The sequence below is a fragment of the Rhipicephalus microplus genome, unplaced genomic scaffold, assembly GCF_043290135.1.
Source record: "Rhipicephalus microplus isolate Deutch F79 unplaced genomic scaffold, USDA_Rmic scaffold_20, whole genome shotgun sequence".
In the NCBI taxonomy this organism is placed as follows: Eukaryota; Metazoa; Arthropoda; class Arachnida; order Ixodida; family Ixodidae; genus Rhipicephalus; species Rhipicephalus microplus.
Window position 1 is genome coordinate 6085970 of NW_027464593.1, and position 60948 is coordinate 6146917.

Genomic DNA, 60948 nt, shown 5'->3' on the forward strand with positions numbered 1-60948 from the left:
ACATGCGTGAACATAAAAAAAAAGAAAAATTATCGATAATTGCAATGGGACTTGAACCACCGACCTCACCAGTTCATGTATTGCTTTAACCAACTACGCCACAGCTGCCGATAGGCTTGAGATGACAAACAAGCCGGTTTTGTATTGTTGTCACGCTAAACCTAAATAACATTTCTGTTCACTTTTTTGTATGGACGTAATTTTAACGGCTTTTATCGTTATGTCTAGACGTACCGCTAGACACTCCCGACTATTCAAACAAAGCGCCTAACCGGAAAATGCACACGTCACTTCCGTGCGGCGCAGCAGCCGTTTCTGTGTGGGAATGGCTCGTGCGCCGCGCGACGCAGCAGTCTTTGCTGAAAAAAATACCTCGTGCGATGCCAGTGCTTTAGAAGTTTTTTTTTTCATAACCGTGACTGTGACGATGACAAGCCACGAAAGCCATGAATGGTGAGAAACTTTTTTATAGCACTAAAATGATCTGCAGTGCTTTTATGCTGCTCAGGGGTATTGCCAGATTGGCTAGCCATAGCCTCCTTTATTTTCTGTGCCTGCGCTTTGCCGCCGGGACCAAAGGGAGCCGACCGTCAGGCTGAGTTCCCGCAATCACCACCAGGCGGCGCTGCCTTCCCAAAACCGGCAGAGCCTGTTCACTGACTCCGGTGCTACCGCCGGCACTGACGGGTGGGTCCTTCGTTGCGCGTTTGTAAGCGCGGCAAGCTTAAAAAACAAAAGTGTGATACCACTCCCGTGTGCCACTTAAATATTTAGGAGAGAACATATGCAAGAGAGAAAGAATAAGTACGCAAGATAGCACATTGAACAGAACACCATACCTTCAAGGAAATGGTAGAGAAACTTGTTTATTGCGTATTAATTCATTCGCAACCTGCGGAAACGAACAAGAGGGCGTCGATCGAAACGTTCCTCACACGCACACAGTCTGACGAGCTTCAGCACCCTCGTTGACACTGTTCCCAAGCAGCAATCACAATTTTAGCAATCACAATTTTTTTTTTCTGATCGCCGCGTCACTTCTCGGGGCTTTTGTCGAAGGCTGCAAGTAGCGCGGATATTCTTCGAATACGCTAGGCACCACACCTTTCATAAGCCTTCGTGTTTTACATCCTTGCTTAAAATCAGAAGCAGCGAAATGACGACTGCACACGGTTGAGTAGCAGGAAGTGGTGTTCGGCGTCCAATTGTCTCGTGAAATGACTTTTATCCACTTTTGCCGCAACTCCTCGTCACTTGGAATTTCGTGGAATGAAATTCCTACTTCCTTCTTTTTGCTTGAAGACTTGCAACCGGGCACGCAACAGTACGCCATCGCACCTGACGCGGGTCATCACAGCCGAATGAACCACGGAGACTTGTGTGCGTAGGCCGCTGCACGAGACAGAAACGAGAGAAACCGTAAACTAACATTCCTGATTACTTAGCGAAATTCGCTGATAGGTGCGCGGAAAAGCCTCACGAGAAAGAAGCGCGAAAAATGATAGCAAAGCATGAAACCGGCCCTGCAAACACGAGGTGCAAACGACGTTGTTTGTTTACACGCACTCACTTATTGCCGCGTGTCATCTGTTCACGCAACACAATGATGCAACAGTTAAATATCATACTTGCTGAAAGTACTACGCTGCGAAGATAGGTGCGCGGAAAAGTATTGCCAGAAAGAAGCGCGAAAAATGATAGCCGCGCTTGACAACGGCCGTGCAAACGCGGGGTACAAACGACTATGTTTGTTTATACGCACTCAGTTAATGCCGCGTGTCATCTGCTCACGCAACACAATGAAGCAACAGTTACAATTATACTTGCTGAAAGTACTACGTACCGTTTTGGTCGTAAATAATTGGTGTTGCAAACGTATGGGACACGAACAAAGGTTTCCTGGAGATGCGTTGCCGCGGCTGTATGCGCCGACCAAGGAGGATATAAAAACTTGCTGGAGTGGAAGCGACGCCCGTCAGATGACGCCAGCGGCAGCCATCTTGCCGGAGGCAGAAAGCGCGCTGCCGGTGTGTCGCCTCCACGCTTCGTTGCTGGTGCACGCTGTTCTCTTCAAAGTTTTCAATGAGTGCAAGTCTTGCCCTTGGATAATGGTTACCTCCTGCGTTGCCTACGGATGCACAAACAGGCTGAAGAAAGGTTGTGGCCTCACATTTCACCTGTAAGTGCATGAAATTTAGCGTGTTCTACTCGCGGTCATTTCAGCCGCATCGTAGTTGCTTGCAGGCCCGCGCATGAAAGAGCAGCAAAATGGCATTGTGTGTACGTGTGCCGCAGTTGATTGTCGTATATTTCTTGACAGGTTTCCAAAGAATGCAGAAGTTCGGAGTCTTTGGGAGCGGGCAGTTCGCCGTGAAGGGTGGCGCGCTAAGGATGGAGACCGCCTGTGCTCTGTACATTTCACTCCTGAGTGCTTTGACCGCACTGGGCAAACGACGCGACTGCGGGTGGGAAGTGTGCCCACGTCGTTTCCAGCTTTTCCGCCTCATCTGCAGAAACCTGTGAGTATTACTGCCATCGTTGGACGAGAAGCGTAATGTTTAGCGTGCATAACGCTTGTGGCGTTACGGCCGCTACATAATACTTGTTCCACGAAATGTTGTTGCGGGTATACGTGGCATTGATTGCGTGCCGAGAATTGGCGGTACCGTGGAGGAGTAGCTGTAGTTTTAGCATATCGTTACCGTGTTTGCGTTACCGTTTACCGCATTACCGGACGCCGCCGGCGAAGGTGAAGTTACCGGTAATGGTAACTGCTTCACCTTCGCCTTAACTGGTGATCAAGATACATATTTATTTATTTATTACTGCTGACCTGTTTACCAGGTCTTAAGCAGGAATGGGCATACAGCAATGTTTACTACAAAAACATTATTGATATCCACAGCATACTGACAGTGGTTACAATTCAATACTTAAAGGCACATCCGGCGAATGGAAAGTTATACCAGAGCGGGTGCATGTCCTTTTTGCTGGCATACAATGTCTCGTGCACGATTATGAAAAACCTTGTTACTTAATACATTTATTATTTCTTCAAAGAAAATGTGTAGCTTAATTGTACCCACATTATACGTGTGAGGTTTCATTTAGTTTTTGCGCTTGCTGCCTTTTTAGCTCGTCTGAGAAAACGTATGCTTTCAAACCCAGGTCAAACAGAAGCGTCCCGACCCCAAGTCTCGAGATTTCCCAGCCCCGCCTGGTCCTGAGTGTTCTGGGTTGTGCGACCTGCCTGGAGCTGAAAATTTTCCTGAAGACTCGCCAACCAAACAGTTCTACAAAGACAAGGTCCTTTCCTCACAAGAAGAGATAACCCAGTTGAAGAAGAAGGTCAAAACACTGCAACAAACTAAACGAAGGCTGGCCAAGAGAAATGAAACCGCCCAAGAAATCATCAAAGAAATCAGAGAGCAAAAACTCTTGTCAGAAGAAGGCTCGCATGTGTTTTCATCTGTTTTCTCGGATGACATTCAGCAACTACTTTGCAGGGTGGGCAATGAGCAGAAGGGCAAGTACCCACCTGAGCTGCGAGCATTTGCACTGACTTTGCATTTTTACAGTCCAGCCGCGTACGAGTATGTACGATCCAAGTTAAACGAAGCCCTCCCATCCCAGCGAACACTAAGGGGCTGGTACAAGTCGATTCAAGGAGCTCCTGGCTTCACAGCCGAAGCATTTGCTTTCCTTGAGAAGTTTGCGGAAGCACGTGATGAAACCTTCTACTGCGCTCTCATTGTAGACGACATGGCCATCAGGAAACACGTAGAGCTAGTTGAAGATAAAGTAGTAGGGTATGTTGACTTCGGAACTGGGCTTGACGATGACGGTCTTCCTGAAGCTGCAAATGCGTGTGTCTTCATGATCGTTGGAATCAACGTCAGATTTAAGATGCCAGTTGGATACTTCTTAATAGACTCACTCACAGGAGCAGATCCCTCACCAGAGAAGGATTGGTCCCTCACCAGAGAAGGATTGGCCACCCTGGTGCAGTATCTGGCCACTACCTCCCTCATGCTTACGTCAAATAACTCACGGCCCTCAGTCCCCAGCAGCTGCGAAGCAACTGACCACGGCGGCGGTCAGATCTGCAACGCAGCAGAGGGTGCTAAGAATCTCTGGATCCGGACAGGCCGCCATTGGAACCTGAACTTGGCAACGTTTAACGCTAGAACCTTATCTAGTGAGGGCAGTCTAGCTGTACTATTCGAGGAGCTAGAGGGTGTTAAATGGGATATAATAGGGCTCAGTGAGGTTAGGAGGACAGATGAGGCCTATACGGTGTTACAGAATGGGCACGTCCTTTGCTACAGGGGCTTGGCAGACAGAAGAGAACTGGGAGTGGGGTTCCTAATTCACAGAAACATAGCTGGCAACATAGAGGAATACTTTAGCATTAATGAAAGAGTGGCAGGTATCGTAATTAAACTGAATAAAAGATACAAAATGAAGGTAGTACAGGCTTACGCGCCTACATCCAGCCATGATGACGCTTCAGTTGAAAGCTTCTATGAAGACGTGGAATCGGCAATGAGTAAGGTAAAAACACAGTATACTATGGTGATGGGCGACTTTAATGCAAAGGTAGGGAAGAAGCAGGCTGGAGACCAGGCAGTAGGAGATTATGGCATCGGTACTAGAAACGCCAGAGGAGAGCTACTAGTAGAATTCGCAGAACGAAATAATTTACGGATTTTGAATACCTTCTACCGAAAACGAGAAAACCGCAAGTGGACATGGAGGAGCCCTAATGGCGAAAATAAGAACGAAATAGACTTTATAATGAGTGCACACCCTGGAATCGTTAAGGATGTGGCAGTGATTGGCAAGGTACGATGCAGTGACCATAGAATGGTACGGTCTCGAATTCGCCTAGACTTGAAGAAGGAACGACAGAAACTGATACGCAAGAAGCCAATCAATCAGCTAGCACTGAGAGGGAAAGTACAGGAATTCAGAGTGTCGCTGCAGAACAGGTATTCGGCTCTTAGTGAGGAAACCAACCTTAGCGTAGATACAATGAATGATAATCTGACGAGTATCATTACGGAGTGTGCAGTGGAAGTTGGAGGCCGGGTAGTTAGACAGGACACTGGCAAGCTTTCCCAAGAAACGAAGAACCTAATTAAGAAGCGTCAAATCATGAAAGTGTCAAGTACAACAGACAAAATAGAACTGGCAGAGCTTTCGAAGTTGATTAATAGACGTAAGGTATGCGATGTAAGAAGGTATAACATGGAGAGAATTGAACACGCTCTGAAAAACGGAGGAAGTGTCAAAGCATTGAAGAGGAAACTTGGGATAGGCAAAAGTTGGATGTATGCACTAAGGGACAAAGAAGGCAAAATAACTACCAATATGGATAGGATAGTTAAAATAGCGGAGGAGTTTTACAGAGATCTGTACAGTAGCCGAGACAACCACGACCTTAATACTATAAGAACTAGCAGTAACCCAGATTACACCCCACCAGTAATGATAGAAGAAGTCAGAAAAGCTTTGGAGTGCATGCAAAGGGGCAAAGCTGCTGGTGAGGATCAGGTAACATCAGATTTGCTGAAAGATGGAGGACAGATTGTGTTAGAAAAACTAGCCACCCTGTTTACAAGGTGTCTCCTGACGGGAAGAGTACCAGAGTCTTGGAAGAACGCTAACATCATCTTAATACATAAGAAAGGAGATGACAAGGACTTGAAGAATTACAGGCCGATCAGCTTGCTCTCTGAAGTATACAAGCTATTTACAAAGGTAATTGCTAACAGAGTAAAGAAAACATTAGAATTCAATCAACCAAAGGAACAAGCAGGATTTCGAACAGGCTACTCAACAATTGACCACATTCATACTATCAATCAGGTAATAGAGAAATGCTCAGAGTATAACCAACCACTATACATAGCCTTCATAGATTACGAGAAGGCGTTTGATTCAGTAGAAATATCAGCCGTCATGCAAACACTGCGGAATCAGGGCGTAGATGATGTATATATAAACATTCTGGAAGAAATCTACAGGGGATCAACTGCTACCATAGTGCTTCATAAAGAAAGCAACAGAATACCAATCAAGAAGGGTGTAAGGCAGGGGGACACAATTTCCCCAATGCTATTTACCGCGTGCTTACACGAGGTTTTCAGAAGCCTAGAATGGGAACAGTTAGGGATAAGAGTCAATGGAGAATACCTTAGTAACCTGCGCTTCGCCGATGACATTGCATTGCTGAGTAACTCGGGGGACGAATTGCAACTCATGATTACGGAGTTAGACAAGGAGAGCAGAAAGGTGGGTCTTAAAATTAATCTGCAGAAAACGAAAGTAATGTACAACAACCTCGGCAAGGAGCAGCGCTTCGAGATAGGTAATAGTGCACTTGAAGTTGTAAAAGACTATGTCTACTTAGGGCAGGTAATAACCGCAGAGCCGAACCACGAGATTGAAGTAACTAGAAGAATAAGAATGGGGTGGAGCACATTCGGCAAGCACTCTCAAATTATGACAGGTAGATTGCCACTATCCCTCAAGAGGAAGGTATATAACAGCTGTATCTTGCCGGTACTTAGCTACGGAGCAGAAACCTGGAGACTTACAAAGAGGGTTCAGCTTAAATTGAGGACGACGCAGCGAGCAATGGAAAGAAAAATGGTAGGTGTAACCTTAAGAGACAAGAAGAGAGCAGAGTGGATTAGGGAACAAACGGGGGTTAAGGATATCATAGCTGAAATCAAGATGAAGAAATGGACATGGGCAGGGCATGTAGCGCGTAGACAGGATAACCGCTGGTCATTAAGGGTAACTGACTGGATTCCCAGAGAAGGGAAGCGGGTTAGGGGGAGACAGAAGGTTAGGTGGGCAGATGAGATTAAGAAGTTTGCGGGTATAAATTGGCAGCAGCAAGCACAGGACCGGGGTTAACTGGCGGAACATGGGAGAGGCCTTTGTCCTGCAGTGGACGTAGTCAGGCTGATGATGATGATGATGATGATGACAGGAGCAGAGAGGGCCGAGCTGGCCAAACAGTGCATTGAGAAGCTTGCGTCGGTGAAGGCTGAAGTAGTCTCTCTCACATTTGACGGAGCCTCGTCGAATTTCACTATGGCCAGGTGTTTAGGTGCTCAACTTCGTGTTGACTGTGAGCAAATTTCTTCAAGCTTTGTGAACCCAGCTGACGATGCTAAGAATGTTTACATTATCCTAGACGCCTGCCACATGATTAAGCTTATTCGCAATTCCTTGGCGAACTTAAGCTACATTGTTGATGCTGAAGGAAAGCACATAAAATGGGCCTACATAGTGGCATTGGAGGCATTGCAGCGTTCCGAAGGGCTGCGGCTGGGCAACAAACTCACGAAAGTCCACGTGCAATGGGAAAAACAAAAGATGAAGGTGCGATATGCTGCGCAAGCATTGAGTTCCTCTGTGGCCGACGCCTTGGACTTCTGTGAAAATGTGCTGAAGCTACCCCAGTTCCGGGGCGCCAGTGCAACATCGAAGTTCGTGAGGGTCTTCGATCACCTGTTCGACCTTTTTAATTCTAGGAACCCTTTTGCAAGGTCGTACAAGGCTCCTCTGCGGAAGCAGAATGAAGCCTGCTGGAAGCCATTCTTTGCCTACACCCAAGCGTATATAAAGGGATTGAGAGATCCGGCTGGGCGGCCAGTTTTAGAAGGCTTGAAAAAAACTGGTTTTGTGGGCTTCTTGATCTGCATGGCGAGCACTGAAAAAATGTTCGACGAGCTTGTTGGCCAGGGTAAGCTGAAGTACTTGTTGACGCACAAACTGAGCCAGGATCACGCTGAGAACTTCTACGGATCTGTTCGTGGCCGAGGTGGGTATAACAACAACCGAACCGCTGCTCAGTTCATGGCAGCATACAAGCGTTTGCTGGTGCAAACAGAAGTGACGTCTTCTAGCTCGGGAAACTGCACCAAATACATGGTTTCCATCCTGAATGCCACTACTGTTGTCGCCCAGGTAGACGCAACAAGCGCGCTCACAGACATGCGCAGGTCCTCGATCTTGGAGCCTCACGATGACCACGACTACACGCACCCTGAAAACCTTTCTGCCGTAGTTGTTGCGGTGGTGCCTTATATCGCAGGCTTCGTTGTACGCCAAGTGTGCAAGACAACAACATGCGAAGAGTGCATTGCAGCCCTGTACTCAGATGAGCTAGTTCCCCTAGTTGAGCAGAAAAACAGAGGTGGGCTTGTGTCCCCGTCCAAGGATGTCATTGGCTTGTGTGAAGCCGTTGAAAAGGGGCTGCGACGGCTACAGATTGAGTGTGGAACACTTCAAGCAGTTAACTCCCAGTCAAAGCATCTCGTTTTGGAAGTGCTACGACTGTCTGTAGAGGAAAACTGGTTTCAGAAGCTAGAGCAGCACATTCTTGACCTTGATCCCCTCGACAATCATATCTACAGCTTGTGCAAAAAAGTTGCGGAGCTGTATGTGAAAATCCGCATCCACCATATGACAAAAGAAAGAAACCGCGAGATTATCAAGGACAGGGTCAGGCCAGTTCTTTCAAGAATGATCATTTTCAAACATCAGTGAGTCTCCCCGCACTGCTCGTTTCGGCTATACTGTTCGCATATATTTTTAATGTTTGTGTGATTGTGTTTTTTCTGCCATTTTCGAGTTTCTCAAAGCGTTATCGTAGGCCATTTCGCCACCAAAAAGCAAAGAATAAATGCTTACAACCTGACACAACTGTTTTTATTGCTTTGAAGACGCGAGGAACTGCACCTGCTGCTTAGATAAGCGCGAGCGCAGCTGTACTCGGCTGTTTCTTGCCTCTGCCAAGATGGCCGCCGGCGGCTCGGCGCGGCTTCACCCCCTCCCATGGGTAAGCATAAGCGGCTTCCACTCCAGCAGGTTTTTATATCCTCCTTGGCGCCGACTCGGATGGATGGATGGATGGATGGATGGATATGGCTGTACCCTTTAGATCGGGCGGTAGCTAGCGCCACCAAGCCGTAATACCTAATGAACCAAAAACTATATATATTTTTTTCCTTAAAAAGTGAGTTTGAGGATTCGTACTTTGCAGTGAAGAGTTTATTTTCACCCGTGTCTTGACTTTAGCCACCAATCAGATAACCTCCCTCTGGTTAAGTCTACCCGCTTAAAGTTTATTTTGCCCTCCCGGTCCCTAAACCCCAGTGCTTTGAAAAACTCTGCGCCATCATCCTGAACTATAGGGTGAAGCCCTTTACAGAACATTATCAAGTGTTCGGCAGTTTCTTCTTCCTCTCCACACGCACTGCATACTGTGTCTACCCCTTCGTATTTGGCCCGATATGTCTTGGTTCGCAGTACTCCCGTCCTGGGCTCAAACAGTAGAGAACTACCCCGAGTATTATCATAGATCCTTTCCTTGGCAATTTCCTGCTTAAAAGTTCGATAGATCTCTAGTGCGGACTTCTTAATCATGCCCAATCTCCACATGTCAGTCTCCGTTTCCTTCATTTTCTTCTTAACCGATAGTTCTTTTTGGTTTGGCCACCTGCTGTTTTCTAAGTATTTACCAGTCAACTTCCTGGTTCGCTTCCTCCATTTTGTATCGACATTCTTCATATACAAGTAGCTGAAAACCTTCCTAGCCCAACGCTCTTCTCCCATTTCTCTCAATCGTTTCTCAAATTTTATCTTGCTGCTAGCTTCCCTGCCCTCAAATGATGTCCATCCCATATCACCTTGTACTCCCTGATTTGGTGTATTCCCGTGAGCTCCTAAAGCAAGCCTACCTATTCCACGTTGCTTAATTTCTAATGTTGCTTGAACTTCTGATCTCATGCACAAGACCGCATTGCCGAACGTCAGCCCAGGAACCATGACCCCTTTCCATATTCCTCTCACAACATCATACCTATTGTAATTCCACAGTGCCCTATTTTTCATGACTGCTGCATTCCTGTTACCTTAAGTCGTCACGTATATTTCGTGTTCCCTCAGATACTCGGTCCCATTGCTTATCCATACGCCCAGATATTTGTATTTATCTGTTATCTCTAGCGTGACCTCCTGTATTCTAAGCTCACTACCTTCGTTGTCATTGAAAATCATGACTGCTGATTTTTCCTTACTGAATCTAAAATCTAACCTATCTCCCTCATTACCGCAGATGTCCATCAATCTCTGCAAATCTTCCTTGTTGTTGGCCATTAGCACTATATCATCTGCGTACATTAATGCTGGTAGTGCCTGATCAATAAGTTTTCCTTGTTTGACTAAAGAGAGGTTAAAGCCCAGTCCACTTCCCTCTAATTTTGCCTCTAATCCTTGTAGGTACATCATGAATAATAAGGGTGACAGGGGGCACCCCTGCCTAAGCCCCCGTTTTACCTCTGCAGGCTTGGATACCTGTTTTTCCCACTTTATAACTACCTTGTTACCTTTATAGATACCCTTTAAAAGATTAGTGACTACATGTTCCACGCCTAGTGTGTCCAGTATTCCCCACAATTCCTCTTGAACCACGCTATCGTACGCTCCCTTGATACCCAAAAATGCTAGCCACAGGGGCCTGTGTTCCTTTTCTGCTATTTCGATGCACTGCGTCAGTGAGAACAGATTGTCTTCCAACCTCCTGTGTTTCCGAAACCCATTCTGCAGTTCCCCCAGCACCCCCTCATCCTCTATCCACGCCTGCAGTCTTTCCTTTATAATTTGCATCGCCAGCCTGTAGACCACTGATGTCACTGTTATAGGACGGTAGTTGTTTATGTCAGCTTTGTCCCCCTTTCCTTTATAGATCATGCTCATCCTGCTAAGTTTCCATCCATTGGGAACTTCACCATCATTTATTATTTTGCTCACTGCCTCTCTCAAAGCCTGCTTAGGCTTCGGACCTAATGTCTTTATCAGCCTAATTGGAATGCCATCTGGGCCTGTTGATGTACTACCAGGAACCCTTTTCTCAGCTCTTTCCCACTCTTGTTGTGAAAATGGAGCCATTGCACCACTTGATTCGTCCTTGTCTATTGTGGTGCATAAAGTACTTCTTTGTTGAAATTTTTCTGTCACCCTTGTTCTTATATATTCAATAGCTTCGTCCCCTTCTAACCTAGCACCTTGGGCTGTAGTTATAAAACTCTGCTCTAGGCTCGTCTCATTTCTTAGGGAGTTTAGATGGTTCCAAAATTTCGCAGCTGCCTTTCTATCTTTTTTATGTACTTCTGCCAGCCACTGAGCTCCCTTCCTTCTAATCTTTTCATTGATCAGAAGGGATGCATCCCTTCTACAGCTTAGAAAGGTTGCCCATTTTCTTTCAACATCATCTGTCGGTTCACCCCGCTGCTTAGCATGTCTGTGTTCCCTAGAGGCTTCCTGACGTTTTGCTATTCTGGGATGCGAGCGCCCAACTCGAGTCTGGGATGCGAGCGCCCCTGGCGGACAGCGGACGCAAAAAGAAAGGAGGATGCGGGAGGTGGCCGAACGGGCCCGGCGGACTGACTGCGCGGGCACAGAAAATAAAGGAGGCTATGGGCTAGCAGATCAGTCGATACAGAAAACAGTTTTCATTGTATGTTACGCTACTGCAGGTTAAAAATAACTATTTTAAAGATCTCAGGGGATGGGGATGACTGTAGCAGAGTGGCAAGAGTTCATTTCGGGATCACTGGTTCGGCCGACATCGTCGGCCGATCGGCATAAAGTGCAGCACTTATTGAGTGCATCGAGGTATCTTTTTTTTTTTTTTTCCTCGCCTTCTGCGCGCTAAAAGATGCATTTCTTAGTCGAAGTTAGGTGCTTATTCAAACGCTGATCCTGATCAACCTGCGCGGCACATAAACAATAGTCAGGCATAGATGGTGCCGAATAATCCAAACCCTGCGCTTGTTTAACGCACTTCTTCCTTTGAGTGCCGTCACAGCGCACAGTTTGACCAACATAAACGCAAATTCACTCGTCCAGCGTTTCGTGTAAGCTTACTCTTGAGGGAAGCTTTTGCCTTTTTTTTTTGTCCTTTATATGGGTGCAATGGTCAGCGCTCATCTCGTGGCATGTAGATTTCACCCGCGTGTTCCCTTAATATCTTTGCTAGGCGCGCCAGCGCACCAATTTATTTGTCACTATAATATCCGCAGCAAATTCATGCGTAAGGTTTTTTTTTTAGTGTGGAATACACACATATCTGTGATAAAATTGTTTTCGCACTCTCTGGCTTCAACGTTACGTACTCAAAGGCTACCTGTTACTGTGGCTCTCTTCACAGCCGCGGCCGACCTCATTTTTTCTTTCTTCGTTTCGTGGCAATCAATTCATGCGTTTGCCTTTCACGCTCGAGTTGGAGCAGCCAACAGCTGAAAAACCGACCATGGTTTATCAGGACGAAGATAAACGGGCGACCGCGCACGCGATTCCCGAATAATCTGATGCTTGCGGCGAAACGGTTCCGACGGTTCACCGTCGTCTACTCTCCTCGAACCGGAAACCGGCAGCAGATGGTGCATCCCATAATCCCTCCCTCTTTTACTGATCACCATAGTGATCAGTACTCAGTTCTCTTTTACTGATCACTATGGTGATCAGTAAAAGAGAGAGAGATTGTGGGATGCACCATCTGCTGTTGGCTTCCGGTTCGAGGAGAGTAGATGGTGATTGCACGGAGAGGTGTTTTTTTTCAACGGAACAGTACAGAAGTGCATGCGTGCCGCTGCAAACCAGCGCGGTGCGTCGAACTGGAAGCCGTCGTATGCCACAGTTCCCTGCGTTTGCCTATTTTACCAGTCACCTATTGCACCCGTGGGCGAATGGCTTGCCACGCGTTGCGTAAGACGTGCTGCCAGAGATGCCGTCGATTGCATCGATAAGCTGGCTGGAATTGGACCCGTGGGTGAGGGGACTTGCCGCGCGTTGCAAGAGATGCTGGTGCTTGCGTCAGCCTGGCTCGCTGGTTTTGACGCGGGTTGAATTTGCAGAAGCAATGAAGTTCAGTTTGCACTGCCACGGGCTTTTTAACCCGAAACAAGGCCAGTGACGAACCCAAGAGTTTCACAGCCTCAGCTGCCAAGACACGAGGAATCGGCGGACACCTGCTTCTTTTGGGTGAGTGCATTCTGTCTCAAGATATAAGACTTAATTCCCGACAAGCGCGCGTCCAGTTTATTAAGCCTAACGCCAAGTGCGTTCCTGGGCAAAGCCGCGCGGCGCGTGCACAACGCGCTCAGGCGTTCCTGACGGCACGGCACCAGCGCTCGCGCTCACCGTGGCGAAAAGCTTAGAATGAGCAGAGACGCAGCCGCAGCAAGCGAAATGCAAAGAAACCAGCAAGACAAAGAAAATACAATGCAAACTGACCAAGTGGACGCAAACAAAACAACAGAAAATTTGTGGACCTATGACGCTGGCAGTGGCAGAACAATTGCAACGGAAAGCGCTTGGATCACGAGAAATAAGAAAGACAAGAAGGCTGTCGCCAATCCAAGGTCACCGGCCAACCAACCCACAGAGCAGCCACCTATCAATGAGCAGACGCTAAAGTCATCACCAACGCAGCAACAACGCAGGCCCAAGATGCCACCTCTGCCGCTCGATGACTTCAAGAGGTAGGTGGTAAAAAAGATTGCCCGCAGCTTCCCTCGGGGGAACACTGAGGAGGATGCGGAGCATATAATTGGTTAATGGGGTGTTAAAGTGCGACTTACTTGGGTCGATGGCTAAATTGGTTAACGTGGTTGTGAAATGGGGCGTTAAATTGCGACTTACTTGGGTCGATGGCTAAATTGGTTAACGTGGTTGTAGGAGGGGGTGTTAAATGAGTGAACACGTACACACGTATGCGAAAGGGCGGCGCTGGTCGAAGGGACGTCGATCATTGTGTTTGTGGATTCGTTGGAATTCATTTCACCGCGACCTTGGACGTCGACGCGCCGTACAAACCAACCGACGAGCGGCAACTGAGCGAGCGAGCGCCGACCTTGAGTATATATACAGTGCGACGGCGCATGCACTGTCAGCTGTTGAATGTTCTCGAAGCGCGACGGCGCGGCCACTGCGCGTTCACTGGAGAATCATGCGCGTCCACTGGAGAATCAGGAGAATTGTAGAATGTTCTCGAAGGGGAGAAGCGCGCGCGGCACAGATGGTGGGTGACTGTGCATGCGCGCGTCAGCTGTCGAATGTTCGAGAAGGGGAAGAAGCGCAACGGCGCATGCGCGCGCGTCAGCTGCCGATGTTCTCGAAGCGCGACGGCGCATGCGCGCGCGTCAGCTGCCGATGTTCTCGAAGCCTGACGGCGCGTGCGCGCTACATTATACAGCTAGCGAATGTTCGTGAAGAGGAGAAGCGCACGCGGTGTGTAGAGGAGGAAGGGTGCACAGATGGTGGAGGAGTGAAGCGCGCGCGGTGTGTAGAGGAGGAAGGGATGCACAGATGGTGGAAGAAGGAGGAGGAAGCTTGCGGACGGCGCCGCACTACAAGCCTCGAGTATTAGATGCTCCGCATCTAAAACATTTATTTCAGAAAAAGTCTACTAGAGAGTGCCGACGTGGCCCATCGGCGTGCTAGAGTGGCAAGACCCTATTCCGGGACGCCAGTGGAGCTGGAAGCTGCCCGTGCGCGCTCCACCACGGAGCGTTGTGCAGCCAAGGTAAAGCAGCCGAGCAGGTGCTCCTCCCAAGCCTCTCTAGTTGGGATAGGAAAAGGGGATGAAAAAGGGACGGGATTAACTGGGCACGATGCTACGACGTGATATGTGTCGGCGAGGACATGACAGGTCGAGCAGGTTCCATTGATTTCCGGCAAAAAGTGCCTGGCGACCGCCGGACTGATAAAGGTGTTCGTCTGCAGGCGACGTAGCAGTCGTTCGTCCGCTTTCTCCAAACCACGTGCGGGGTCCGGGTAGAGGCGGCGCGAAGCTCGGTAATAAGCCAAAATTTCGCGAAAGCGCGTCAGGTTGGTATTGCCAGATTCCGTCTCGGGACATAGAGGGGCAACGGCCCGGACAGGAGAAGCGCGGGCAGCGGCATTTGCCGCCTCGTTGCCGGGCAGGCCCGAGTGGCCTGGGGTCCAGACTATACGAATGGGATGAGGGTTAAAGCGCCAAAAGGCTGCCTGTAGTAGGCTAGCCGCCAGCGGGGCAATGGAACCCTGAAGGTACTGAGAACAGGCCGAGCGCGAGTCCGTCAGGATGGTGCGTGAGGGAGGGTGAGAGGCGGCCAAAGCTATGGCAACCTCTTCAGCGTGCATTACTGTGTCTGCTCGAAAGGAGAGGCCATCTACGTGTTTGCCCTCTGTAATCACGGCAGCCGTGAAGTGACCCGAGGGGGAGGGACCCGAGACGTCCACGTAGAAAACACCAGGACGATCAGAGTGTCGCGTATGAAGGGCCGCGGCGCGTGCTAGTCTACGGCCAGGATAGAGGTCGGGGTTCATATTACGTGGTAGAGGTTCCACCCATAGCTTTTGACGCCAGAGCTCTGGTACCGGCTGCAGAGGGTCTTGGTCAGATATCGGGTTAAGACCAAGTCTGTGTAGAAGACGGCGCCCTGAAGGCGTCTGCGACAGTCGATTGATTTGGTTAACGCGATGAGCTTCGCGCATCTCTGCAAAGGTGTTGTGTACCCCCAGAGCCGCGAATCGGCTGTTGGAAGTTGCAATAGGTAGGTCCAGAGCGCGTTTGTATACTGAACGAAGAAGGACGTCCAGCTAGTGCTCATGTCGACGACGCAGGCGAAGGTAAGGCAAGGCGTAGAGGACGCGACTGGTCACAAACGCGTGGGCCAATCGGAGGGACTGAGACCCGCGGAGGCCGCCGCGCTTGGTAGAAACTCGCCGTATCATGCGGCTCACCTGTTCGCTGGTGCGTCTGAGGCCTGCTATTGTGCCCTTTGGATCCAAGGACGATGTAAGGTGAAGGCCAAGAACCCGAATATTTTGCACTGACGGGACGGGCCCGGACGGAAGAAAAATTTGAGGCGGCGGTAGCGGAGAGACTGAAAGAAGAGCCGATTTAGCTGGAGAGCACTCCAGGCCGCATGAACCTGCGTAGGTGTCCACCAGAAGGGCAGCCTTTTGCAGGCGTTCTTCGATTTGCGCTAAGGAGCCGGTGTTGGTCCAGATTGTGATATCGTCCGCATATAGTGCGTGTTGTATTCCCTCGACCTCGCTTAGAAGAGAGGGGAGGTTCATCATCGCCAGGTTAAAAAGCAGAGGAGACAGGACTGCCCCTTGAGGTGTGCCCCGCGTGCCTAATAAGTACGGGCCGTGTTCGGTAGAATTAAGACGAATGAAGGCGGTGCGATGTGATAGAAAGGCGCGAATGTAGTTGAAAGTCTTCTGCCCGCAGTTTGTGGTAGACAGGTTAGTGAGTATAGTGCTGTGTTAGACGTTGTCGAACGCCCCGCGGAGATCGAGAGCGAGCACGGCTTTATCGTTATGGCGCATAGTAGTCGGCTCTATAATATCGTGTTGAAGCTGGAGCAGGACGTCCTGCGCCGACAGATGCGGGCGAAAGCCAAACATCGTGTCGGCAAAGGTCCTCCTGGCCTCCAAGTAGGCGGAAAGGCGTTCGCGAACCATGGTTTCCATGAGTTTGCCTGCGCAAGACGCAAGTGAGATGGGTCTCAGTGCCTCAATACTAACGGATTTGGGAATGAATGTCACGACCGAAGTGTTCCATTCCGTTGGAAGCGGAGAGCCGTCCCATATCGAATTTATAAGGTGGAGTAGCGAGAGGTGTGCTTGGTCGGGAAGATTTGCCAGGAGCGATACTGTGATTCCGTCGCGTCCAGGGGCCGTGCCCCGTCGCATTTTCGTGAGTGCAAATCATAAATCAGAAAGCGTGTATGGGGCGTCGAGGTCGGTGTTAGGGGCGCCGGAATACGTATATGCTGGGCCTGCGGGATCAATTGTGCGGCAGATGTAGCGGTCACAAAGTTCTCGCGCGAGTTCATCCGTAGTGCCCTGAAAGGCATGCAGAACACGGTGGAGCTGGCGTTGCGTTTCTCCCCTGGTGGTGGAGGGATCGAGAAGGCTTCTAAAGAGTCGCCACGCACTCTTAGAGCTCATCTGGTCTGCAGCCTTCGAACAGGTGTCTGCCCAGTTAGCATCGGAAAGTTGTGCGGAGTATGCGGCCGCCTCTGCAGTGAGCGCCTCAATGCGAGCGCGAAGTTTCCGATTAAGTTTGTTGCGTTTCCAGCGCCTTATGAGCCCGCGGCGAGCGTGCCAAAGATGTAGGAGGTGTGGATCGATTGCAGGAGTCAAATTAGAGGTTGCAAGGGTGCGAGTGTTCGCTTGTTTCATATGGAGAGCGTATGATGCCCACGCTGCATATTCGGTCGAGGAGAGGCCGGTGGGGAATGGTTGCATTCTGAACTGAGTCCAATCGGTGATGCGGGCTTGGCCCCAGTGTTGGCGCATTTTCTGCCGCGGTGTGAACGAAATGCGGAGTAAAAAGTGATCGCTGCCTAGGGTTTCGCCTAAATTTTCCCATGTAGCATCGCGGATGTGACGGGTGAGGGAGAGGTCGGGGCATGTGTCTCGCGTGACCGAGTTACCGGAACGTGTGGGTTGTGCCGGATCGGTAAGAAGCGTCAGGCTCAGCGATGAAATGAGCTCCTTGAGCTCTCTGCCCCGGGCCTTCTCGTAGTGGTAACCCCAGTGAGGGCTGGGGGCATTAAAGTCCCCGACAATTACCAGTGGTTGTCGGGCCGCTATACCCAGCGCCCGTGGAAGAGATGCGCAAACGAAGCCCTCGCAAGGCGAGGGGGACAGTACAAGTTTAAGATATGTATTAATGGTTGGCCCCTCCGCTGAGACAGCACTGATATCATGCAGTAGTCGTAAGGAAGATCCAGATCGAGGTCAACCTGTATTGCCGTGTAAGCTTTATGCACGAGGAGGCATGTGGTGGTGCCGCCTACATAGGAGCAGTATCCAGAAAGAGATGGAGCAGGGCCAGATTCTTGGAGCGCCAAGACGGCCGGCTGAGAGCCAAGTGAGCTGAGGAAAAGAGAAAGATGTGAACGCTTTCGCCTGTTCCCGAAGCCTCCAGGGTTCCACTGTATGATCTCGAATTTAGACGCAATGTTTGAACGGGACGTACGATTGGTAGCCATCGTGACTGTCTGAATCCTCAGAGGCAGGGAGGGGCACGGAGGCTAGATTGTCCGACGGCGGGGTGGTGGTAGCCACCTTACGACGACGCCGTGGAGCTGTACCCTCACTGCTCACCGAGCAGGAGCGGGAACGCGATGCCTTGGGTTGAAACTGGGTGATTGCCCAGGCTTGAATAGCCTGGGTAACCTCTACTACTATGCGTTGGACCGAGAAGCTGGTGAGGAGGTGATTAATCGAAGCTTCGACACGCGTGAGGCGTTCCTCTACGCGCGGGGCGCGCTCTTCGCTAGGGAGAGTTTGGTTAGCGGGCAAGAGAACCTGGGGTGCCCCAGGAGCCTCAAGAGCTTCTGGAGTAGATGTGGCACCGGTTCCGAGTGCTGGAGTACACATGGCTGCTTGAACCGGCGGTTTAATGGGAGTGGAATTAGCGCGAGGACTAAGCTTGGACGTAGCTGGTGTAGCCGCCTGGACAGAGGAGGCAATACCGGATGGCCTTGCAGTACACTGTTGTTGGGGTTGAAGTCGCTTATTTAAGAGTTCGAGTTGTTTAGTTAAAAGAGAATTTTGCTTTTGAAGTGCCGCAACTTGCTGGCGAAGGGCCGCAAGTTCGGGAGAAGGAGGATCGACAGAAGGGGGTGAGAGAGGCTTAGAAGCAGCTTTCCCTGCCCAACTGCTCACCTGAGGTACCGCCGCTGGTGCTTCGAGCGGTGGGAATGCTTGAGTGTCGGCGTGGAGTGGTGGAGCCGAATGATGCAGGTTGGTGCTGCTGTCTGGCTGTGACGAACATGAGGTGGTCCCTCGAGGAGATGTTGAGGGCTGCTTGCGTTTCCGATATTTTCGATATTTTGCCGTGCAGCCACTGGTCCCAGTCTCATGGGCGCCGTGGCAGAGGAGGCACTTGGGGTGGCAGTCATGGGAATTGAGACCTGCAGGTGCGGGGGTTCCACATTTGGCACACTGCGTTGGAGCGGGGTGAGGACACTGAGGTGGTCGATGGCCGATGGTACCGCACTTGGTGCAAACAGGGACCGTTTTCTTGTAGGCGCGGATATACGTCGCCACGCAGTGGTAGAAGAGGAAGCGGGGTAACTTTGTGCCCTCGAAAGTCACCACCGCCGCCGCAGAATCTCCGAGTTGGCGGACCGCAAGGATAGTACCTCGAGGCCAATACAGTTCCGACTTTATCTTTTCCGGGCTTTCAGCAGGGTTTACGTTGATGACGCCCTTGCATGTATCTCCTGGTGCCTTGGCGTGGCCTCGAACGGGCAGCTGCTGATCTCCCACTTGCGGCTGGAAGTCCCCGAGGAGTCGCTGTGCCATAGGCAAAATGGTGGTGCTACAGACCAAGATGTTCTGTTCCCAGATTGGCCACACTTGAATTTGCGTGGTAGTCCGGTCGCCGAGGTAGCTGCGGATGGCGTCGCCCGCGCGATCGGCCGGGACAAATGTGCGTAGCTCGCAGGGAACGCGAGGTTTAACTACTACGATGTAGTCGTCGCGAGAGAGGCGAGGAGTCTGACGCGGACGCCACTTGCGTTGTTTCGCTGGCTGCGAGGACGGAGCAGAGGTAGGCACACCACTGGAGGGATGGCGCGCCGGCGTTCCTTGCAAGGCTGGGGAATGGCGGCCAGCTGTGGCGTCTCGTTGTTGTTGAGACGCAGACTTTGATTTGGCTTGCTTGCGTTGCCACAGTCTCACCATGTCGTCGAGGTATTCATCTTCTGTTGGCATAGTGTTTACGGAGGATGAAATCTCCATGGACAGCACTTGGCTTGAGGTAGGATCATAGCCCGTAACCACGTTGGCGGCCGCCATCGCCGGGCTGAGAGCCCTTAGCGAGGCGGCGTTGTAGCCGGGAGTGAAAGATGTCCCTCAAGTTGTCAAAACTGGACCCACCTGGACGAAGGTGTTGTCTAGGCGAAGCGGAGAACTTGGCGGTGACGATAAATCCAAGTTTCAGGGGTACCAAGGTGGATGTCCGCAGAAATAGCAGAAAATCTACGGAGGCGATGTGGAGTGCGTCCGTCACCATCGAGCGCTCGCAGCGCCCCCCCCCCACTTCAAGATCGTCTGCCGCCCGCAAGCAGGTCTTGACCTCGCCAAATGGAACACCGTCGCTGTCACGCATGCCATCGGCAGAGTGAGGGGACTATCACAGCAAGACTTTAACGACAAGGTACGCGTACAAGTCCAGAGAATGGAAAACCTATCCATCGCAAGCACCGCCGCCAAAGAAGACGCCAAGGAGCTGGTAAGCATCCAGAAAATACAGCTTGGAGGAAATTTTTACACTGTGAACGGCAACATCAGAACACCGGACGATGACTCAAGAGGCGTCATCAGCGGCTTGATACCCGGTACGAGCACCGCAGAACTCATGGCTGGAATTCGCGCACCGGCAAGATACACAGTTCTTCATGCCCGAATGCTAGGTCAATCGACCGCGGCAGTCGTCTTCTTTGAAGGACCGCACGTTCCCTACTACATAATTTTCCAGAGCGTAGACTTCCGCTGCAGACCATATCGTAAGTCAGTGCAGTATTGCCGAGCTTGTGGCAATACGGGTCACCGCCAGGACGTCTGTCCGAAACCTAACCCGGATTTCTGCTATAAATGTGGCAAGGCCGGACAAACTCAGAGACATGAATGCGCACCCATCAGCAAGATCTGCGGGGAAGGACACGAAACAGCAAGTAAAGAATGCAAAAGGAGACTAAAGCCAAGTCCACCACCCTTCAACGTAAGACAACAGCGCCTCAACAGGCTTCAAGAAATAGACAACAACTGGAACGCCAGCGGAGAAGAGTTCCCTGAGGTTAGCATATAGGCCGCTACCTCTAACAGTAACAATGAGGGCCGCGTCTCCACGCGCAGCAGTTCCAAGTCAAAATTTTGTTCGAGTTCGCGCTCCCACTCTCGCACGCGTTCCGTCTCTGCGCGCAGTAGATCCAAATAAATACTGCGTTCCAGTTCGCGCTCCCGCTCTCGCACGCGCTCGCGTTCCGTTAAATGTGCGAGCTATGCTGTCATGGCAAGTGGATCTAATGACCGCAGCAGCTTAACCTCCTCGAAGTCGGACACCTCATCCATACAAGGTCTCAAAGATAGACTGAAAAACCAGCAAGAAAAGCTCCAGAATCAGCACAGCCAACTGCAAAGCCAACGAAGTCTCATAAATAAACTGCTTCAGGGTCAAAAACGACAACAAGAGCTCATTGACAAACTACTTGAAAAGTGCACGCATCAGCAAGGACATTCGGACAATGCAGAACAACAATATCAAGAACAAGCAAACGCAAGCACAGAGCCGGCAACGACGCTGACCAAGGTAGGCGTCCAAGCCCTAGTGAACGCAAGGTGCACGATATTCGAAGAATATTTCATGAATAACATGCACGCCACGATGGAAAAGATTGTCCAGTCAGCAATAGAAAAAACAGCCTCAATGTTTGAACACAAGATCACTACGCTTAATGCCAAAATTGATGGGATTGCTGCGCAAGTCAACAATTTCATCGCACACGTGAAGAAAACTTACGTAACCATGGCACAGTTCGACAGCTTGAACAACCCACGCCAAATGACTCGGAAGAAGGCACGAGCGAACAGCCACAATGCCTCTCGCTCAGTCTCGCCGAGTCGCGATGGCAGGCGTGACATCGAATCGATTGAAGATGGCAGTCCCTAACGATAAGTATAAGAACCAGCATTCAACTTTACACATATGGCAATGGAACTGTCGGTCATACCGCCCTCGACACGCAAGCCTACAAGAATTCATCAAGCTTAACCAACCAGACATCATTGCGCTTCAGGAAACCAACACGCAGAACGTACGACTGCAAGGCTACACGACCTGCGCACAAACCCATCGAACTGCCATACTTGTCAAGAAAACACTTTCAACGCAAAAACACGAAATCGAGGACACTCAAATAGAGCATACCCTAATAGAGATTCTGCCGGAACGAAAGACGCAGCAAAGTCTTTTCATAACCAATATATACAGCCCCCCACGAGACCAACTACCAGACTTCGATCACTTCATTCGAGAAATCAGGAAGCGCACAAATGGCCACCAGATCATAATAATGGGAGACTTTAACGCCTCTCACACGGCATGGGGCTATCATATCACCACGAGGAAAGGTTCTAGAGTGCACGATACTGCTCAACATCACAGACTAACCCTGTGGAACGACCCTCTTCAGAAGACGAGAATCGGGAACAGCGTCTCCAGGGATACAAATCCAGATTTTACATTTACGGCGAACGTCACTAGGGCAGAGTGGAGTGTGCTACCGGAAACTTTAGGTAGTGATCATCACATCATCCAACTCTCCGTAGCGCACACTCGTAAACAGACCAAGACTGGAATAGCACGGTTAACGGAATGGCAATCCTTTAGGAATTACCTCGACGTTGAAACCACCATAATCGACATTGAAGACTGGTTTAAGAATGTTCTCAAAATAGCCGAACGCTACACTAAAGACATACAGCTTGACGTCAATACACCCGCCGTCGACGCGCATCTCCTCCACCTTTGGGAGGCTAGAAGAGGACTTCTAAAACGGTGGAAGCGGCAAAAACTAAACAGAAAGTTACGGAAACGCATTTCTCTCCTCACCGAGCAAGCTCAAGATTATGCGAACCGATTGGCTGCAGGCAGAACTGGCATGCTTTCTGTGACAAGCTGCAGGGGACTCTGAGCACCAAGAAAACCTGGCATCTGCTACGCACACTTCTAGCCACGCAACCCTCCAAAACAGCACAGAAGCAGCACCTTCAGAGGCTTATTCGAAATTACGCCGGTACAGAAGAACAGCTCCTAGAAGAATTACAAAAGAAGCTCTGTGGTGATGCACCCAATAGGGCTTCAGTTTACACCAAAGAATACGCTGGCGCACCAAACACTGAACTCGACCGGCCCTTCAGCCTGGCTGAGCTGCACACAGCCCTAACGAAGCTGACAAGAAATACCAGCCCCGGAATAGACAGGATTGTCAACAAGCACTTACGCAACCTACCGCACCAGGCCACCACGGCTCTTCTCTGTTATTACAACGACTGCTGGGATAAAGGAGAGCTACCTGCGGCATGGAAGCACTCGGAAATCACCATGATCCCTAAGTCTAACAAACCAGTCGGCATCGAGAACCTACGCCCGATTTCTCTCACCTCGTGCGTGAGAAAGCTGTTTGAAAATATGGTGCACGACCGCTTAACTTAGTACCTGGAAGATAGTGGACACCTACCGGACACCATGTTTGGCTTCAGGCAGCATCTTTCGACGCACGATGTGCTCTTACTACTCAAAGAAGACCTCCTTGATCACCTAACCCATCGAATAAAGTACTCCATACTCGGAGTTGACGCCAAGGGGGCCTTCGATAACGTCAGCCACGACGCGATCCTCAACAACCTCGAAGGCGTTGGCTGCGGCATTAGAACCTACACGTATGTCAGAAACTTCCTGACAGACCGTACAGCAACTGTGGGCATATGCAACATCCGCAGCAAAAGCTTCCAACTACCGAAAAAAGGAACGCCGCAGGGTTCGGTCATCTCGCCGTTACTTTTCAATGTGGCTATGGTCAATCTGCCAAAAATTCTCGACAAAATACCTTATTTACGGCACGCGATCTACGCTGATGACATCACGCTCTGGACCAGGGCTTCTAACACTGGGAGACAAGAGACCTGCCTACAAACCGCCGTAGATGCCATCGAACGGTATCTCAGAGGCTGTGGTCTCTGCTGTGCCCCCGAGAAATCCGAGCACCTCGTCCTCAAAGCGAGAACAAGAGGCAGACCCCCTCTATACGACGAGCCCGACCCTAGCGTAACGCTGAAAGGGACCTTAATTCCAAAAGTCGAGACCCTGCGAGTGCTTGGAGTTCACATCTACAAGGATGGATCGGGAGCTGCCACCATACCGAGACTCCAACGGACACTATCACAACTCACGCACCTCGTCAAAAGGATCGCGAATCAGCGAAACGGACTCAAAGAGCACGACACGCTACGTATAATGCAAGCTCTGTTCACCAGCCGCATTACGTACGGCACGCCGTACCTAAATTTGAAAACCGCTGAAATTGAGAAACTTAATATCATGATAAGAAAGGCCACTAAATTAGCCCTGGGACTTCCGCCAATGGCCTCTACCACACGTCTCCTAAAGATGGGCGTCCACAACACGTGGCAAGAGCTCACTGAAGCGCATAGGAATAGTCAGCTGGAGAGGCTCAAGCTGACGCCCACGGGGAGGTCGGTGCTCCGGTACCTCAACTACAGTGACACGTTCATCGCCGATGCAGACCGGAAAAAGCGCATCCCGCTGTACATTAGAGAGTCGCTGTCCATCGCACCTATTCCACGCAACATGCATCCTACTTTCCACAAAAGTAGACGCAAGGCTAGAGCTAACGCTATTCAACGCAAGTTCAAGCAAGACCCGGACGCCCGCTACACTGACGCAGCCAAGTATCCGCATAGAACCGCGTACGCTGTCAGCGTCGTCGATTCTCAAGGCCGAGAATTAACGTCAGCCACGGTCAACGCACTCAATTCAGACGCCGCAGAAGAATCGGCAATCGCTCTAGCAACCACAACATGTACAGACGCCGCGGTGATTTTCACCGACTCACAAGCCGTCTGCAGGAATTTTGCTAAGGGCCGTATCTCAGCCAATGCCATCAATATTTTGAAACGGCGAAGCACTCCACTCCCATACACTTGTGTATTATGGGTGCCAGGACACGAGGGTCTGCAGGGAAATGAAGCGGCCCACGCCGCTGCCCGCGAGCACGTCAGCCGGGCTGCCCCCTGCCCACAGGACATTCGATCCGTCGTTGAAGAGACGGAAGTTGTTCAAAACACCTACTCGTCGTTACTCCAGCATTACAGGCTGGAGCGACGAGTATTCCCTCCACCACACCCAAAACTTACAAAAGAGGAAAGCGTAATACTGAGACGCCTGCAAAGCAGCACATACACACATGGGGCCCTAATGCACCGTCTCTACCCAACGAGATATAGCTCTATGTGTCCGCTTTGCAACGTACCGGACACCCTGGCGCACTTGCTTCTTGCATGCCAGTGTATTACCAGACGTAATCTGCAACAACACACGACTGATAACGAAGCAGGACGGACGAACGAAGACCTAACCGAAACGTGGGAGGCGAAGCTCGCCCTCGAGGACCTGGAAGAGCAACAACAACTCGTCTCCAGGGCCAAGAGGGCAGTAGAAGCCAGAGGGTTCCCGGACTAAGGAGCCCTCCCACCTCAGGGTGACACCGGGCATTGCTCGGAACACTGTTTCAAAATAAACGTTTACTTCTCTCTCTCTGCACTGCCACGGCCGCTGGATCAAAGCGCGCGCTTTGATCCAGCGGCCGTGGCACTGCAAGGCATAAACGTGGTGAGCAAACTTTCGCGTGACAAGTCAGGTGAACGATGAAGGTTTGCTGAACAGTTTTATTGTAAGCAAATGGGTCGTCTTCGTATTTAATGAGCTATAAGGAAGCGCAGCCACAGAGCGATGTTATATATTCGTGGAAAGCGATTCAAAACGCAAGACGCGCAAGCTGAGCAGGTGGGAGATTTGCTATGTTGAGGCAAAGTCCCGGCAGTGGCCTGAAATCCACGAGCGAATCCTTTGCGTAATGGAATAGGTGCTAATTTCCAGCAATGAAGGAGCCCTCTCATTTCAGAATTAAATCATTTTTATAGCGTGTAGATATACTTTCGTCGATCAACTACAGGCACCCTGTCCAGAAAAAAGAGGGCCAGAAAAAACTGTCACGAAAATGGTTTCGAAGACACGCGCTCTCCCTTACGAGCGAAGAGAAAGCTTTCGCAGGTTGAAAAATCATTCGCACAACTGATCGAAAGCCGCGAACGAACGACTTTCCAAAAGAAATTTCAAGAAAAAAAATCGCTGGCCTTCTTCCAAAACAGCTGCATGGCTTTGAGAGATACTATTCTATGCACTGTATAGTGAGAGTCTGTTTCGAATTCTGCCAAGCGAAGTATACTGATCAGTACCTGAGTGTGTGCTCATGATAATAAGAATCCCCGAGCTATGTCCGCATATAAAGCCAAAAAAAATAATCATGGCTCTACCAGGAGGAACGTCTTCACAGACGTGTTCAAAAGTTTACGAGTAGGTTTGGATCTAATACGAAATTATACTCCACGCTTGCCGAGCAAATAAACACAGATGGGTTTCCTAGTCACGGCCTTATCGTTTTTGATGAAATGAAGATATCTGAACACGTGGATGTGAGCGCTACAGGTACGAATTTTCTGTCACTATGCTTCCAAGCACGTGTGTCGCTTGCTGATCTAGCATAATTTTCCTTATATTTTGCAGGTGATTTGTCTTGAAAATTTCGCGTGAGATTTACAAAAAGAACTGAGCGATCACGCAATATGGTGGGAATTTCGCCCTCTTTCAAGCTATTTATTGTTTTATCACTGGATTCTGCGTTACTTACTGAAGCTACACATCATGCGATGAAATGAACAGTAAACTGCCCAATCATGCATGCAAGTGTATACAAGTTCTCACATTATTTGCATCGCGTGAAAATGTAAAGGCAGATGTTCTCGCGAAAATTGTCATCGAGGTTGTTATCCTGTGCGAGAATTCTGGCCTTTTTGTTGACGTTGTGACATGCTAGGGAGCCCTCAAGAACAGCTATAGGTCAATGTGACGATCATATGCAACATAAGAGGTACAGAACTGTGCCAGTATAAAGGACATTCAAGTGACAGACCTTTATTGGAAGATTCTTCGACCACTAAAACCTGCCGTGCGCACCTGCCCAATGTTTATTCGCCTAACATTGGCTACGCCTTCGCCCGTATTCAATCGTGACCGGCATGACATAGCCTCTGAGATAGCTCGCGGGCGGCGCATAATCTCGGACGCCATGATCGCGACTGATTAGGTGCGCGTCGCAAGTGGCGCTACTTGTTCAGCCGAAACCAGTGCGGTGGTAGCTGCAGTGATCTAGGCTCTTGCTATGTTTGGCTTCAATTGTACTATATCCAGCACTTCAACTGCTTCCCTTGCAAATGGCTTCTAACGCTGACCAAAGCGACTGTGCTGGCGCCCCTTCGTTGAAGTTGTCGACTTTGAAACGCTTGAGGGAAGTTATTAGGCAACGAAGCGGCAAGAACGACGCACGCGAGCGTGGCTGCTCGAATACCAAGGGTGCGTATCTTCTTTGGCAACGGCTTCAGTATCTGCGCTCTGTCGCCTTGTTGCCCACCGTATCTCTCCTAATGCGAAAAAGCGCTGCATGCATGGTGAATTCTTATACGTTTGGCGTCACAGTTAACTCCCAAGATGTGCGCATCGCGAGCTTTCCTGATGTGCGCGCCTCGTAAGTGAAGTTTACACATTTCGTTCAATCAATGTGCTTACGCCGAAGGCGCCGAAAAAAAAAAAAAAGTTTCCCGTGGTTCTTTTTTTTTTCTTTTCTTATGTGGTTCTTAAAGGGAAAAGAAGAGAAAAGTGAGCCCCGTAACTGTATGCATCAGGGTGCGACACCTCAACAGTAGCTCACAAGGGGTGGGGGCAAGGACGGATTAAAAGGATAGGATTAAAAGGTATAGAGAGGAAGGAGAGAGCGAGGCGCAGGGACAGCGAGTGACGGAAGAGGAGACGGGAAATATGGACACGGTCGCAGGAGTCCGCGGACGGGGCCCCACTCGACGAGAGCTCTTGTCGGCGTCAGGAGATGGCGTAGTGCGAGCCCAGTCGGCAGAGCTGAGCTGACGTCGGAGATCGCGAGGGCACTACCGCTCGGCACGAAATCCAGCGAGCGAGTGCTGACACCTATGCATTTCGTTCAGATGGTGTCGTCATTCCTCTACGTTGAAGAGGGGCTGCATGTTCATCTTGCTTTCTTGGTAGGAAGCGCAGCCACTATTACACAGAACACACAAGCGCTTAACGTAACACAACATAAGCGCTTGTGTTTCGTGTTCTGTGTAATAGTGGCTGCGCTTCCTACCAAGATGCATTCATACCAACTGGCCTGATACAATTGTTTATTGAGTTGCATGTTCATATTGTCAATAACTGGTGTCATTGGACGAACTTTCAATCGCGATCGAGTCCGGTACGTATCGGGTCTCTCTGCTGATTGGCTAGCGCAAGTGCACCTATGTCGACCGTCAAATTCTATTTTGATTGGGTACTATCCCGATGGAATTTGCATCCTGTGACACTGTAGCATCCCCCGAATTTTTTTTTTTCGTTGTTTGTGGGGAGCGGGTTTCAATCAGTCTTTATAATTGGTCGTACGTGCATTTGGATGCATGCATTTATTAATACGCCTGCCTAATTGAAAAAAAAAAAATTCGGGCGAGTTTGAAATTCCTCCCCCTTGCTGCGCCACTGCTTTGATACATGGTACACAAAACCTGAAGACGTGACGTCAAAACCTGCCCCCACCCCTACAACGCATCTTCGTTGCTGCTTGAAACATGTCAGGTAGCAGAAATTCCACAAAGCACCCATGTTTATAATCAAGCCACCCGAAGTCCCACTGCAGAAGCTCTATCGGGCTCATTTTCTGCCTAAGGGTTAACAGGTCGTGGTAAAAAAAGCATTAGTCTTTCTCATCACACCCAACCATAGAATACCATGTGAAGTAGTTTCAAGCAAACCGGGCATCATTAAAACACTTGTGTTTGTGCTCTTCAATTGCCTGCTGAACTTCTGAACTCGACGAGGCTTGTCTGACGAGCAGGATGCCCACATCTTAACTGTGAGAAATTCAGCTTTCATCACCATCACAGGCAAAGTGCGGCCTTTGTACAAGTCTTCAACACTGGGCAATCATTACTTTATGAAACTATCACAAGTAGTCCTTAAGCCGGGATCTCTGCTTTGGAAGTGTGACACGTGATTCGCACGGGCTGCCATATACTAACCTTGTAATAACAAATGAACGCAAGGCAAGGTGTTTGTCATCGCAGTGTCAACATATCTTCCGATAATACAGAAACTGCAATGTCACCAAGTGCAAGACATCCCTCCAGGTAAGATCGAAAGAGAATGCCAATTTTTTTCATTCAGAAATTGTCTGCGCTCTGTCACCAAGAAGAAAAGTGCTGTACTTGTAACTTACAGAGGACATTTTTGATGCACAGGCCGCTTTGATCCTAAATGTCTTGATGTAGCTGCTTTGCTATGAACCACAGTCAGCACTGCATGCACAGGACTACACATAAACATAAAAATGGCTGTACCTAATAAATGTTAATGTGCGTGGACAGGGGTTCTATAGTAAGGATGTATGTTGGCAAGGGACCCGCTTTGCTGCCTGCAATCATAGAATGCAGTTGTAGTGTGTGTGCAGACAATCTACACAGCCAACAATATATCCATGTAATGCTGGAATAAGTGAAAATGGTTAAAGCATGGATACCGATGACTTTGTTGTCACCGGCGAGATGATGTGACAGTTTTTTGTCTTGAGTCACAGCTGAACTGTGGCATTTGACACATGCTCATAAATTATCTCTGCATCCTGAACTACTGGGTGATCATGCCCTGATATAGATAGAACATTAATGGATACCTAACCTTATAATAAAAACAGTTGTGGCAGTTTGTTGTCACAGTTGGGACATGGTAGTGTAACAGCTATATGCAAATCAGCCTCATTATGATCTGGGGTGCTATTCAAGACATTGTCGAACTCTCTCTTGTAAAATGTGCCTTTATTTTGGTTGCATTTATAATGCTCTGTAAGGGGACTAATATTTCATATCCAGTGACAAAGAAAATTGTGGGAAATTGGCGTTGTCTATCTTGACTTAGAGAGACAGTCAAGAGAAAGAAGGACAAGGGTTAAATTTAAGGGCTCGTTTTCTTTGTTGGACAGGATATTAATGAGTTCTCATTGTTATTGTCTGTCAGTTCTCATTAATATTGTGTCTACCCAAGGGAAAGGAAATTTATTCTGTATTAGTAATACCTTTATGATATTGGAAAAGGCCTCCTATGCTACCCAGCAGAATAGTGAACAGTGAAATACAAAAGCATTGGATTTGTGATATTGTAGCCTTGAAATTCTTGTGGCAGCTTGCTTTGATGTGAATTGCGTACTGTGAAAGCTGTTTCTGAGGTCTAACTCTTGTTGATGTTTTTAAACTATCTTTCTCCAGAGCTGCCTGTTGCTGTAGTATTGTTGTTTTGCACAGCCCACACAAATTGTTCAATGCTCATGTACCGCTCAATTGTTCAGTGCTCATGTACTGTGCTCATGTTGGTTCGCAGCATTTGGTAGAGAAGGATGTATCGCATTGTGTAGGTGGACAGCCAGAAAATATGATTAGGAACCGGTGGAGTCAAAACTAAGGGTTGAGAAGGGAGAAAAAAAAAAACAGAAAGAGTGCACACGAAAATATCGCACACGAGCTGCACACATCGAGCTGTATTGCAATGGAACCATTTTAGTAGCACCTGATCATGACAGAGGCCTCTGTGCCAGTTATGAGCTCTCTGCGCTAGGAAAACGAACACTAGATTGTTATCACTGGTCTTCACCTGTCTGGTGAAACCTGTTCTCCTATTTGTGTAGGTAGACTGCATTGTGCTCCCCGCCGCATTGGTCTAGTGGCTAAGGTACTCGGCTGCATTTCCGATGGAGGCGGAAATGTTGTAGGCCCGTGTGCTCAGATTTGGGTGCACGTTAAAGAACCCCAGGTGGTCTAAATTTCCGGAGCCCTCCACTACAACGTCTCTCATAATCATATAGTGGTTTTGGGACGTTAAACCCCACATATCAAATCAAATCAATCAGACTGCATTGTGCTCTAATGGACCCATTCACGGTACTCGTACAAGTTTAAAGCATGTTTATTCAGCTAGAGTGGCCCAAATGTCAAGATATATGTTAATCCATAGTTGCAAGCAGTGCGAAAAAGTGCTTGTTCATTTTTTCTTGTGTGAACCATCTTGTTCTGTCGCACTGTTTGCTGACATGAAACCAAACTAAGTGATCCGGCATTTACACTTCTGCAGTATACATTCAAGAAGGTTTTAAAAGTTGCTGGAGCGGAAATTATTGCCCAGGAGTGAATAAAATTGCTTGAGTGAAAATTATTGGCCATCTTACTAGGGGCATGATAAACTACCACCGTTCAGCTACTAAAAACGAGCGTTTTCCTTGCAGGCCCAACGAGTTTAATGTGGAAACTTTTTCTGGTCACATATTGCTCCAACTGCATCGTAGTGTTACTAGTTTTTCTTAGTAAGCCTCTAGTTGGAGGCAAAGTTTTTTGGAAATTCAGTCACCCATAGTCGTTTTTATGTGTTATTTCGTGGGAAACAACTATCTTTTGATATAAAACTAACGTGGAATTTACACTAACATATCAAAGCCACTTGACCTCTAAGTGGGCACTACCAGAAAATAGCATGTTCCGACATTTTGGCAGGGCAAAAGCTGGCTTCACTTTTACTGGCGAGGCCTTTCGGGAGCTTCCACTGCAGCAATTTTTTTTTTAAACCGCCTTGTATACATTAATATTCAGGATGGCACACTAATATACTGGCACAGTGTATTCAACACAAAATTCAAGAAATACAGTTTTTTAGTCTTCTTTCGTGTCTTCATTACCTTACTGGCATGCTGCTATAGCAAATGACCGATTTTGGCTTTCAAATGTTTTTGAGAATATAAGACTGATTGGTGTCCTCTTAAACATCATTTGAATCCTTGTTCAGTGTGCTCAGCCAAGCTTCCTCCCTACTGTTCACAGTATAAACAATATCAACAAGCATTGAAAAAAAAAAAAGGACTGATGTTTTCAATTCCTTCGAATTCACAGTGTGCAAGGTTTTCGTGTTGCTAAGTAGTTTTCTTTTATACAAAACGCAACAGCAGGAGCAGAGTTACCACTCTCTTGAATCACTTCGTGAAACCTAGCTTGTTTCACACTAAAGTTCAAATGCCTTTACCTTGAAACTGGCACTTACACAATGTGTATTTGTTTACAGTGCTGGACAAGTGATTTTCTTCAGTTTACAGTGTACCTTTGCTGTCATGCAGATCTCAAGTGGCGCCCCGCCCCGCCTCGGTGGTCTAGTGGCTAAGATACTCGGCTGCTGATCCGCAAGTCGCGAGATCGAATCCCGGCTGCGGCGGCTGCATTTCCGGTGGAGGGAGAAATGTTGGTAGGCCCGTGTGCTCAGATTTGGGTGCACGTTAAAGAACCCCAAGTGGTCGAAATTTCCAGAGCACTCCCCCCTACGGCGTCTCTCATAATCATATGGTGGTTTTGGGACGTTGAACCCCACATATCAATCAATCATATCTCAAGTGGCAAATGTTATAAGCCTATGCAAGGCAGTCAGATGTTCACATCTGCTTTTCGTAACTACTCCGAGCACAGACGAGCTCAACGACCATCACAATCACCCGCTGCAGAAATGTCTGTCGCAAAGAGTCTTGCTGGGAAGACACCTCAGCGGGTAACAGATACCATATGTAAACAATTCAGTGTAAAATGTGACCGCAACGCGTAAAAGGTCAATACAGAACAGCCACTTCATTGCTGCCAAAAAGTTTATTACAACTGCAAACTTTTAGTTCCAAAAACACATATGCAAGGCCTGCGCATGTGCTTTTTGAGGAATGGCAATCAAAACCGAAAGCCTACACCACATCACTTTACCGCAAAACTCGGACGCCCTCAGTGGCGGTTCAATTGCACTGTTTTGCCACAATCCTACATCTGTGTGCCTGGCTACACCCATTTATATCAAGGGAAAATTTAATAGTCAGGTGTCGCGTCGGCGAGATTGCTATGCCTGGTCAGCGTTCAATGCTACGCTCGGGAAAAACCTTGGTATGCAGTGCTGTTGAATCTACATAACTGAAACTCGTGTCTGCTACAGTGCCAAAAAGTACTACTGAAGTTTACTGATAATTTTCTCATTTGCCTTGCTAAAATAAACACTGATTCATTTTTTGTGATTAAAGCAGTTACCAGGAGTTGTAGATAAAGTACAGTTGCTCGCTTTGCAAAAACTCATGTCTTTGATTTAAGTGTCTTAGGCAGCACCACCTTTTCAGAAAAGCGCGCTCGTTTTGCAAAGTTGAATATCGGGTTTTTGGCATGTGAGTCATGGTATGGCCGCAAACATGTACTTTAGTTGCAAAAAATATACACTCATAATATGACAATAAAATGTACACTGACACGGTTCATGTGGATCCTTGAAATCCTTAAAAACTCTTAAATTTAAAAAGTTTGTTTTCAAATCCTTGAAAATGCTTTAATATCCTTTTCTTTTTTAATAAACATTGTTGCACATTTCACAGTGCATTATTTGTGATGCCGTCATTGTAGCAGGTGGCATATGTAATGTGCCCTTCACAAAAGAATTGTGAACATCAGTAGATTCCGCACAGAACCAACACCGTACTATGTACGTTGTTGGTTCGTGACGTGGCCAAAGACTTTGTGTTAGGATTTAACAGTTTATTTGGGCGAACCTGTGCCCGGCAAACGGAAAGTCCGATTACAGTAGCAGTCTTGCACAAATAGCAGTGAACGGAGCGTCGGCCGTCGATCAACTACTGACAAGTGACGAAGTGCGTCGGCATTTATACTCTTGCCATCGAATGTTCTAGCGTTATCGCTGGCGGTGGCGTAGGTTCCAGAATAATCTGTACAGTTCGCAGAGTGGGCGTGATCTTATCGAAATGATCTATTAAAGTCTGGAAGCTTCTCGAAAACTGCACGCGCGTTTTGCGCTGAGAATTGTGTAGTGTTTTGAGGCGATAACAAAACTTGAGGAATGGAACGTGGCATTATCTGGAAACTCAAAAAAAGCAGGAGCAGGAGGATAAGAAACAGAAAAAGAAATGCTTAAAAAAAAGGAAAAGAAACTAAAAGCTCCTGTTAAAAAATGAACAGCTACAGCAGCCTCACGTGTAGGAAAGCAGAGACAATTGGCGACTTGATGTGCATCATCAAGTCAAACAACCTTAGGACGGACAAGACCAAGCAGCAGGAGTTAGTGGATATTGATATTGCCACCCGCACATAGTGGGTCGACGGCAAGGGACACTGTCACCCACACGTAGTAGGTCGACAGCAAGAAAGGCTCTCAATCTGGAGGAAAGACGATCGCGTGCTTTCTTCTCTGCACGAGAACCAGCCACGACTGACGCATCGTCCTAGAGCTAGCTACTCGGTGGTTTAATAAACCCCCTCAATACTTGTGGTTCATCGTGACAAACTGGTGGAAGTGCTGCGTAGTCTCATGGATTCTGCAGACCCCCCCCCCCCCCCCCCAGGGAGCCCTGATACGAGTCTAGTGCCAGTCAATACTCCCGTGCATCATCGGATCAGCAGCCGAATCAGAGGATTGCCTCCGGAAGTCGGCGATACTGCTCCCACCACATCGACAAATATGACCAGTGCTTTCATGCAAACCTCGCCAACCGGCACGGGAAGCAGAACATCATGCCGCTTTACGTTAGAAAGCCCATGGGCACCAGTGACGTTTTATGGCACGGAGCGCGAGGACAATGAGGACTAGTTGGCGAACGGCGATCGCATAGCCACCTTGAATCAGTGGGATGACGCAGCGAAACTGGGTCATGTCTATTTCTATCTCGGAGACTGGGCGCATACGTGGTATCAAAATCGAGAGGAGCAGCTGACGACGTGGCCCGAATTCTCTCGTAGGCTTCTGCAGACCTATGCGAGCGCTGATCGCCAAGAACGAGCTGAACGAGCTATTCTGGCCTGCGTCCAGTCGCCAAACAAAACTGTGACCACGTACGTCGAAGACATGATGGGCCTCTTCCGACGGGCCGATTTAAGGATGACGGAGGACAAGAAATTGCGTCACTTGATGCACGGTGTCAAGGACCAGCTTTTTGCCGGCCTCGTGCGAAGCACTCCGAAGACAGTCGTGGAGTTCTTATCCGAGGCCATGACGGAAGAAATGCTGCAGCAGCGATTGAACCAATAGGACAGGTAAGTCAGTGGCATGTCCACTGCCGACATTTTCACCATCACTAGAACCAGCAATAACTGTCTGCGTGAACTCATCTGTAATATAGTACGTGAAGAGTTGCAAAAGGCTGGTGTAACACCTCATCCTACAATTAGCTCTATTGCAACTGTGATCAAGGATGAGCTGTACCAGGCTCTCCGGGACACCTTCCCTTCTGATACAGCTGCACCAGCTTCTACTGAATATCACCGTGGGACAATTGACGCAGAAGCCTTGAAACGCCCTGCTGCATTGCCGCCATTGTTCGTTCATCCTGTTCCTCCTGTTTCACTCCAGTCAGTGCAGCACATACCGTACTACAAAGGCACGTACACACCACCGCCCTTGCCCTTTGTTCGTGGCGCTTTTATCGCCCATCGTTCGGTGCAACTGGTCCAGTACATCGACGATCGGCAGACGCCTCATCGGAGGTCTGATGTCTGGCGCACACCCGATCACCGGCCTCTATGCTTTCCCTGCGGAGAAGCTGATCACTTGTGCCGCAAGTGCCCATATCGCCGTCTTGGGCTTCATGACTTCTCTGCGTACTCGCCGCCACCCCGTTAAGGCCAGAGACCACGCGACATCGAAAACAACCTCTCCCAGCAGCATGCACCACCGTCTTTCGGGCGCCAGTCGCACTCGCCATCACCGAGGGGATTTTTATCAATGCCCAAGCGGTATTCTACCCCACAGTCTCCCAGCCCCCGCCGGGAAAACTAGCCAAAGCGATCTCTGGGGGAGGGGTCCCTGAACATCGAAGTACTGAAGACCTTCTATTGTCACAAAACCGTACAGAAACTGGTCAGACATCACCTGCTGCTGCAAAGGATAGCCGACTTTCACTCCACATAGCAGTGACAAATAACGGTTGTGCAGTTAATGCGTTAGTGAACACCGGCGCAGACTATTCCATACTGAGCGGGAAACTGACAACGCAGCTGAAGAAAGTCCTCACTCCGTGGCATAACTCGCAGATTCGGACAGCTGGTGGCCACGTCGTTACTCCACTGGGCGCCTGCAGAACTAGAGAACAGATTCAAGGGTATACATTCGTAGCAAGCTGCTTTTTTTTTACGCGAATGCTCCCGTGACGTCATTCTGGGAGTTGACTTTCTACGGGAAAATGGAGCTATAATTGACCTGCAAGAGCGTTACGTCACATTCTCAGCCCAGCGAGCAATCAACGTGCAGGATGACGGAAGGCGTGTCGGCATACTCCGGATTTTACAACAGACCGTGACGCTTCCTCCACAAACAAGTGTTCTAGTCGACGTAACATGCTGTGGTTTGGGCGATGGAGATGGGGTGGCCGAGACAAATTTAGGACACCTCCTGCAGCAAGGCATTTGCATAGCTAGAAGTGTAATACACATTCGTGATGGCCGATCTGAATTGCTCATTACAAACTTTAGCAACGAGCATCGACACCTTTTTTGCGGCACTTCGATAGTGTTTGCCCACGAAGTAGCAAACGTCACTAACTGTCTCACGTCAGAACTAGTGGATACCGCAGACACGTCAATGACTAATATTGACATCAATCCTGATCTGTCCACCTCTAACCAGACTGCTCTGCAAGCGCTCTTGTTTGAGTTCAGGTCTTGCTTCGCAAGTTGCTCAAAGATCCGCCAGACGTCTATCACTCAACACAGGATCATCACGTACGAGGACGCGCACCCGATACACCAAAACCCCTACCGCGTGTCGGCTAAAGAACGTGAAGCAATACGTACGCAAGTCGGCGAGATGCTTGGCGATGGCGTTATTGAACCATCCAACAGCCCGTGGTCATCTCCTGTCGTACTTGTCAAAAAGGACTGGTCGCTACGCTTCTGCGTTGACTACCGAAAGCTTAACAATGTGACCAAAAAGGATGTGTACCCGCTGCCGCGTATCGACGATTCGCTGGATAGACTTCGGCGTGCCCATCATTTCACTTCTCTCGATCTCAAAAGCGGGTACTGGCAAATCGAGGTAGATCAGCGAGACCGGGAAAAAACAGCCTTCGTGGCTCCAGACTGCCTATACCAATTTTGAGTGCCCCCTTTTGGCTTGTGTTCAGCGCCGGCAACTTTCCAGCGAATGATGGAGACTGGGCTCAAGTGGCAGACTTATCTTGTCTATCTTGATGATGTGGTGGTCTTCTCTGCCACGTTCGAGCAACACCTTCACCGCCTGCGCAGCGTGCTGGAGGCTATCCGATCAGCGGACCTCACACTAAAGCCATAGAAGTGCCACTTTGGCTATAAGGAACTCAAATTTCTTGGACATGTAGTTAGCGCCGAAGGAGTCTGGCCTGATTCGGACAAGCTTGCCGCTGTTGCCGAATTACCAGCTCCTGTCGATAAGAAAGCCGTCCGGCGCTTCCTTTGTTTGTGCGCCTACTATAGCTGGTTCATTCACAGCTTTTCACAGATAGCAGAACCTTTGACTCATCTCACAAGGGATGACACGCTGTTTGTCTGGGAAAACGAGCAACAAGCAACTTTTGATGAGCTGCGACAGCGCATGCAATCAGCGCCCATTCTCGCTCATTTCGAGGATGATGCTGACATGGAGGTTCATACTGATGCTAGTAACGTTGGGCTCGGTGCAGTGCTTGTTCAGCGTCAAGAGGACATCGAAAGAGTGATAGTCTACGCCAGCCTCTCTCTAACCCCTGCCGAGGTGACTTATTCCACTACGAAGAAAGAGTGCATCTGCAGTCGTGTGGGCAATCACCAAGTTTCGCCCGTACCTTTATGGTCGTCCTTTCAAGATAGTGACAAACCACAACTCCTTCTGTTGGTTTGCAAGCCTGCGCGGCCCTTCAGGACGGCTAGCATGGTGGAGCTTGTGGCTGCAGGAATTTGACGTCACCATCGTCCATAAGTCCGGCCATAAGCATGAAGACGCTGACACACTGTCATGCGCACCCCTTCATGTCATCAGTCAGAAAGCAGAGGAAGACGAAAGCTTCCTGGGCATCATTAGCTCATCAGACTTGAGCAAACGGCAGCGAGATGACGCAGAGGTTCATCCACTCATCGATCATTTAAAGGGCCAGGGCGCAACCATATCACGTCATTTATCCCGCTCATTGACATCGTTCTGCCTTTGAGACAGTGTGCTGTACAAGAAGAACGCTTGTTCGAACAACCGTGCTTACCTCCTGGTGGTTCCTCGGGACATGCGAGACGACGTCCTCTTCGCTTTCCATAACGAACCCACATCCAGTCATCTGGGCTACTCATGGACACTTGCCAGAGTTAGCGAGAGGTACTATTGTCCAGGACTTTCGGCAAGCGTCAAGAAGTACGTCAAGAGCTGTCGGGAATGTCAATGCCGAAAGCAACCATCTGTTAAGCCAGCTGGTTTGCTTCAGCCCATTGAAGCACCTTGCACGTCGTTCGACCAAGTTGGCATGGACATTCTTGGGCCATTTCCCCTGTCTGCGGACAGCAACAAATGGGTGATCGTAGGGACCGACTATTTGACATGTTACGCTGAGACGCAGGCGATCCCACGAGCCATGTCTTCTGAGGCAGCACAATTTTTTATGCGCCACATCGTGTTACGACACTGTGCTCCTTCCAGCATAATAAAGGACAGAGGGACGGCATTCACGGTACAGCTTATGGACGAAGTTTTCAAACTGAGCAACACCAGACACCGAAAGACAACTGCGTACCACTTACAAACCAACGGACTTACCGAGCGACTGAATAAGACCCTCGCAGACATTATCTCAATGTACATCGACGTACAGCACAAAACATCGGACTGGATCTTGCCTTACGTGACCTTCGCATATAATGCCGCCGTGCAAAAGACCATGCCATTCACGCCATTTCGGCTTCTGTACGGTCGTGAAGTGCAGACCATGCTGGACTCTATGCTACTGTGTCAAGACGAAGACGAGTTGGCAACTGACGCCGAAGAATTGGCAGAGCGTGCTGAGAAAGCCCAGCAGCTCACGCGACTGCACATCGGCCAGCAACAGCAGGCAGACGCAAGACGCTATAACACCCGCCACAGAGAAGTGTTTTGCAACCCTGGAGACCAAGTTTGGGTGTGGACGCCCGTCCGCCGCCATGGCCTTAGTGAAAAGTTACTGAGCCGCTACTTTGGCCCATATAAAGTGTTGCACCGTGTCGGTGTTGTGAACTACCAAGTGGTTCCGGATTCAACACTGCAGGTACGGAGCAGGACACGACCGAGGCTGGACGTGGCTCATGTGTTGAGCATGAAATCATTTATTGCGCGTTGTTCGTAACTTCTTTACCGTACACCGTTATTTTTGTTTTTTAATTTATTTTGTGAACTTGCTTCTTCGTTCATTGACTTTTCCTCTATTGGCGCACTATTTAATTTCTACTGTCACTTTATCCCAATTTCCAATCTCTTTTTTTTTGCACTTGCCTATGCTGAAGCATCGGGGTGGTGCTATCTACTTTTCTTTCCCTCTTTTGGGACTTTTTTTTTTCTTTTCTAAAGGGGGGATAATGCCACCCGCATATAGTGGGTCGACGGCAAGGGACACTGCCACTCACATGTAGTGGGTCGACAGCAAGAACGGCTCTCAATCTGGAGGAAAGAAGATGGCGTACTTTCTTCTCTGCACGAGAGTCAGCCACGACTGACGCATCTTCCTAGAGCTAGCTACTCAGTGGTTTAATACGGGGGGGGGTATTAAACCCAGCACTTGTGATTCATCATATGAAAATTCAGAAAACAGCAGCAAGGCATTGCATAACTACTGTTGGCTAGCTTTTCTTAGCTGAATGAAAGTTAACAACTTGTCATACTGAAAGTGACTACTTACGCACGTTTAAGAAACTATGGGTGAAAGTTCTGTAAAAGGGTAATTGTACCAAAGGTTGTTTATGAAGAAAATGTAATTGTAGCCATGTTTTTGGCGTCTTCTCCAGTGATGTTACTATATTTGGATGAATTCAAGTTATTTAAAGCTTTTATCATGCAGGGGATGATTCAGGGTGTTAATTAGGTTTTTAATGGACAATGTGATCCTTGAAGCTTCGCAGGTATATCCTTGAGTCCTTGAAAGCCCTTGAATTTTTGTCATGTAAGCGAGCATGAAATCTGCCTGAACAGTCGAAATGTCTAATCTGTATCAAATTTTTTGTGCATATTTTTTAAAGAGCATGACTAAAATACTGAGCCAGCACTGCTTCTCGGCATGGGGATAATGTAGGGGAGCGAGCTACTGCTCGGAACTGTACCCGCAGCTAGGAAAGTCAACGCACTGATACCAGAAAAGCTATATTAAGCGCCATTCAATTTAAATAATCATTTTCGAAGTTGCCAACAGAATACTTGCAGTCAGAACCTAAAACTAAGTCTAGGCACTCATTCTGCAAGTTCTCTGCAAGTTCTCTAGATGCTCAGGTGTCACGGCGCCGACGCCGGACAGGCAGTCATGCAGCTCGCCATCCTTGGAGCAGTTGAGTGCATCGGAAATCATTCATTCTGCACACCTTGAACACACGCACGACTGTATTGGTGGTGACAGCAGCGCTAGCCTTACAGACAAAGTCGAGGGCATCCTGCTGCAACGGCTTTTGCAGCTTGCCTTTCGGTGTTTTTCCTCCTTTCCTCATAAACATCTCCCACTCCGCAAGGGTGTCTGCGCAAGTAGGCGTTTAGTGTCTAGCGACACCACGGACCCGAGCTAACAGGGGGGGTTTCGACTTCCTTTCACGCCTAGCTGTGCGTGGCTTTGCTGCGTCCGGGGAAAAGGGAATCCGGGTGGTTGAGCCGACACCGGGTGATTGGGCCTCTAAGGATCCCCGGCAGAGGCAACACACCCCTTTGGCCCCGGCTTCACGTAGACGGCACCCCTGGGCTGACCCATCCAGGGAAAATCGGCAGTCGCCTTTTCCTGTCTCTCTCTCTCCCTCCTGATCTTCGTCTTTTCTCTCTTCCAATCTTTCCTGTCATCTCCTCACTTCTCTTAACTTCCATCTTCCAGGCGGCAAGGGTTAACCTTGTGTATGTGCCCTCTCTTGGTCACATATCATTGGGTTGTACTGGCTTTCTAAAGCTGGCACTGGCATGCCTTTATAATTGTGCTGCCGCGTCCCCATGTTGGGCTTGATGGTGGGCGGCTGGCATGGCTGCCGAATTTATATATACTTTATGGCCTCTTTTTCATTTCCTAAACTGTCAGATTGCCATCCTCCTAAGAGGGGGTGCACCCAAGCAACACTGAATGTATTCATAAAGCCAAAAGAAATTTTTTCGCGCTTTCATGTGATCCACTGTGAAACACAAGAAAAAAAACGCAAGAACCATCTCTCCGTTTGTCTTTCCGAATCCCTCACCAGTACCCTTGGTCCAGGGTATCAGGCTTCACGCATGGCTAGTGGGGACGTTCTCTCGAAGTCCAAAGCAAGATACAGTATGAAAACCTGAAAAAACTCGCCTCTTTCGGAACCACACCTGTATCTATCGCACCACACCTTTCCATGAACAGTTCCCGAGGCGTAGTGTCTGATGAAGACCTAATTAACCTGACAGAGAGTGAGCTCTTCGAGGGCTGGAACGAAGAGCATGTAACGCATGTACATAGAATTAAGATTAGGCGTGATAACAAAGAAACCCCAACAAAGCACCTCATTCTTACATTTTGCGCAAGCACACTTCCAGAATATATCTAAACAGGCTACTTGAAGTTAAAAGGTCCGACCCTACATCCCCAACCTCCGACATTGTTTTAATGGCCAGCGATTCTCAGAGCTGCCACGGCCATCAAACCAGTGCAAAGTGTAGTTCGCACGAACACGCTACAGACAAGTGTGAAGAAGCAACTACCCACTGCGTGATCTGTGATGGTGGACACCATGCTTACTCTCGCACATGCCCTACATGGAAACATGAAAAAGAAGTACTTACACTGAAGATAAATGAAAACATCTCGTTTAGGGAGGCGCGCAAGCATCTACTAATGCAGTGTCCTTCGTTCGAGGAGGTGGCACGAAAGGAGGCAGTGCCACCGAAATTTGCGGCGCCCGCACGTACTACACAAATTGGACGAGCAGGAGCACGATTGATCCCTTCAGCAGAAATAGCACAGGCTCTTCCGCCACCTAAAGGTTTGCAGGCCTCCGGACCTGAAGCCCCGGCCTTCTGTCTTGACAGATAGCCCTAAGACTTCCATGCCCGCACGTGTGAATCGCAATCGCAAGCGGGCATACAGCACCTCGTTTGAGGTGATGGACACAACCGCAAGTCCAGCGGTGTCTTCGGCACCAAAGGACAGGTGTGGCTCTTTAGAGCGCGCCAGAAAGGCAAAAACCATCATCACAGGGCCTGACAAGGGTTCCCAACTTAACGCAATATTTCTCTAGTACATACAGCACTCATTTACACTCGTAATGGATACACAAATAGTACAATAGAACATCAGAGGACTGCTTAGAAACCTCGATGATATCCAGGAACTCTTACACAAACATTCCCCAAAAGTATTGTGTGTGCAAGAGACGCACTTAAATTCCAGGAACACCAGTTTTCTACGACAATATGTAATGTTCAGAAAGGACCGCAATGATGCTGTAGCGTCATCTGGTGGTGTGGCCTCATAGTTGACCAGAGCGCAGCATGTACACTTCTACCTCTACAAACATCCCTTGAGGCAGTGGCTGTTCGAGCAGTTCTTTTGAACAAACTTGTCGCCATCTGCTTTCTTTACATACTTCCACAGTACCGTCTCGAAAAACACCAGTTCCCAGTCGCTGATAGATGAACTACCGGAACCTTATGTGGTTCTTGGCGACTTGAATGCACATAATGGTTTATCGGCCGACTCTCGCTGCGATACATGAGGTCGCCTAATCGAACAGTTCCTCTTTTCTTCGGGTGCATGTCTGTTGAATATGAAAGAGCCAACATACTTTAGCCTCGCCGACAAAACCTACTCATGTATAGATCTCAGCATTTTGTCCCTATCGCTTGTACCCCTGCTTCAATGGAAAATGATCAAGAATCCTTTCGGAAGTGACCACTTTCTGATCATTTTAAGTACACCCCTAGACAAAGGTCCTCCACATGTCCCCAGATGGCAGACAGACAAAGCGAATTGTGAAAAGTTCAGAGAAGCTACTCGCTTAAGTTGGTCGGAGATATGTCAAGTACAGATGCAGCTGTAGACTTTTTGACTGCACTTCTTATTGATTCTGCAACAAAGTGTATCCCACAAACAGGGCGGTCCATCAGGCGACATGCCCCTTGGTGGAACACTGAGTGTCGGAATGCACGTAGAAAGCAAAGTAAAGCATGGAAGCTGCTTCGACACTCTCCAACAGTGGAAAATCTTACAAATTTTAAAAACATAAAGTCTCAAGGCAGGAGAAGGCGACAACAGGTTAGAAGGGAAAGTTGGCACAACTTTATATCGGGTATCAATTCATATACACAGGAGGCTAAAGTCTGGAACATAGTTAGGAGAATAGCAGGAAGACAAGCACATTCACGCCCTCTCGTAAACACTCAAGATAACAGCTTGAAAGATCAAGCAAACTTCCTTGGCTCACAGTTCGAACAAGTGTCCAGCTCGTTGCACTATAGTGAAGCCTTCCAAAGAAACAAAACAAGAATTGAGAAGCAGAAACTAGAACACACATGTACAAAACACGGAGCATACAACCAAGTCTTCGGCTTAGCTGAGCTACAAACATCACTAAACTCCGGCAGTCATTCCTTGCCAGGTACTGATCGTGTGGTGTACGAAATGTTGAAAAACCTACCCTTTTGCTTGTACAATGCTATCTGGTTTTCTGGTGCTATTCCTATTTCCTGGAAAGAGGCTCTAATTATTCCCATTTTAAAAGAGGGAAAGGGTCCTTCCTCATTTTCTAGTTATAGGCCAATTGCACTTACAAGCTGCCTTTGTAAACTTTTCGAAAAAATTATAAACCGTTGACTTTTACATTTCCTTGAAACGCACAATCTGCTCGACCCATTCCAATGTGGGTTTCGATAGGGTAGATCTACCACCGACCATCTGGTGCGTATCGAGGCGGATATCCGAGACGCTTTCATCTACAAACAATACCTCCTCTCTGTGTTCCTCAATATCGAGAAGGCTTACGACACAACATGGCATTTTGGCATATTAAGAGACTTGTCTCACCTGGGTGTGCGCGGTAGAATGCTTTCCTTAATCGAGAGCTACTTGTCCAATCGGACATTCCGTGTCCGTGTGGGCAGTGTTTTCTCCCAAACATTTGTCCAAGAAACGGGAGTACCGCAAGGTGATGTACTTAGCTGTACACTTTTTATTATCAAAATGAATTCCTTGCGCCTGTCCATCACCCGCAATATGTTCTATTGTACATATGTTGATGTCCATATTGGCTTTAAGTCATGCAACCTGGCAATGTGTGAACGGCAGGATCAGCTAGGTTTAAACAAGGTCTCCAAATGGGCAGAGGAAAACGGATTCTGACTGCTTACATAGAACAAGCGGTGTTACAAAATCTAGTGAAAACCATAGTCACAGGCTAGTTGGGAATCCAATGAAAAGTTCCTCGCTATGCTTAGATAAGTAAAAAGCATCACGTGCATAGTCATTTTTGTTGATCCATGGAATTTCACTGAAAGTACAACGAAAGGCACCACAGCCCCCTTCTCCCCCTAAAAAAAAAAAAAGATAATTCATTTTCAATGCAAGCATATAGAAACAGTAGTTCAAAAAAGTAATAGTAGCAATTTACAATTATGCTATATCAATGTAAACATAAAATTACTGGTCAAGAAACATAATGTTGCAGAGTTTCTGCGAAATTCAAAGGCCACACACAACAGATAAAGGTAGTACATCCCATATGTTCTTAATACAGAGCTCTGTTTAGGCAAAAAAAAAGTTTTTTTTTTTTAGCAAACATGAACGATTGTTTGGGAGAATGAGTAGACGAACTGGTGAACCAGCTGAAGAACACTGGGTACCCAAACCTACCCTACAGAGAATACTGTCCTATTCAAGACGACACAACGCTACTGATGCTTAGTGATGAATTAGTTCCCAACGGAATCTTGAATGCCCTTAACTCTTTTATTTACAGGACTCTCATCTTTGGTTACCTGGGGTGACTGCAGTGCTGGAAAGAGTTAAAAGGGTTCAAGGGCTTTCCAGTAAATTGTTTCATTTTGGCTGTGACTACAATGACATTTACCAATTAAGTTAACAAATAGTGCCTGCGTGAAAGTGTGTTTTTATCCTTTTGCTACTTTTAGTGGCACCGTTTCAAAGAAGTGAATGCTCTTCAACTGGCCTGTAGGTCAGGTGTTCGTTCCTGCCATTATTTGAGCACTTTTGTTGGCATCTATTTGTGTTAAATTATTCTGCTAATTTTCTTGGCTCAGCCTACAAGAAAAATTTCATCCGCATGTAATTTTTTCCCACTGTATTGCAGCCTTGTTTTCCAGCTGAAGAGAAATTCTACCTGATTTATGTTAAAGTACATGAAGGTTATATATATCCTATTGGTTTGTGCATAAGTGTGGAACATTTGTTATATGTTGCTACTAGGCATGTGTAAATAGTAAATTTTGGATTCAAAGTGAGCTCGTTTGGTCTAATAATCTCGAAACTAAATGTATAGATCATATTTTCTATAGAAAAATGGGCATATCTGTCAGGACCTAACTAAGCTTTACATTGTGTTCTAAAATTGAAACAAGGCCATGTGTAACTTAGAATAGGGGCAGGATTTCTCTTTCGGAAGAATGCAAGTAATGAGCTGTAAAATACATCACATTTTAGAAGTCACTACATTTAGAGCATATAAACCACTGTAACAAACTCGTAACGTTAAAAAAAAAAAAAAGATGGCTCGATTTAGGGGCAGTATGTTCATTCAACCTTGAAGTGCGGCTTTGTGGCACTGCAGAATTCTTCTGGGTGGGTGTATCTGCGATATAGCACTCCTATACTGCAGTGAAGCTATCTTTTAGGCACAGTTCATTTGGAATATTTCGAAATGTATAGCTGAAATGGATTCGCCTTGGAATATTTGAAGAGCCCGAATATTTGCGCATGCCTAATTTTTACCTTGTTTGCTCTGGAAGCAAAACAACTACTGCCAAGCACTTGATGCATCAAAATATTTCATTTTACAGGGGATGGCACATAATAAAACTTGCATTTTTTTTTACTGAATTTAGGATGAAGTTTATTGAACAGTGAAAAACTTCACTTAAAATACTGCTGTTGTCATAAGAGATGGTTTTTTATGCTTGGAACCCTTAAAAATGTAGTTTTTTTTTGTAAAATACTGCTGTTGTCATAAGAGATGGTTATTTATGCTTGGAACCCTTAAAAATGTTATTCTTTTTTTTTTGTTTACAGGCTACCCAACTGTTCGGGGCTACGCAACAACAAGTTTCACGCAGTTTTTTATTGCTTGGAAGCTGTTCTTTGCAGCCTTTGATGTTTCCGTAATATTGATGTGATAAGCTGATCTTATTGGGATGTGTCAGGAGGGTTTCGTTCCCCAAGAGCAGTTGTGGCATCTGGGAATCACAGGCGGCTTTCCATGGCTTGGCATATTGTAACGGGTTCGGGGAGGTACATTGGGAAGAAATATCAGGAAGAATGTTTTTTTTTTTTTCTTTGTCACATCCCTTTGTCGTTGTGCTCGAAAAAGCAGTGCTGAAATCTATATTCGTGATTTCATTTATATGCTTGAAGCTGTGGAATTCCACCTAGTGAACATTTTATTGCAAAAACTTCTGAAGTGGTTCATTATCAAAGAAGACTGGAAAAGCTTGAAGCGCCATGTTGCCATGCTATTTGAAGGGCTCTGCACAAAGCCCCTTTGTTAATTTCACCAGAATGACGGAAGTTGTAGGGTTCTGTCTGAAGAATTTAGTTTATATCATAGAAAAGGGGCTTAATTTGAAGTGTCGATGTTGCCATGCCGCTAGTAGGAATAATCCTTACTGCTATGTAGGCTCTCTCGTCCTCGGGGCTATACTGTGCAGTAGTGGCTACTCGGTGCTGACACGTCTAGCAATTATTGAGTATGATGGAGCATCATCCACAGTAAGCTGTGGCTTCTCTCTTTAATTGTTAGACTGCAAGTTTTCTGGTCAGGTTTTTTTTTTTCTCAAAACAACTCTAAGGCACTTGCCATATCACATAAGCACTTTGTACCATGCTTACCTCGTCACTAAAACGTAACCATGCTTGTCTCGAACGCTTCACTTGTGCACATCACACACATCATTTGCAGTGCAGTGAAGTCAAAATGTGACAGTCTTTTGTTCGAAGAACTTCATTAATGTATCTCTCTGGATGTTGGCCTGGTTTTCTTGTTTGCATTGCAGCAGTATCTTTAGTTCACACACTAATAAGAGTATTCACCAAACATTTATACATCTCCTGCATCAAATAATTCTAAATTCCGTTTTGTCTGCTCTAAAATCTGCTCTAAAACACTGTTCCTACTGCTCTAACACTGCTCCGAAACAGATTTTTTCTCGCTTCAAAAATTGCTCCAAATTGCAAACTGGCTGGATCATCGCTGAGTTGGTCATTGTGTCCCTTGGCCCTCGCTGTCGCAGGTCGTCGTCGTCTCTCTTGCGTTTACGAAGGTTTTCTGCCCTACTTTACCGACCACTGCTAGAGGTGTAGTAGCGTATGGCATAAAGTTCCTCGCGGTAATACGTATAGAGAAATGTGTCATCACTCTCCGAGTTTTCGAAGGGGCACTCTACCGTAATGTGAAGGCGGTATATGTGCCCGCGAGACTTCTTTTGGCAGTGTTTGAGCCAGGATTGGATTAAAATGTATATGCGGCTAGGACAATAAAAACCTATTCGAAACAGCCTCCATAAATGGACTTTGTTAATTCATGTAACGCTTCAAAATAAAAGTTCACTTACCTGCATGGTAAAAGCAGACATGAAAAAATTAAGACAGACAGTAAACTGTTTCGGAGTGAATGCTGAGCCGGCTGTACTTTCTTGCATTTCTTAAAACTATGTCAAAAGTGGGAGTTGTCAAAGTTAAGCGGAGCTTTTTTTGCGCAATGGAAAAAATATAGGTGATGAGTTTTTACATTACAAAGCTGGCCATTTTGATACTAGAAGTACGTCGAAGCCAGGTCAGTCTCTGAAGTGTGGGGGTTTGTCATAAATGGTACCAATCGGAATGGATGGATCCCTGTATTTATGTGCATAAATGTAAACAACAGTTTGACAACCTCATCTGGTCGGGAATGCTTATGTTCGAAGGCAAATGGAATGCACCAACTAAGTGCCCTTCCTTCTGTCTTTGCTCACTATTTGACACATCTATTTGCACATACTTAAATCACCACACCTTCTGTCTCTTTATTGTGAACAAGGCCCCTTTATACGAGCTGAAATATTATTTATTTTAAGGTCCTTTTTGTGTTTGGTCGGTATATGCCTTTAACCTTTGACCATTTTATGTATACAACAGCACTGCAACTTCATTTTTTCTTCTAAGCTTTAGTAAACTTTGGTGTAGACCAAGATCAGACTCAACGGCGGACATGGCTGTCAGTATGAATTCGTGAATTGGTCGAAGGACCAGACAGTGACTAATTCAGCACAACCAATTTCCTGTTGAAATGGTTGAGATCAATGATGCACTACAGTTGAATGGAATGAAAAAACTTTATTTGGTGCACTGCAGTCTTTGTCTGAATCAAACAGGGCAGAATCGGCAAGAGTAGCTATCCTTGTAAAAATACACCAGGGTTTACATGGGAAGCTTTGCTTTGAAATTTCATGAATCAAGGAACATCGCTAATATAATCATGGGGGAAAATACAGGGGCAGGTATGTATAAGTTGGCGTCAACGCTGCACGGCTAGGTCTGTGCAACAGATGGGTGATGACAGCGCTGAAGGAGTTTTATGAGGCGACACATTGCATGCAAAAAGAAAAAAAGTCTCGCAAGCATTGGCTGGTAACAAGCCGGCTGAGACTCATTGAATACAAAGCTACTAATGAGTGGTTTTATTAAAGTGACAAATGGCTTGAATATGCAGTTGTGGACTGGGCTGCTTGTTGCTGCCATGTGGGCATCGGAGAAATGTGTACATGATACAGTTTCATTAGCACTGTAATACTAATATTTGTTGATGTTGTGGGTCTGTTGCAGGGCAATTTTATTAGTCACTTCTTTTTTTATTTAAAGGGCATTTGATTGGTGAGATTGCACTTCATGCTATACCTAATAAGCTTGAGATATTTGTTGTGGTATAATGTCTACCATAAAATCTTGAGCAAGACCCCCCCCCCTTAGAGTAAACGTAAATCAAACAATAATTGCTTGGTCGCACATCGGGATCAAAATTCATGATGACATAGAAAGGCCTCTAAGAATAAAAAATGCACACGTAAGCTTCGAATCAAATGCTTCGTTGAATATGCATGCATTTATGCTGTTCTCACTAATTCTCGTTGGGCAAATGAAGCAGTGAAAATTGTGGGAAGAGACATGTTTAAAGGCTACAGGAAAATGTATGTGGCTACTTTCTTGGGATTTCATGGTAATACCCATAAGTTGCTGTTAAAGTACTGTAATCTTTTTAATTGTGAAGTTCTTTATTTGGAAAGTTTATTGCCCATAAATTGAGACATTCATTGTGTAAGAGATGACTATGTTAGTTTGGAAGTATGCTGTGTCTTTTGGATGTATGGCTAATTCACAATATTTAGGGTGTGAATGTGCCTATAATTGTCTTGATGTCTTGCACATTGCTTTGGTCATTTTTATAAAGTATTGTGTATTTTGTTTTTCTGCAGAATGTTGATTCAAGTTCATGTTTATTGGAAAGGCAAATTGGCAACCACACCTTTGTAGCACAGAGCTATAACAAAATTTATCTATCGATTTCTCTAAAACAAATCATCCTAGTTGCCTGAAAATTTCTCCTGGTCGGAGGTTCAAACTTGGGGCTAATTCCTTTCCAGGATGGTTCCTCTACTAATTCAGCTAGTCCCGTGTTCAATCTAGGGACCAGGACGAATTTTCCAGCTGAGAAGCTTTTTGAGAAATCTCAACCTTTCTGCCAGTTTGTGTGATCCTGCAAAACTGATTAGTACTATCCTGTATTCATGTGCTTGGAGTTGTTGATTGATTTGCCCTCGCACTTACAATATTCCTGGCTTACTGATTGAGCTTCCTGGCTCAATCAGTAAGGGCAAGCACCCCAAAGGCGCAGGTCCCCGGGTCAATTCTTTGACTAGGACGGATCTTAGGGCAACTAATAAGCTTTTATAGGGAGAAATCTCTTTAGATTTCCTTGTGGCTTTGTGCTGCAAATAGGTGGTTGTCAGGGTTTCTTTCTGGTTCATTTCACAACCTTGCAGAATTCTGTAGAAAGCATGTGCAGTATTCATACAGATTTCCTTGTGGCTTTGTGCTGCAAATAGGTGGTTGTCAGGGTTTCTTTCTGGTTCATTTCACAACCTTGCAGAATTCTGTAGAAAGCATGTGCAGTATTCATACATATTTATAGGATGTGCCAGTGCCTTAGTATAAATTTTCAATCTCTTCAAAGGAATGTATCTATTAATGCACAATATTTCTCGCTCCAGTGGTGTTGCAGATTCCTGATGTCTATGGCATGCCTGGATTATCAGTCGATACCAACTGAATGAGTCCTCAACACGGAACATGTTCACAGTTACGCACGAAAAATAATTATGCATAGTAGACCGTGATAGAGCACCTGTCAAGGATGGAGTACTTAGGGAAGCGTTGAATCAGAATCAGAAATGATTTTATTATGTCATAAGGAGCTTTACAAATTGTTAGTATAGAGATTCAGGGTTTTGCCTGCTCGGAACTCGAGCATGAATGTGACATTCAGTCAACCGTCAAGAAACGCTGTCACAAAAAAAAAAAAAAGACCGTCCTGTTCAGCCTAGTTTTGAGACTGCCTTTTTCTTGTACACTGCCATCTTTGCCCTTACACCACAGAAGGCCCTAAGCCTGATTGATGTTCAGACGTGGGGGCACCCACTGCCAAAAATTTAAGTATGACCAGAGTCCAGAGACACTTCTGAAAAAATTAAATTTAAATTATCACATGTGGGTTCACACTGGCACTGCAAGAAGACTTTCAGTGCGATAAATGCACATAATAAATGATGGAGTATTTCTCCGAGAGGCACCTGTTGGAGCACGTCGAATCGAACATTGTTTACGTTGAGTGAAGGCGCGTTTAACTGTTACGGGCAGGGTGGGGTTGAACTCTTCAGGTGTTATCGTAAGCCATTCTGCAGCAATTTACCTCTTCTACATCTTTGCATTCAATGACGATCATGTATAAGTGCAACATGTTTTATTAATGAACATTTTTTAATACATGTAGCTACTTGGGTAAATGTAGTGTTCTGTTACTATGCTCATTTTATTGCGATAGCAATTATATGGACACTCTCAGCTGGATTTCGCTGCTGGCGTCATTGTTGCCATCACTCACCGTACACTCGAACCTCGATGTAATGAATCCGGATATAACAAAATATAGGTTATAATGAAGTAAATGAAAAATAGTCTCACAATACATTTAATGTTAATAATAAACCTTTATAATGAATGTTTTGATAAAGAGAACTTATTTTTATGTAGAATGCAAGTTTGTTATAATGCGGTTCCAGTGTATATGTGTACATATCTATATACATGTATATGACAATACAAGGAAAAAAAAAACAAAGACTCCGGCGCACAGAATCAAACTTGGGTCCTCTCAATCGCAAGTGCGAAACGTTTACCACTGTGCCACCGAGGAGCACGTCCTTCACCGTTGAAACAGCAAGCTATTTATATATACCACTTACCACTGCTCACGGGCATCTCTTTTCTATATTTCTCTCTCGTATCTGCACTCGTTCTCTCACTATTTATCTTTCTTTCTCTTTTTTTCTTTATCTCTCGCTTTCTCTCTCATATATGTACTCGTTCTCTCAACGCGTGCTTATCTCGCAGTGGGGGAGAATCGTATGTTTTAGGTTTTCACTGAAAGTGATTGCTTTCTAAATTCAGGGCACACAAATGTCACTTTGCAGGCTGCAGTTTGTGAAACGAGCTCGCTTTTCATTGCAGATGTGACACTTTTCGCGCTCATTTATACCTAAGAGTCTGGTTCATGAATGTCGTTAGTTCACTCTCATTCTGTGTGTGTTGTTTTCGTGCATCCTTTGTGCGTGAGCAGCGTGCTGGACATTTCAATCTGCTTGCAATTCTTTGTGTAACATTCCGAATTGTTGCTATAGCATTCATTACGTTTGCCCTTGCAGGAGAACTGTGACTTTCTTGTTATTCTATCAATTACATGTTTATAATGTTTTGTGTGCAGGTATTTGTCTCGATGTATTGTGGGTTGCATCAATACTTTTTTTTTCTAAAATTTTAATGCATAATTGTTCTTGTGTGACTTTCGAGCTGAAGTTGGTTTTGGTGGGATACCTTTTCCTGAATTGAAATCTCATGTTGCTGGGTGTAATTTTTTACTCTGTCGAAAGGAAAGTGTCTATTAACACACTCTTGCTTGCTCTGCAGATGAGTTCCTGATTCCTGACGACTCCGAGATGTGCGCATATTCAAAGTCGCTGCCAGCTGAGTGCAACCAGAGCACGGACGCGTTGCAAGATGCAGGGCGAAGCGAACACTTTTGCACTGAGGAGCAGCAAGAACCCAATGTGCCTGTCAAGAACGAAGGAGTAGCCTTGGAAGCGTCCATCGAGGACTTCATGCAGGTGGAGCTGAAGGAAGGGCCCGCCATGGAGTTGCCTGTCCAGAGACTCGAACTACCCAGCTGCGAAGAAAACCCTCTCCTGCTTTGCAGTTTGTGCCCTTTTGCGACGCGTTACCCGAGTACGCTGAAGGATCACGAGGAATCCCACACGTGGAAGAAAGTGAAGTGCGACCTTTGCCCGAAGACATTTGCAACGCAGCGTATGCTGCAGAAGCACATGTGTAGTAGCCACACTGGCAAGAAACCCTTCAAGTGCGACCAGTGCCCGTACACGACGCTCATGGAGTACTATCTGGAGAGACACAAGATCGAACATCTCGATGTGAATGTCTTTTTTGTGGAGTGAAGAAAGTGCATTCGACTATCGTAAGATGCAGTGGGCGTGCAAGCATTGGACACGAGAGAAAGTTGGGACAACACAAGTGCTAACAGAAAAAGCGTGAACTAGCAAAGAGAAAAAAAAAGCAGGTACAAATTCTTGTCTGTGCACGCCCAGGCAAGAGCGACAACTGTTCATTGCTTTGGCAAGCGCAGGTGTGCATTTCTGTCTACCTTCTTTTTCACTGCGGTGCACCGTATCAGTTAATAGTGTTTATCAGCATTTGTATTGCTCAGATTTCTGTGTTTCATCAAATGTTTGCCCACTGGTTGTATCTTGTATTTTACTATGAATACATCGTCTTGGCTTACTGTCATGTTATGTTCGACTATAGTGGTGGGGACTGGATTGAGAAAACTAGTTGCCCTGTGCAGTTCAGAAGGAATAACTGTTTTAAAGCATCACAACAATTAACAATCATGCAAAACTCTGACTTCTTGTATTAACATGCATTTTCTTCAGTTTAATAAAAATGAGTTGCCCTAGTGTTTCGTTTCTTCCAGTCAGGCGTGTAAGTGCTGTACCAATTATGCCACGCCGCGCTAAACCGCTTCTGCCACGCCATTCTGCTCCAAAACTTATCATTTCGCCGATGCTTTTCCCTTGCTGTGTTTGATGCCTTCATGTGCCGTCATTCGGGATCAAGCCAGCTCCCATTATTGTCACCGACGTGCACACAAAAACGGTGGCGTAGCCTCGAGACACTCGCAGTTACTCCGCAAAGACGAAGCAGTCAATGCTATAGCAGCGAACCGGAATGTTATACGAAGTGAGGCTATCAGTGAACTCTTTTTGACCCAATCTCGCTCAACTCTGAAAAACGCTCTGTGTGTGTGTGATTACAGCGACTCCATGGAGCGAATTAATTCTCGCGCTCTCTAATTTCAAAGCGAAGTAAGCGGGCCCTTTGCTTATGTCTACCAAGATAGCACGCGTCTTAGCGACAGCGGCCGGTCCCTTACGAGCGGAGTTCCAAGTTGCGTCTCAAACGACGCAGTCTCCGCCCACGCTTCTTCGCCCGACGATAGACAGGCGAGTCTTCTGCTCCCTGCCTGAGGGGCCATCAACAGCATGCCTTGCACATGGGTGACATTACCGTGTGCGCCTTTAATGCAATGGAAATGGCCGGCTCATTTTATCTCTGCCTTGGCCGCAATCTTCACGAGCGCATCCATGCACAAGCTTGACAATTTGGATGCTTTCAGGAACTGCCACAAGCCTTATAGAACTAACCTGTGACATCTAAAGTTGTGGTCGTCGAAACACTGACGAGTTTAAACATTTTATTCAAGTTATGTGTTCGAAAATGCAGTAATTAAAGCCACCGCCACCCTCGCACCCTAGCATGTTTTTAATGTCAGTTTTCCCGCAATACTGTAGTTTAGTGCAGCAAAGCATGCTGCAAATCGAAAGGGACATTGAAATTGTGGGCAGGAGTTCAGTAGCTTGAATTTCTGGTATTTTTTTTTTCCATTATCTTTCAGTGCAAGCACCCAACAGCCAGTATTTATTGTTGTTACCGGTAATGCAGCATTGCTCTAAGTGGGTAATTTTACTTGTGAAAAACATACAAAAGTTGATGGTGCAGCAGCTTCTCATTAGTATAACTTATATTGATAAAACCGGTATTGCTATATGTGCTTGCTTTATCAGCATTCAATGTTTTTAAATATTTACTAAAAAATTGTTCACCTATCTGCGTGCTTTGCTGTAAATGCCGTCGAAAGGCCTTCTTTTCTGCATAGCATTGCATTTTCAGCGCAGCCTGAAGAATACCAGGGTCTTTAGAATTACGTGTTTATGTATTTTTAGTAAAGGAGCACACCACCTAGTACTAAAGTAATGATTTTGTGCCTCAGATATGCATAATGTTTGCTTTTACAGTGAAATTTAAACTGTTATGAGATCACAACTCTGGTCTCGCGCCGCCCTGTAGTTGTCCGCCGCCGCCAATGTCCGTAACCACATCGCATGAAATCAGAAAAAAAAGAAACCTTGCAGTACCAATGTCACAGCGGGGCTCGAATCCGGGTCCTCTCAGTGGCAGCCCAGTATTCTACCACTGAGCCCCGCCGTTGCTTGGGACTTGCTGGCAAACTTGCCTTAGTCAGGCTTGATGTGGGAAAAGCAATCGTGTTACTGCGACTTAAGTGTTTTAAGACAGGGAAAAAGCAGGCAGTCGTCACACAATGCGAATAGCGTAACGACTGGGTCGTCTTATGTTATAACCAATTGCAAAACCTTGTTTTTGTAACTGTGGTGCATACCCACTTCAGGCATAATTCCTCATCGTCCTCAGCCACTGCATGAACAATTGGCACAAAATTTCTTGTAATTGTTAAATAGCGTAACAAAAATAGCATAGGGATTGCCGGCCTACTACCCTGAAATTTTTATTATTAATGCTGTAGTAGGCATCAGGCAAGTGTGTTTGCAGCAGTTATCCAATGAATGTTTAGAAAAGGCTCTGAATGGCCCTTCTTCTAGCTTTCACTGTGATTGTGCGCCGCCTTCCCCGCAGGCCTGGCATTTGCAGCCACCAGTTCAACATGGCTGGGTGATCAGCAAGTGCTTAAACTTCGGCCGGGTGGCTGAATCGTGTGACAGACAAATTTCTGCATTCAAGTATCCCAAAAAAGACTGACATCTTCAAAACCACTGGAACCTCGAGCTTCCCAGAAATAAATGCAGTTAAAATTACTGGTATCTGGACTCGTAAATATATTCCGAAACTAATTTGCATTGCTCCCAAACACTCCCTTTGATAAGCCTAGGCTGTTCTGAAACACGCTTTTTGATGCTTCACACCTGCTCCAAAAACAGCATTATTCCTGCTCCCTGAGGGGCTCCAGCTTCCACCCCTGCCTCCAGTTTTATATATTTGTTTTGAAAATGGCATTCCAGTTTTTCTTGTGCTTTTTTCCTGATTTTTTCATTTTTGCAGAGGATGTGTACATTGGGTACATCCAAGAATTGTGTGTGCATTGTTCTTCTGTTTCCTGCTAAATATTTTTAGAGGAAATGTTCTGCTGTTTTAGTTGGTGAATTTTCTTTCACTTTTATCAAGCATGTCGTTGCCTGTCTTGTTTATATTAATGATATTGTGATCATTGTGTACAGTGCCATTACTTTTTATCACATTTTTTTTGGCCATATCAGTACATCATTATGCATTGTATATGGAGCCTACGAAGTATCTGGGGTAATAAACACTTTTTTATGTAGAGCAAAGTGTGTACAAGTCCGTATAAACATGTCATAGTGGCTGTGGGCACTCTTCTGGTGGCACGTCAAAATCAAACCAAATCAAGTTTTATTATTTCATAATAAGATGTACAAAAAAGAATATACAGAAGGAGGTCCCGCAGTATACACTGAAATGGGACCTCCTATGAAATGTAAACACAAGTAATTGGTTAGCAACAACAGTGCGAAACTAAGAGAATACAAGGTTTAAAAAATGAATTATAGATACATATAAACGACGATGCTCTCGTCAACTAAATGCAGTCGGAAATATAAATTATAAAATATGTTTATATACTTCTACATAAATAGCATGACAAAAAAAAACGAGAGACTGAAAAGAGAATGACATGGAGAGCGAGGAATCGGTTGGGCAGAAGAGTAAGTGTCGCATAACAAAAATTTTTGCAATTCATGGCAAAATTTATGTGGTTTTTTAATTCTTATTAGAAATGGCACTGTGTTCCATAATAATATGGCCGCAAAGTGAACTGTGTGTTTGCCATAATTAGTTCGTGCTTTGGGCAGAATGAAGTTATTATGCTGCGTAAAACGAGTTGGGTTAGTATTTAGTAAAGACGTTCTCATATAACTGCTTTTCATTGGTGATGAACAAGCCTGCAAGCAACTGTACCCTGTTTACAAGTAACACTACTAAAATGGAGTTTTAGCACTTGTATATTAAATCTTGACAGTTAGAAAAGCTGGAGTAGGGTTCGGTTCGCTGTACATAGTTGAAACTTGCAATGCGCTCTTTGGGCACGAAAGAAGACTCTCGAAAACCACAAGTAAAACACAACACGAGCACAAATGATGTGTTCTACCTGTGGTTTTCGTGCGTCTTTCTTTGTGTCCAAACAGCACGTAGCACGTGTCCAATATTAGTTCTTGTTTATTCGAGCATGAACACACAGTGGACATGATGCTTCGACACACAATGGAGTCTGAAAGCATAAATTTCAACAACATAAGCCTTCAATCAGAAAATACGAAATATAAATAATTAGTATCAATTGACGGAGAAGTGAAAGACATCCTAGTGAAAATAGAACCATAAAAACAGCAATGCTTTAAGATTCTGCATCACCATTATCAGAAAGCATAACAAATTTATGCTGATCATGAGCCCGCTTTTCAATACAGTGAGTAATATTGCCTCTTTCGCTGTGAATGTGAGTGTTAGAACTTGCCTTCTTTTTTGTTCCTATAGAGAAAATTTTGTTCACAGCAGTATTGATTTGAGAAAGGACTTTCTTCTGCAAAAGGGGAGAAATTCGGCCTTCAGGGTGTCTGCCAACCTGGAAAACCTAGAAAAATCGGGGAAAAGTTGGGGAATTTCTGAAAAAGCTAGCCATACCATAGAAATTGGTGGCAGTCTGTGCGCCCATCACAAAAATGAGCATTACCATTGATCAAAGCTTATAACGTCGCTCCTTCAGCATACGGTGAACAGCTAGAAGAGGTGGGGAAAAAGGCAATGCATAACTGTTGCTTCACAGTGCAAAAGCAAAAGGACACACCTACCAAAAAAAAAACACAAAGTTTACTGACATTTCGGCACCTCATGCGGGAGCCTTGTTCGCAATAAAAGCCATAAGAAAGGCACAGCGTACCTAATGTAACGTTAAAGAGCAAAACAGTTTTTCCCGTATCAGTGAAGTACAATTTCACAATCCCTAAAACACCTTTGTTACCCCGACACGACGTTTGGTAAGTGAGAAAGCGCGCAAGAAAAAAAAAACTGCGGGTAAAGACGCCATTTTCAGATTACTGCACCAAACGCCATGACGTCATAAATTTTGAAGGCGGCTATTGGGTCCTACATAACTTCTACTCGATAAAAATGGTACATTGTTATTTGTAAATGCCATAGATCTAGCATACGAAGTTCCAGACAATTGCCTCAAGCCAATCTCGCGAAAATACGAAATAAAACAATTTTGAAGCATCTCGGCACGTGCGGAGATTTCAGCCCAAAACTAAAATTAAACCTCAGCTTTTAATTTCTTCTTATGATAGGAAAAAACAAGACATTAGAGTTCTCAGTTTTTCAATCTAAACCAAGTCATTGTTTCTCTTTAGTGTCCCTTTAAGTACGCCTAAGTAGGTGACATACGCCCCTAGAATACATCGTTGGAAGCGTCCCATCACTCCTGTTCAGCACATGGGCAGTTGTCTGCATGTGCAGGGATTCCACGTGCAGGCATGATGCTATAGCGTCATTTGTTTTCTTTCTTTTTTTGCCAAAACATGTGTGCTTGACCAGTCAATTTGATGGCTTAATGGTCGGTTCCACGTGTTCAGCAAGGGCATTCGAGTCCACGCGTCGTTTCGTGACATCATGTTCATGTTGTTTTAACTGTTCTTGAAATCGCCAGTTTTACCGTTGCACTGGTTGTCACAATGGTGGGAGCATATGGCGTGAACAAGACCGGAGAATTTTCCGCTCAGCAATTTCTTTCACATTGGCTATAGCATTTCCTAGCTTCCATATTGTTGCACGAACTATTTAGATATGTGTTGTATCACACAGCATATCTTACTTTCGAACCACAACATTACTTATGTAGACAAATTTAGCCACGTTTGTCTTGGCCAAGATTTCGGCTTGCCTTGAAAGCCTTCTGTTTAGGCTAGAACTCCCATAGGCTGAGGTTTGCCGGGTTGTGTCATGCCTTATTGTTATTATATTGCTCTTTCTATATTTCTGACAATGCAACGGCAAATGTCCTCAGCTGCGCACTTATTGTTGGTACCTTGCGTTTCATAGGCAGCATTGGGTAACTTCTGCTAAATTTCTCATTTCAGTTTCTTGAGGTGGTGTTCTTATATCTGCGATTACTTTTTAGCGTCATGTTTTTAAAAGAGTGTGTAAACAAAGTTTACACGCTGGCATTTGTGATTCATCTATGCAATTGAGGTACCCGTCCCGACCTGACAGATTCTTTTTTGCTATCATATTTTTCAAATGTCAACTCTTTAAACGTTACCCCCAGCTTTCATTGCAAGCATTTGAGAACATCTATCGTGTTTCAAGCCTTAGAGTCCAAATAAAACACAAACACGCATGCACTTGTTGAGGGGAAACAAAAATGGCAGATCCCACGTACAGTAGTAATCGACCATATGCGAAGCACGAATGAGAAATGTGTATATGTCACTTTAATGTCAGCAGAACGTTACAAAGTGAAGGTAAATGATGCCGTACATGACTTACGTGGCACGCTTATCAGGTTTAGATGTGTCGTTTACCTTCGTCATTTATTCACGTTACGTGATATCAACTTTAGTATATGTGTAGCTAGCGAAACGGCCGTGAGCACGTTATGAGCGTGGTATGCTGTCATGTTCTCAGATGTCACGCCTGTCAGGATTAACTTTGCATCAGTCATATATTTCGTCATCCATTGATGTCACGTAACACCGAATTAGGTATATGTGAAGCTCGTAAAACGGCCGCGTGTGCATCATGAAGGACCCAATATGCTCCAATGTAGCGTTGACGCGCGCGCACGCTGGGCACAGCGGTGCTACGTTAGCAAAATGCGAGCACACTAAAGTCTGACGCCAGGTGAGACCGGCGCGACCAGCGTCTATCGGCGTGGTCCGATGGCAACCAGCGCAAAATTAAGCATGCTTCATTTCGCGCCGATGCATTACCCAGACAACTCTGCGTCTCCCCCTTTTCTTGACGGAGGGATGCCGGGCGCGCTAAAAGGCGCATGCATCCAAGCAACGCAGCATGGCGCGCGCCTGCGAGTTTATGGCAGGACCGACGCCTGGCGTGGCAACGTCGGCGTCACGCTACGAAATGAACGCCGGCAAGCACGCGCATCGCGTCACGTAGAAATGTATTGGCACCTTGACTGTGGCATGTAGTCATGTTCTCACATGACACGCATCTCATGATTATCATGTTTGCGCCAGTCACATACCTTCGTCATTCATTGGCATCACGTAACACCAAATTTGGCATATGTGAAGCTAGCGAAACGGCCGCGAGCGCATCATGAGTGTGGCATGTAGTCATGTTCTTACATGACACGCATGTCGTCATTATCATGTTTGGATGTGTCATTTACCTATGCCGCCCGTTTGCGTCGCGTAATTGCGAGTTTGGTACATACCTAGCGAAACGGCCGCGAGTGCATCATGAGCGTGGAATGTAGCCGCGTTGTTACATGACACGCATATCATGATTATCATGTTTGCACCAATCACATACCTTCGTCATCCATTCACGTACCGTAATACCATATTTGACATATGTGAAGCTAGCGAAACGGCCGTGAGCGCATCATGAGCGTGGCATGTAGTCATGTTGTTACATGACACGCATGTCATGATGTTCATGTTAGGGTAGCTCGCTTGTGTTCGGCATGCAATTGTGTCATACCATACCAGTTTTGCAGCATGCCATGTGAACAAAACCACCGCACGAGCTG

At 46.7% G+C, this 60948-nt stretch overlaps 2 protein-coding genes across 3 annotated transcripts; both read left to right on the forward strand.

Moving 5' to 3' along the window:
• Window positions 1–1991: 1991 nt before the first annotated feature.
• Window positions 1992–7069, forward strand: LOC119168539 (uncharacterized). Its single transcript, XM_075883750.1, has 4 exons — window positions 1992–2179; window positions 2321–2519; window positions 3169–4874; window positions 7060–7069. Exons 1-4 carry the CDS (start codon window positions 2109–2111, stop codon window positions 7067–7069), a joined length of 1986 nt encoding a protein of 661 aa, XP_075739865.1. The 5' UTR covers window positions 1992–2108.
• A 20031-nt stretch (window positions 7070–27100) lies between these two features.
• On the forward strand, window positions 27101–53743 carry LOC119181282 (uncharacterized). Of its 2 annotated transcripts, XM_075883708.1 has the most exons (3): window positions 27101–27307; window positions 29083–29145; window positions 52683–53743. In XM_075883708.1, exons 1-3 carry the CDS (start codon window positions 27169–27171, stop codon window positions 53222–53224), a joined length of 744 nt encoding a protein of 247 aa, XP_075739823.1. In that variant the 5' UTR covers window positions 27101–27168; the 3' UTR covers window positions 53225–53743. The 2 variants fall into 2 exon arrangements, with proteins under 2 accessions (XP_075739823.1, XP_037288383.2); XM_037432486.2 differs by lacking the exon at window positions 29083–29145 and having other exon boundaries at window positions 27105–27307.
• Window positions 53744–60948: the final 7205 nt, after the last annotated feature.

What these genes read in the sequence shown, in the direction of transcription:
- LOC119168539 (XM_075883750.1), top strand. Translation starts at nt 2,109, where the DNA reads ATGGTTACCTCCTGCGTTGCCTACGGATGCACAAACAGGCTGAAGAAA. An exon ending in TGTGGCCTCACATTTCACCT is followed by an intron (nt 2,180 to 2,320) that starts GTAAGTGCATGA and finishes ATTTCTTGACAG; the next exon opens with GTTTCCAAAGAATGCAGAAG. An exon ending in CGCCTCATCTGCAGAAACCT is followed by an intron (nt 2,520 to 3,168) that starts GTGAGTATTACT and finishes TTTCAAACCCAG; the next exon opens with GTCAAACAGAAGCGTCCCGA.
- LOC119181282 (XM_075883708.1), top strand. Translation starts at nt 27,169, where the DNA reads ATGGCTTCTAACGCTGACCAAAGCGACTGTGCTGGCGCCCCTTCGTTG. An exon ending in TGGCTGCTCGAATACCAAGG is followed by an intron (nt 27,308 to 29,082) that starts GTGCGTATCTTC and finishes TTGTCATCGCAG; the next exon opens with TGTCAACATATCTTCCGATA. An exon ending in AGTGCAAGACATCCCTCCAG is followed by an intron (nt 29,146 to 52,682) that starts GTAAGATCGAAA and finishes CTTGCTCTGCAG; the next exon opens with ATGAGTTCCTGATTCCTGAC.